The sequence below is a fragment of the Neoarius graeffei genome, chromosome 7 (genome assembly GCF_027579695.1).
Source record: "Neoarius graeffei isolate fNeoGra1 chromosome 7, fNeoGra1.pri, whole genome shotgun sequence".
Lineage (NCBI taxonomy): Eukaryota > Metazoa > Chordata > Actinopteri > Siluriformes > Ariidae > Neoarius > Neoarius graeffei.
Window position 1 is genome coordinate 54,929,316 of NC_083575.1, and position 60,948 is coordinate 54,990,263.

Sequence of the window (60,948 nt, forward strand, 5' to 3'; positions counted from 1 at the left end):
AAAATATTCACAACAGTTTCATATAAAACTAGTTAAAACAGTTTTATTAGTCTACTAGCTTGTGGGCCCATTGACACTTTCTGTCATGTACCGTAAGGGAGATAGACAGATGTAAGTGCAGGAAGAGTTTTACTGAAAACATGCTAGCAAACAGATCCAAAACGGAGACAAAGACAGAGTCAAAAAACAGGCAGTGGTTGAGTGAGGCACAGACAGAATATCAGAGGTAATACTGTTTCTGGCACATGGCATGCAGTGTCAAAGAAAGGAATACACACAAATAGGGTCAAAACCAGAAAAGCGATATAAAATACAAGGCCCTTAAATGTATGCACTGTGATTGAGCTCTAATCAGGAACAGGTGCATGGTAGTTAGGTCTAATGGCGAACGCACTTTAAAATCTGTGGCTGCGTGCTCCGAACTCCAGTGTGCATGGACGTGAAAGATGTAACAAGACAAATGTTTGACATATCGAGTTTGATATTTGATCATAACTATATAGTAATGATGTAAAGTGAAAGTGCTGGTTCACTGCTGTCCACCAGACACCCAGCAGAGTCACACCATAATAAATGTGTCATGGTGTTTCTGGCACATGGCATGCAGTGTCAAATAAATAAATAAATAAATAAATAAATATTTGTAACTGTGATATGTATCTCATTATTGGTATCACTGTAACAAGACAATGCAGCAATTTACTGATGTGAAATACACGACACTACACAATTCAGTGGTTCATATGTTATAGTATTATTTTATTCAGATTGATTTCATGCTCTCGCAAATATTTTGCTCATACATTCATCAGGAGCTCCACTTTTAGGCAGTGTCTAAATATCTATATTATTTAGTTTATTTATATGTACAGTCAAAAGTTTGGACACAACTTTTCATTCATAGGTTTTCAAAAGTTAATTAGTGCAATTTATTGCCTTCTAAATATGCTTGAGATCAAACAGTAAACAGTAAATAATAAAAATACAGTAAATAGCCTGATTCCACAACTGTAGTAATCTTATGTCAAGAACTGCTCAACTAAGTAAAGAGAAATTACATCCATCATTACTTTGACATAGTGTCTTTTAATTAATGAAAATAAAGAAAAAATAAAGAAAAACTTTAAGAACGCCTTTGTCAAATTAACATACTGTTTTGAAATCATTCTCATGCTACAGCACTCACTAAGATCATTTAAATGAACACATTTGAAGTACAGTACAGTGGCATGTACCAGATGTGTTAACAAGAGTTCATCATGAGTGGGAAAGATGACTTGGTGTGTTTACAAAGAAATGGCAATCATGTAGATTTTTTCCCTCCTCCTCTCTCTCCCCCCTTCCTCTCTTCCCCATATCTTATTCTTTTTATATTTGTATATGTAAATACTTAATTTATTTTAATTTATTTAGAAGTTTTTCTCTATTTTTTCTGTTTATCTGTAATGCTGCTGCTGGAATCTTAATTTCCCTGAGGGAACCCTCCCAAAGGGATCAATAAAGTTTTATCTAATCTAATCTAATCTAATCTAATCTAATCTAATCTAATCTAATCTAATCTAATCTAATCTAGAGGTTTTGTAAACAAACTTGCATTTTGTTAAAAAAGTGTTAATTTCCCCTATGTATGGAGACTTTGGAACTTTTGGGAAAGATTGCATGATTACACCTGTTCTTATATGCCTGTCTATATGCCTTGCTTATAGGTGATGTTTATGCATAATCAAAAAACAAATGCATGCACTATTTGTTTAATAACCCACTGTCTCATGCTACATTTTTAGTTCACTTTTCATCTTCAAATGAATTTGGAATTTAAAAATGTATTTGATTATGGGTATCATGTTATCCTTCATTCATTAAGATGTTAAATTTTATGATATAATTTGATGTATACTAATCTAATCATAAGATAAAATAATTATTATTAATCCTTCAGTTGAAAATTAAAGTGTTATAGCATCATGATAGAAAGGATAGTGAGGTAGAAAATATAAATATGACACCAGTGACTTTATATGCCAAGTAAATAGACTGGAAGGTAGGAACATAATATGTACATCTATCTTGCCAGAAAGTACAGGGAATCTAATTGAGATGAGAAGTGACCATCAAAATGCAACTAATATGTCACATAAGCAGGAGGTTTTTATTTTCATGCAGGTGTGATTTTTTGATGAAATGTTCACTGCTCAATACTTTCACATAGTAAATACCTGCTCAAGGTTGTTGTGCTTTAAATTAGGCAACTAGTCTGTTTATATTATGGGAAATAAAACAAATTAAGGCGGCACGGTGGGGAAGTGGTTAGTGCTGTCGCCTCACAGCAAGAAGGTTCTGGGTTTGAACCCAGCGGCCGACTGGGGCCTTTCTGTTTGGAGTTTGCATGTTCTCCCTGTGTCCGTGTGGGTTTCCTCCGGGTGCTCTGATTTCCCCCACAGTCCAAAGACATGCAGGTTAGGCTAATTGGTGGCTCTAAATTGACTGTAGGCGTGAATGGTTGTGTGTCTCTATGTGTCAGCCCTGTGATGATATGGTAACTTCTCCAGCGTGTACCCTGCCTCTCGCCCATAGTCAGCTGGGATAGGCTCCAGCTTGCCCGCGACCCTGCACAGGATAAGCGGCTACAGATAATGGATGGATGGATGGAAAACCAAATTAATTTATTAGAATATATCACAGGCATGTACAAACTAAAGTAATAACTGTTTACTAACATCCCCACACACATCTCACTCTAGTTGAACCCAATTATGAACTCTTGTGATGAGGAACTCTCAGAGGCAGAATTCACAGTGTTGGTGTTTCTACTTCTGGGCTTGTTTGATGAAGTTTTCTCCTATCTTTAGTTAAGAGCATGGTCTTTCTATTTGAAAGCAATATTTGTTCATTTCACTTTCAGATTTTGCAACGTTTTCCCTCAAAACATGTCCTTTTTCAGATACAGAGTGTGACAGAGTGTGTCATTGCTTTACACCATGGTGTGTGTGTGTGTATATGTATATATATATATATATATATATATATATATATATATATATATATATATATATATATATATACACACATGAGAGAGAGAGAGAGAGAGAGAGAGAGAGAGAGAGAGAGAGAGAGAGAGAGTTGGAGCAGTTTTGCCTTGAGGAATGGGCAAAACTCCCAGTGGCTAGATGTGCTAAGCTAATAGAGGCATACCCCAAGAGACTTGCAGCTCTAATTACAGCAAAAGGTGGCTCTACAAAGTATTGACTTTGAGGGGTGAATACCTATGCACACTCTAGATTTCTGTTTTTTCATCTTAATTATTGTTTGTGTCACAATAAAACAACAATTTTCACCTTTAAAGTGATAGGCATGCTGTGTAAATCAAATGGTACTAACTCCCCAAAAATCCATTTTAATTCCAGCTTGTAATATGACAAAACAGGACAAACACCAAGGGGATGAATACTTTTGCAAGACACTGCATATCCTTACAGCCACAGGTATGAAGGACTTGTGGTATTATTCTTTTCTGGACTGTGGGTGGACCAAACAATTGCTGAAATAGCTACCAAAGGCCCTCAGCATCTCATGGAGTGGGTGGAAGGTGTTGTCAACGATGCACTCAAAAAAATAACTTGCTCAGTGAATGTAATAAAATTATGGAAAGTATTTCCACCCAAGTAAAATGCATTAACTTAGACAGAAACAACCTAAATGTCAACCGTTACATGTTAGACTCAGGTTCATGTAACAGACACCCATGTTGGTTTTTTTGAGTGTAGCTGTTACTTTAGCTATCATTCTTTTTGCACCTACATCCTCGATAGAAATGCCTTCCTGATCAGATGGTTTGTCAGCAGCATTGATACCTCAGCCATCAACTCCAAAAATATGGCTGATGCCACCACAGAGTTATTAAATGACATTAGGAGTGTCTTTCAGACTGAAAAATATATCAGTCTCCTCATGATGTAGAGACTTTGGCACCCTCTGTGTATAGTCTGATGTCAGTGATGTCTGACTATTCCAGTTTATTATTAAGAAAACATGCAAGTATTTGTGAGATTTGACAGGCTCATTTGGCACACTGTAAATGATAATATGGTGTGGTTTCTTATGTTTTAAAATCCATGTACCCCTTTTTAACTTTGAGCACCTGCCCCTCGAAGGGTACAAGCCTGATGGTGTGATACTGCAGCAGAATTATCAATGCAAAACAGACCAGGTGGTGGTCAGAGGGGTCATAACAGGAACAACCAACATGGCAGCCCCTAATACCTTTGCAGGTGACTTTAACCTGCTTCATCTAGCATTCATGCCCTCATCTCTCCCCTCCCCCACTGTCCAGACTGTTCATCATAACCCACGCATTTAGCAAATTTAGAACATGTAGGTGGAGCCCTTCATTTTAGATATACAGCAGTGTTTCCCTGCCAGAAACCCTTATCACTAATTGCTTATCTACTAACACCTTTTCCAGAAAAGTTGGGATATTTTCCAAAATGCAATAAAAACAAAAATCTGTGATTTGTTCATTCCAATAGTTTTACTGACCAACTGAATTGTGTGTGTGTGTGTGTGTGTGTGTGTGTGTGTGTGTGTGTATATATATATATATATATATATATATATATATATATATATATATATACAGTGGTGCTTGAAAGTTTGTGAACCCTTTAGAATTTTCTATATTTCTGCATAAATATGTCCTAAAATATCATCAGATTTTCACACAAGTCCTAAAAGTAGATAAAGAGAACCCAGTTAAACAAATGAGACAAAAATATTATACTTGGTCATTTATTTATTGAGGAAAATGATCCAATATTACATATCTGTGAGTGGCAAAAGTATGTGAACCTTTGCTTTCAGTATCCGGTGTGACCCCCTTGTGCAACAATAACTGCACCTAAACATTTCCGATAACTGTTGATCAGTCCTGCACACTGGCTTGGAGGAATTTCAGCCCATTCCTCCATACAGAACAGCTTCAACTCTGGGGTGTTGGTGGGTTTCCTCACATGAACTGCTCACTTGAAGTCCTTCCACAACATTTCGATTGGATTAAGGTCAGGACTTTGACTTGGCCATTCCAAAACATTAACTTTATTCTTCTTTAACCATTCTTTGGTGGAACGACTTGTGTGCTTAGGGTCGTTGTCTTGCTGCATGACCCACCTTCTCTTGAGATTCAGTTCATGGACAGATGTCCTGACATTTTCCTTTAGAATTCGCTGGTATAATTCAGAATTCATCGTTCCATCAATGATGGCAAGCCGTCCCAGCCCAGATGCAGCAAAACAGGCCCAAACCATGATACTACCACCACCATGTTTCACAGATGGGATAAGGTTCTTATGTTGGAATGCAGTGTTTTCCTTTCTCCAAACATAACGCTTCTCATTTAAACCAAAAAGTTCTATTTTGGTCTCATCCATCCACAAAACATTTTTCCAATAGCCTTCTGGCTTGTCCACATGATCTTTAGCAAACTGAAGACGGGCAGCAATGTTCTTTTTGGAGAGCAGTGGCTTTCTCCTTGCAATCCTGCCATGCACACCATTGTTGTTCAGTGCTCTCCTGATGATGGACTCATAAACATTAACATTAGCCAATGTGAGAGAGGTCTTCAGGTGCTTAGAAGTTACCTTGGGGTCCTTTGTGACCTCGCCGACTATTACACGCCTTGCTCTTGGAGTGATCTTTGTTGGTCGACCACTCCTGGGGAGGGTAACAATGGTCTTGAATTTCCTCCATTTGTACACAATCTGTCTGACTGTGGATTGATGGAGTCCAAACTCTTTAGAGATGGTTTTGTAACCTTTTCCAGCCTGATGAGCATCAACAACGCTTTTTCTGAGGTCCTCAGAAATCTCCTTTGTTTGTGCCATGATGCACTTCCACAAACATGTGTTGTGAAGATCAGACTTTGATAGATCCCTGTTCTTTAAATAAAACAGGGTGCCCACTCACACCTGATTGTCATCCCATTGCTTGAAAACACCTGACTCTAATTTCACCTTCAAATTAACTGCTAATCCTAGAGGTTCACATACTTTTGCCACTCACAGATATGTAATATTGGATCATTTTCCTCAATAAATAAATGACCAAGTAAAATATTTTTGTCTCATTTGTTTAACTGGGCTCTCTTTGTCTACTTTTATGACTTGTGTGAAAATCTGATGATATTTTAGGTCATATTTATGCAGAAATATAGAAAATTCTAAAGGGTTCACAAACATTCAAGCACCACTGTATATATATATATATATATATATATATATATATATATAGAGAGAGAGAGAGAGAGAGAGAGAGAATATATATATATATATATATATATATATATATATATATATATATATATATATATATATATATATATATAGTGTGTATACACTACCGTTCAAAAGTTTGGGGTCACCCAGACAATTTTGTGTTTTCCATGAAAAGTCACAAAGTCACACTTTTATTTACCACCATAAGTTGTAAAATGAATAGAAAATATAGTCAAGACATTTTTCTGGCCATTTTGAGCATTTAATCGACCCCACAAATGTGATGCTCCAGAAACTCAATCTGCTCAAAGGAAGGTCAGTTTTATAGCTTCTCTAAAGAGCTCAACTGTTTTCAGCTGTGCTAACATGATTGTACAAGGGTTTTCTAATCATCCATTAGCCTTCTGAGGCAATGAGCAAACACATTGTACCATTAGAACACTGGAGTGAGAGTTGCTGGAAATGGGCCTCTATACACCTATGGAGATATTGCACCAAAAACCAGACATTTGCAGCTAGAATAGTCATTTACCACATTAGCAATGTATAGAGTGGATTTCTGATTAGTTTAAAGTGATCTTCATTGAAAAGAACAGTGCTTTTCTTTCAAAAATAAGGACATTTCAAAGTGACCCCAAACTTTTGAACGGTAGTATATATATATATATATATATATATATATATATATATATATATATATATATATATATACAAACAAAGGGAGAATTTGATGCCTGCAACACACTCAAAAAAAGTTGGGATAGAAGTGAAATTAAACTGAAAAGTTTAGGATAATCATGGAACAGCATTTTGGAAGATTCCACAATAAGCACGTTAATTACGCTCTGTAGATGATAATATGGTGATAAACATGATTGGGTATAAAAGGAACACACACCAAAGGCTCAGTCTTTGCAAGCAAGGATGGGTCATGGCTCACTCCCGTGTGCCAAAATCCGTGAGAGAATTGTTAGTCAGTTCAAAAAGAACATTTCTCAATGAAAGAAAGAAAGAAAGAAAGAAAGAAAGAAAGAAAGAAAGAAAGAAAGAAAGAAAGAAAGAAAGAAAGAAAGAAAGAAAGCACAACTTTATTCATCACACACTTGTGAAATTCCTCTCTGCATTTAACCCATCTGAAGCAGTGAACACACACATGCACACACACACACATGAGCAATGAGCACACACACATACCCAGAGCAGTGGGCAGCCATGCTAATAGCACCCGGGGAGCAGTTGGGAGTTAGGTGCCTCGCTCAAGGGCACCTCAGCCCAAGGCCGTCCCATATTAACCTAACCGCATGTCTTTGGACTGTGGGGGAAACCAGAGCACCTGGAGGAAACCCACGCAGACGCATGGAGAACATGCAAACTCCACGCAGAAAGGCCCTCGCCAGCCACTGGGCTCAAACCCAGAACCTTCTTGCTGTGAGGCGACCGTGCTAACCACTACACCACTGCACTGCCCAATGCAAGGATTTTAGGTCTTTCAAAATCTCCAGTACATCATATTGTGAAATATTCAGGGAATTCGGAGTCATCTCAGTGCATAAAGGGCAAGGTTGGAAACCACTGTTGAATGTGCATGACCTCTGAGCCCTCAGGCAGCACTTCCTGAGAAGCCATCATGCTAATGTGACAATATAGCCACATGGGCTTGGGAGTATTTCGGAAAACCGTTGTCACTTAACACAGTCTGCCACTGCATCCAGAGATGCAACCAGAAACTGTATTATGCAAGGAGGAAGCCATTCATCTCATCAATTATATGCCGAAATGTTGCAGATTCCTCTGGGTTCAAACTCATCTCAGATGGACTGAAAGACAGTGGAAACGTGTGCTGTGGTCAGATGAGTCCACATTTCAGCTTATTTTCAGGAAAACTGGACATCGAGTTCTCAGTGCCAAAGGTGAACATGAATATCCAGGTTGTTATCAGAGAAAGGTGCAAAAGCCAGCATCTGTGATGGAATGGGGGGCATCAGTGCCCAAAGCATGGGTGAGTTGCAAGTGTGTGAAGGTACCATTAATGCAGAGGCATACACGGAGTGCAGAATTATTAGGCAAGTTGTATTTTTGAGGATTAGTTTTATTATTGAACAACAACTATGTTCTCAATCAAACAAAAAGACTCATAAATATCAAAGCTGAAAATGTATGGAAATTAGCATGGGGTGTTTTTAGTTTTGGCCATTTTAGGAGAATATGTATGTGTTCAGGTAACTTTCACTGTGCAGAATTATTAGGCAACTTAATAAAAACCAAATATGTAGCCATTTCACTTATTTATTTTCACCAGGTACACTGATATGACAACTCCAGATTTGCAAATAAACATATCTGACATTCAAACACAAAACAAAAACAAATCAGTGACCAATATAGCCACCCTTCTTCATGAGGACGCTCAAAAGCCTTCCATCCATAGATTCTGTCAATTTCTTTATCTGTTCACGACCAACATTGTGTGCAGCAGCAACCACGGCCTCCCAGACGCTGTTCAGAGAGGTGTACTGTTTTCCCTCTTTGTAGACCTCACGTTTTATAATGGACCACAGGTTCTCTATGGGGTTTAGGTCAGGTGAACAAGGGGGCCATGTCATTATTTTTTCACCTTTCAGACCTTTACTGGCTAGCCACGCAGTGGAGTATTTGGACGCATGAGATGGAGCGTTATCCTGCATGAAAATCATGTTCTTCTTGAAAGATGCTGACTTTTTCCTATACCACTGCTTGAAGGTTTCTTCCAGGAACTGGCAGTAGGTCTGGGAGTTGAGTTTGAGTCCATCCTCAACTCGAAAAGGTCCAACAAGCTTGTCTTTGATGATACCAGCCCATAGCAGTACTCCACCTCCACCTTGCTGGCGTCCGAGTCGGAGTGGAGCTCTGTGCCCATTACTGATCCAGTCACAGGCCCATCCATCTGGTCCATCAAGAGTCACTCTCATCTCATCAGACCACAGCACCTTAGAAAAATCAGTCTTAAGATATTTCTTGGCCCAGTCTTGACGTTTTATCTTGTGTGCCTTACTCAGTGGTGGTCGTTTTTCAGCCTTCCTTACCTTGGCCATGTCCCTCAGTATTGCACACCTTGTACTCTTTGACACTCCAGGAATGTTACAACTCTGGAATATGGCAGAACTGGATGCTAATGGCTGCTTGTTAGCTTCACGCTTGATTTTCCGCAGATCATGTGCAGTTATTTTGCGCCTTTTTTTTCCCCACACGCTTCTTTCGACCCTGTTGACTATTTGCAATGAAACGCTTGATTGTTCGGTGATCACGTTTCAACATCTTCGCAATTTCAAGAGTGCTGCATCCGTCTGCAAGACATCTCACAATTTTATACTTTTCAAAGTCTGTCAGATCTCTCTTCTGACCCATTTTGCCAGAGGAAAAGAGGTTGCCTAATAATTATGCACACCTGATATAGGGTGTTGATGTCATTAGACCACACCCCCTCTCATTACACAGATGCACAGCACCTGATATACTTAATTGGTAGTAGGCTTTCAAGCCTAAACAGCTTGGAGTGGGACAACATGCATTAAAAGGATGTTGTGGTCAAAATACTCACTTGCCTAATAATTCTGCACTCAGTGTATATTGGTATTTTAGAGAGACATATTCATCAAGGCAATGTCTCTTCCTGGGAAGTCCATGCTTATTTGAGCAGGACAATGCCAGGCCTCATTCTGCATGGGCTACAACAGTGCGGCTTCACAGACACAGAGTGAGTGTGCTTGACTGGCCTGCTGCCAGTCTAGATCTGTCTCCTATTGAGAATTTATGGCACATCATGAAGAGGAGAATCAAGCAACAGTGACCACGGACTGTTGAGCAGCTGAAGTCTTGTATCAAGTAAGAATGGACAAAATTCCAATTGCAAAATTGCAACAATTAGTATCCACAGAGCCCATATTATTAAAAAGTGTTATTAAAAGGAAAGGTGATGTAATACAATGGTAATAATGACTCTGTCCCAACTTTTTTGAGTATGTTGTAGGCATCAAATTCTAACTTCATTTATATTTAGAAAATACAATTAAGTTGGTCAGTAACATTATTGAAAATATTTTCGTTGTACTTTTGTCAGTTAAATAATGGTTCACATGAATTAACAAATCACACATTTTTGTTTTTAATCCATTTTGGAAAATATCCCAACTTTTCTGGAAACGGGGTTAGTAATTAACCTCAAAGGGCCCTGGAAGAGCCATCTTTTCTACATTGGAAAAGCAGGGAGACACTTGGGTCATTATAGTGTTCTGTCAAAACTGGTGTGACCCCAATATCAAAGGGAAAGAGAGAAACTACAGGAGGAAATAAGACCATAATAAGTTCTCATTATCCACTTCTCTGACAATGGCTCATATAAAAAGAGTATATTTTTCTTACACATGTGCTTACGCTTTTGCATAAAGCTGCCTGTTACCCTGTGCACATTTATGCACAGAAACATTATCAGCTATAGACATTATTATATAAAAGGACGAAAAGAAATTCTCACCTAAGCATGCAAGGTGAAAAATGAAAGGAACCTGAAAAGAAATAACCTACAATTGTAGTTTTGCATCTTTATAAAGATCTACATAAAATAATCCAAAATCTGGACAGACAGTTGTTTTATACAAGTTTCTATGAAAAATTTATAAATTGTTCGTAAGCATTAAAAATGTTCCTAAATCCCCCCTACATGTGGTCTATTGATCATCTTGATCACTATAAATCATCTTAAAATCATGTACATGCGAACAAGTGTATTAATGTCACAATATCAATGGCATGTTAAGTAATTAGTCATAGTAACTTTACTGTTAAAGCAGTAAGTGAAGTGTGGCTCCAGAGTGAAAAGGGAAATTTGTCTGCAAAATAAATTTCTGTTGGCGGATTGATCTCGGAAAATGCACTCTCTGAGTAATGTGTGTGTGTGTGTGTGTGTGTGTGTGTGTGTGTGTGTGTGTGTGTGTGTGTGTGTGTGTGTGTGTTACATATAAAATGTATATTAGTATATCAGGAATCTCATGTGTGCATGTATGTGTGTATGGAATTTCAGCTCAAATCTGATATCAGATATCTGATGATTATTTTCTAAATGAAGTACCTGGTATCTCGCTTCCAAGACTATATTTATAAAGTATTCATGATGCAATTTAGAATTATGAAGTAAAAGAAAAACAATATCAAGTCATTTAATTAGAACAACATAATAAAGCATCTGTCATTTCACTCAGTAAACACATAGTTACCTTTGCTCGCTGTCAGTGTAATTTGGGGGATACAAAATACATGGATTTGTGTCAAAATGCATTGACTTTGCTAGACAACTCCTAAACATCAAGAGCATAATAAAACCTTGAAACTGTAAATTTGTTATTCATTTTATAATAAATAATAAGACAGCAAACAAAGAACCCTCAATAAAATAGTAGATCCTCATTAATTGTGATGCCCGCCTACATAGCAGAGGCATGCAGGCAAAGCAGTCTGTCAGTGGAATGGTAGACATTCCTGGATGGGAAATAATCAGCAAAAGGAGGAGTGCCTGCTAGACACATACAGACTAATGACACTCAGGCTCAGCTTGAGTCTATCCTTGTATGCAGTTGCTGTCTGCCACTGTCTGAAATGCTGTATATTCTTCCAGCCCACTGCCATCATGGGCTCAGCTGAGTGGGAAGGTGATACAGTACAGTCATGCAGAAATGAAGCCAGCAATGCGATTACATCTGCCAGAAGACAAAAAAGCAACTGTATTAGCTGCAGTGTTTGTTTATTAAGAGGTCAGCAATGGCGGTTGAATTTTGATTGACATACTGTGTATTGGAAGGATTTGGGGTGTGAAAGGTATAAAAAGCAAGTATTATTCAGTCTGTGTGGCAGTTTGATAAACATGACTCTACTCTTCTGATCTTAACTCCTGTTGTGGATCTGTTCCAGGTGCTCGAGGAAATTTTTCACTTCACATCATCAAAGCCGTCTGCTCCTTGGACCTTCACCCACATTGCTGTTCAGCACTGAGCAGTGAAGAAAAAGGAGCAATTTCTCAAATGAGGAATTCTTGCCTAATGGCTCGACTTTAATACATGCGCTCCATATTAAGCAAGCCCCTTGCACATCCGATGGCAATAAGCTGCATCAGGGCTCCATTACCACCGGCCATTATTTGAAAATTAGTGCTCAGTAACAGAGAACCATGCTGCCAGGTATTCCACACAAAACACTTTCTGTGATAACACTTTCTAAGCAGTTTTTTTTTTTCCCCGAGAGACTTTCTCAATACAGACCAGTCCACCATACAGTGCAGTTCTCACCCCAGCAGAGTTGGCTCAAGCTGGAGCAGGCCTCACTCTGTGTGGTAAATATCAACAGCCTAATGCTACTTTAGCTCCTGCAGCTTTCCCTGTGCTCCTCTAATCCTCTGTTTCTCTTCAAACACATGAAAACCCATTTGCCTGCATCACTGACACAACTAACAGTGCAGTAAATAATCACTGCTGTCTTGTTAACAGGAGGGAAATGACAGCTGGGTGTAGCTCCTCATAAACACCAGACAGATCTGGTGCAGGTTTGGGCCTGATCTGAAAAAATGAACCACTGGACAAGACTCATTTTTCAATAGCTCTGCAAGCCCAAACCCTGTAAACCTCATTTAGATGTGAAATAATCATCAAGCAGATTTCCTCTTCTGAGCTGTCACTGGCAGGCCCATAATTATGCCCCACAGCTGAGCCTCTTCTATAATATGGCTCCTTGCCATGACAATATGTACAGGTGAGGATATGATAAGGGGTACTCTAACCATGAGCCATATTTGCGCCAGGCTGTGCCCCAGGGCTCTGGGACTATAATCCTATTCTCACCCCCCTCCCTACCAGTCCCCTCTATTATCTCATGGTATTCCTGCATTTGCTCCTTTTTCATTTTTAAAAGAAGTGCATTACTTCCACCTCCCCAAACTTGTCAAAACCAATTTGCTCCCTTATTATCTCTCCAAACTAATTTCACAGTGACCTCCTCCTGCCTCTCCCCCTTCACCAAATCTTCAACCCCTTGTACTCCTCAGTCAAAACCATGAACACACCGCTCACTCCCTGTTTATTTAACAAATCAAGCGAATTTTAACCCAGTACTTCCCTCCTGTTTTACCCTTTCTCTCGATCTCTGTTTATAATCCCCTCCTGGTCCTCTGTAGTTCATCTATGCACTTCTCTTTCATCCAGACACAAACGACCACAAAGAAAAAAAATCACAAACCAAAAAATGCCAACACAGGAAAGAGGGAACAACAAAAGCAATAGAAAGCAGCACTGGGAAAAAAATGAACTCTTGACAGATTTCAGCACAAGATTTGATCATCAAAACATTCTGCACTTACATATGCGACAAACCCTTTTCTCAGTCTCTGCTGTCAAATCACTCTTCTACCATCAGTTAGCACCTTGTCACTGGCAACATGGAGGATCTTCATTAGGGGAGAATGCTCGATTATATTGGCTGATATTCCTTTCCAAAACTAATTATCCCAGTTGCACAGCATGGCTGAGTGAGTCTATCTCAGTCCCAGAGCACAGTACTTACTGATATGATTTGCTTTTGGCTCTGGTGCTTCACGCGTCCATGAAAGTCCCATTTTCCTTATATCTTACAGCATACAATTACCACAAACAAACAAACAAATCAAACAAATTAACAGGCTTTCATTAACAATCATTTGAATGCAGATCACTTCTATTACAGTGCTTTTGAATTTATGAATAGCAAATTATAATGTTTTAATATTATAATGGCAGGAGAAACCAACAGAAAGGTTTAAAAGTAGATGGCCTTTTGATTTCATAAAACCGGTGAAATTTAGTTCCCTCTGAAATTTGGTCATTGTGATATACGTTTATTTCTATAATATCTAAAAAAAAATTCTGTGGCTGGGAAGTTCTTTAATTTGAGGGGATTCCCCAGCAAATAATATGCATGAAATCACGCAGTCAAGCAGACGGGGAAGTCTGGTGTGCGCATGCACATGTTTACCTTTCGGCGTCATCTTCTTCTTTTTCTTTTGGGTTTTACAGCAGTTGGCATCCAGTGTTGCATTACTGCCATCTACAGATTTACCTTGACTGTGCACTGGCAGTTATATCATTCTGTCACTAAACGAACAGCTGATCACACCAAGGTGCTCGCTGACCGCCAATATTTATTAGTTTGGTCCTGAGTTTCCTTTCCTTCGCAACATAACGTCTTTTCTCCTTGCTTTCAGTTACTGTAGTTGGTCTTCCACGTTTCATTTGCATTCTCAATTTTCCTCTCATCTCATCTCATTATCTCTAGCCACTTTATCCTGTTCTACAGGGTCTCAGGCAAGCTGGAGCCTATCCCAGCTGACTACGGGAGAAAGGCGGGGTACACCCTGGATAAGTCGCCAGGTCATCACAGGGCTGACACATAGACACAGACAACCATTCACACTCACATTCACACCTACGGTCAATTTAGAGTCACCAGTTAACCTAACCTGCATGTCTTTGGACTGTGGGGGAAACCGGAGCACCCGGAGGAAACCCACGCAGACATAGGGAGAACATGCAAACTCCACACAGAAAGGCCCTTGCCGGCCATGGGGCTTGAGCCCGGACCTTCTTGCTGTGCGGCGACAGCGCTAACCACTACACCACTGTGCCGCCTTTAAAAAAAAAAATAATAATAATAATAATTAAAGCCGCAAGCGGCCTTGATGGGCCCTCGCGCCAGCGGCCAAGGGGGGCGGGGGCATGCGTCCCCGCAAAATACCTGCCACAGCTTCTTCGGCAAGAGACATTACTCCCACAATGGCGACAAAGCACAGAATTGGACACATGGCAACAATAGGGTCTCGCACTGTACGGTGCTCGGGGCCTAATAATAATAATAATAATAATAATAATCCTTCAAAAACAATAGGGTCTCGCACTGTACGGTGCTCGGGCCCTAATAATAATAATAATAACTGGAAACTATATGCCAAGCAGGCACCTTAATGCGAGAGGCAAAAATCACAACACGTTAGGGGGCGCTGTAGAGGCCCTGAGGCCCGCCTGCGGTGGCAGTCTAAGAAAAAGGAGCCAAATTTCGTGCGTTGTCGACCATGGCAAGCGCCCCAATAAGGGTCTTGTAAAGAGTTTGCTTGCCAAGTTTGACAAATCAGAAGCTGCAATATCATTTTTGCCATAACCAGCACCCCCAGGGGCGAAAGTGCACAAAATTTGGCGTATATGTCAGGTGAGCTATGAAGAGGTTGCGTATGAAGTTTGATGACAATTGAGTAAATAGAAGATGAGATATAGATTTGTGAAGAATAAATTTTTTGGTTTTTCCCATGTCAGAAGGTGGCGCTATGCTGTACATGAGCGATTATGAGTTGGAAAAATAAGTGTCTACAACAGCAACGTACTATCACAAGGCAGAGGTGTGAAGGAAAAGCATTAAGGAATTATTTACCAAAAACCCGTTCTGGAGCAATTGCGTCAGCCAAAAACAGCGCCCCCCATGGACGAAAATTCCCAAAATGTGGTATACATGACATGGGAGGTAGTAAGAGGGTGGCCGTGAAGTTTGACCAAATTTGAGGAAAGATTGGAATTTTTGCCCAAAAATAGCGCCCCCAGTGGCGAAAAATCACAGAAATTGGGTAAGATGTCAGAAGGCCAATGAGTGATTGGCGTGTGAAGTATGAGCAGTTTAGAGCAATTAGAAGATTTGTTATGAATTTTTAAGCATGTAAAATTTTGCATTGAAAATTGATTGACGTATAACTTCTGAACGGTTTATCCTACGTGAAACGTATTTAGAAACTTTTGTCAGCCATGTCTGTAGATGATGTGTATCAATTTTGTTGACAGTCCTATGAACGGTCTAGGAGGAGTTGCGCCGTCTTCGTGGCCATGCATTTGGCACAAAAGTGAAATTACCTCACTTCCTGTTGGGCGTGGCTAATGCATTGGCATTACATTTTTGTCCGGCTTAGTGAGATACATATCCGTACCAAGTGGCATGCCACTACTACAAACTACATGGCAACCAGGCACCTTAATGCGGGAGGCCAAAATCACAACGACTTAGGGGGCGCTATAGAGGCCCTGAGCCCCGGCCAAGTTTGGGCTTCTGGTTCTGAGTAGCGGTGGCAATTCTCGGAACTGGTGCCAAATTTCGTGCGTTTTCGCCCATGGCAAGCGCCCCGAAAATGGCCCAACAGCGGAGAAAAATAAAGAAGAAGAAGAAGAAGAAGGAAGAAGAAGAAGAAGAAGAAGAAGAGTGAACTCTTACAAGAGCAATAGGGCCTTCGCCCATTCGGGCTCGGGCCCTAATAATAATAATAATAAATTTGGAAGTCTGTGATTCAGATTCAGTAGCTTTCTATCCAATAAACAAAAATAATTGGGTGTCGGAAAATTCTTTTCATGACCTACACTTGAAAAATCTGAAAGTCAGTCTACCTTTAAGGTTAATCTGAACAACACTGATGGTAACCTTAAAGTTATTTTAATGCCAAAAGTCAAGAAACAAGGTAGTTTATTTTGAGATTCCACCTGCTCCCATACAGAAATATGTAATATCCAACTATAAGGAAAGTGTCTCCAGTGTGGCTGCAGGGTTTCATTCTAAGTAGATCCTGCACCTGATACCATTTGTTTAATCAGTTGATCTTGGTTTTTCAAATCATTATTTATTGTGGCTCCTTTTTGGCTGAAATGGAAAATCTGCAGCCACAACTGCCCATTGCAGATAAGACTGAAGACCTCTGGGATTCCAAAATATACTCACAAGCAACACTATGAGACCTTGATGCATCCTTTGGTGAAATCTTCATTGATACAGACTACAGTGGTAGTATCATTTTCAGTCTGATCAACATTATTTTTTTTAGTCTATGACATGCCGGGGATGCAGTATCATTGAAGGAGCTAGATCTAGTCACTGTACCATGTTGTTCCAGAAAGCTATCTTGTGTATTGTTTTTGCACTTTGTACATGTGTTAATATGTTGTATATGTGTATAATATCCATGGTTTTGCTAGTGTCAATAAAGTAAAGGTACCAATATTTATGGCTTAGCCTTAGCATTTACAATTTTCTTATTCCTTGCTTCAGTGATACAGGAAAAATCTGAAAAACTATGCTTTTATGCTTTTTCGGCTTAAGCAGTGGTCCGATCAAACACAAATATACTTTGTCCAGAAGAAAAAAAGAACAACGGATTAAAAGGGAAAAATCATAGCACATAAAAAGCAAAACCAGACAACACAAACGAACAAACAACAAGAAAAAACATGTATTTGCTCTTGTTAGCAGTTAAGTGCATTGTGTGGTGACTTTATCTCTGTGAACTTTGACCTGTGAATTCATGCACGCTTAGAAAGGATGCGTTTAAACTGACACAAACTGTATTAAATTCTTACACATGGTGAGTTTTAGGACAATGCTTGTTGTGGTAATTTTGACACATTCACTGTGTAAATGATTTTAACACAGTGTATGTGTCAGGAAGGTTAACACGAAGATGTGTAAAGGTGTTACAAAATATTAACACGTTTTGTGCTGTCCTTGGCTACATACATTGTGTTTAAAAAAAGCATACCTAAAACCCTACACACAAAAACTGTTATTTGACACAAAATTAATGACAATAATACACAATTTATGACATCAACACATTTATTATCATGAAGTATTAACAGTAAGATTCCCAAAAATTAAACATGAAGAATATAACAATACAAATTCATAGAATAGAATTGCATCGAATTTCAGCAGGGGTGACACGGTGGTGTAATGGTTAGCGCTGTCGCCTCACAGCAAGAAGGTCTGGGTTCGAGCCCCATGGCCGGCGAGGGCCTTTCTGTGCGGAGTTTGCATGTTCTCCGTGTCCGCGTGGGTTTCCTCCGGGTGCTCCGGTTTCCCCCACAGTCCAAAGACATGCAGGTTAGGTTAACTGGTGACTCTAAATTGACTGAGTGTGAATGGTTGTCTGTGTCTATGTGTCAGCCCTGTGATGACCTGGCGACTTGTCCAGGGTGTACCCCGCCTTTCGCCCATAGTCAGCTGGGATAGGCTCCAGCTTGCCTGCGACCCTGTAGAACAGGATAAAGCGGCTACAGATAATGAGATGAGAATTTCAGCAGCAGTAATAAAGGAAACAGCTGACGTAGGACAAAACAGTCCTTTTTCCAATTTCATTAGGCAACATGACACACAATCACACCTTCTACATTTCACTTACTTCAAAACTTTGTATCTTGGATTAATGTAGATCTGATCATCCAAGGGGTGGCATGGTGGTGCAGTAGTTAGCACTGTCGTCTCACAGTAAGAAGGCTCTGAGTTTGAGCCCAGTGGCCAACGGGGGCCTTTCTGTGTGGCATTTGAATGTTCTCCCTGTGTCTGTGTGGGTTTCCTCCAGGTGCTCTGGTTTGCCCCCTACAGTCCAAAGACATGCAGCCAGGTTAACTGGCTACTCTAAATTGCCCATAGGTGTGAGTGTGCAGAAAGGAACCAGTCACCCTACTGCTGCAGTTCTGGCCAAGTCAACCAAACATGGTTCACCTCAACAGTGATGATGAAGATCATCCAAGGACAGAGGAACCACTGGCTGAGGATCATCTTCAGATTGGTCCATGTGTTACATAATAAATTAATAAAATGTTAACATTTAGACAGATAATTCAGGAACCACTTTTTCACAATATTTTTACACAAAGCCTTAGCTGATATTACAACTCATTTCCTTTTTGACCCCAACATAAAATCTACACACTTTCTATTAGGTAACATGAGGCTGCAGCTACACATTCAAACACCAACATTCTTACAGATCTGAATTATAGTTTATTCAATGTATCAAAAGGATTGCCATCATGGGAAATAACTGGATTAAGCTAGCCGTGGCTATATGAGGTACATCTTAGTTAGTTATACAGCAGAGTTAGATAGTTAACAAAAAGAAAAAAAAATATTCCTGCCTCATAGCACGGAGTATTTAGTTGAAATTATAGTTCTAGCCAGGCTCTTTAATAATACCAAGTACAAACTAAATGCGAATAAAAATGGCACACAACTACACAAAATATCTCACAAGTTAAAGTTCCATCTTACAAGCTGAGCAACAATACTTACAAAAATCTCCTTGCCATATTTTTCCCATGTAAATGAGTTGCCTGTACCATTTTGGCATTAAAGTTAGCAAATTTGTCTAAACGTCTAAAGTTAATATAGAGTAAAATACACGGTCGAACAGTTCTGTTAGAAACCAAACTAAACCGGTATTTAAAATAACAGCAGCAGATGTTATTTTTGCATGTAAATATACTTTAAGAAAGTATTTCAAGTACAACTTACCTCGTGAATTTTGCTAGCTGTCACCAGTCAAAATACTCTCCCTGTCAAAATGGTGGTTTTGACATTATACAAATCCCACGATGCTTATCGCACACTCTGGCCAAACTTAGCATTGCCTGGTGACACCATGCATGAAACACACACTTGCCAAACAAAACCAATTAAGTACTACTGTAACTACAACATACCTGCTTCAAGAGCACTTTGAATATAGTTGTTAAAAACAAGTAGCAAGCTAATGTTATTCAAGCTGAACATAGACAGCATTAACATTAATGTAACAGTACTTGAGTAACACCATTAGTTAAAATTCCCCCACTGAAATCTCTCACCTGAGTTATTGTCATTCCACTGATTTCCAGGGGGTTGTAAACAGGGTCTTCAATCTTATCCGCGAAGAGTTAGTGTATTATACTGCAAATAGTAAGTAAGTACTGACAAGCTTCTAAATATCTGGCATTAGCAGTGTTGTATATATCATCTCAGAGAAACAGAGAGGAGGTTCAGAGGTGTTCGATGACCACTGGGCTGCGGATTTTTTTTAGTGATTCGCATAGTGAAGCAGGCTTGTAGTACTCGAGTCTGACTTGTGCCCTAATTTTAAGGACTCATGACTTGACTTGGACTTGAGCACTGATGACTCAGACTTGGACTCATGCATTAACTGCATTCAGACTCGTCAACTGGAGACGAAGATTCAGATTTTTTTCTTTTCTTTTTTTTACAACATGCCATAATAACCTGTGATGACCTGGTGACTTGTCCAGGGTGTACCCTGCCTTTCGCTCATAGTCAGCTGGGATAGGCTCCAGCTTGCCTGCGACCCTGTAGAAGGATAAAGCGGCTAGAGATAATGAGATGAGATGAGAATGCACATTCACCTGTTCATGTGTCATGTTCAGGAACAAACTAACATTAATGGAGCTAAAATGCCTGGAAACAATGATCCTAGGATTGTCCACTTTGCTTATACAGACTCCTCGTGCAGTGGGAAAAAATGCACTGCTATGTGTTCCATATGTAGAAGAACTATCGAGGAGACAATAGGGACAACCTCGAACTTCAATTGTCATTTGGCAAGACTCCACGCAGAGAAGTAAGTGACATGCTATGTTCATTGCTCTGTTGATAGTGGGGCTTGCTAACCGATGAACTAGCTAGTGTTAACCCTCTCTCATGTTATTTGCCCTGTTGATAGTGGGCGGGGCTCGCTGAGCGATGAACAAGCTTTTTATCTGTAGCCTATTAACTAAAATGGGGCAGTCATGCAGTAACGTTAGTCCAACACAATAGCAGAGACACTTTCACATAAAGGCAGCAACAGCCACCATCAAATGGTGCGGTTGGAGTCATGTTCTCAGACTTGACTCGGACTCGACTCGGATCAATAGTGGACTCAACTCGGACTCGACTCGAAATTTTCTTTAATGACTTGGACTTGACTCAGACTTGAACAGTGGGGACTCGAGACTGGACTCAGACTCGAGGTTTAGTGACTCGACTCCAACACTGTAGTGAAGTGATTATAATAAAAAATATAAGAGTATACAGTAAAATTAAAATGAAATGACAAGTCGATGTCATTATCAGACTGCACTGGCTGCTGTTCAGTTAAATCAATTAGCTCATGAATTAAAAACACTGAGTATGTGTGGAGTAGATCAGTCTACACATACAGTATGTTGTATGTTGTAAACAAATTCACAGCTTGTGTTCATTTTAAAACTACACAAAACGATGTGTAAAAAAGCTGAATTATTCCAACATGATTTCATTTCATATTGACACAAAATGTGTAAACTAGAGTGCTACACATAATTTATGTAATTTTTCTATGCATTACTGCTAAGAGTGTGGGGTCTCTGGATGATAAAAGCACAAGTTGGAATGGATTAGAATGGCTGTTTATCATATATGTTATTTGTATAGTGCCATGTTTTCTAAAAATATACATTTTCTCTCTGTCTGCTAGGACTTTGGCACCTTTAATAAAGTACATCAGTCAATCCATCTGTCTGTTTGTGGTTATTGAAAGCAGACAGCAAAACAACAAAAGCTATAACATCAAAACTTATCAAATGTGTGTTCATATGTTTTTGTCATTAATTTAGTTTGTCACTGAGTAGCTTAGTCATCTTCTATTAAAAAGAAAAGTTGATTATGCAAGTGTGGTCGAATACCTTGTGTTTTGTTGAAGGAGGTGAAAAAATAACCCAAAAACCATTTATCAAATGGAAAACAACAAACTTTCATGGGCTACAGTAATACACATGGCCAGCATTTGAGTGAATAATGACACACTGAGTTGGTGACAACACTGTTCCAAGTGCTTAGCTTTCTTTCTTTCTTTCTTTTTCCATTTTTTTAAGCTTCTAAGCCTGTTGCCAATTTCAAGAAGGACTGCAGGGCTTATGGTGCCATTTGGGATGGAACTTTTTTTGGTGTCAGATTTTCAGCAGTAAATTTGCCAAACATTACCAACCACTCAGACCAGATTACAGGTTTCAAACAAAGGTTTCATAAAATTGTGAAATGTCGCTTCATTTTCTTTATTCTTAATGTTAGTTAATGGATTTTCCTACAGTTCAACTGTTACTGCATGCTACTGTTGAACACATAATTTAAGATAATAATCCTATTAATAGCACACTTTGACTGAGCTGAAATGCTGAAATAAGATCTACCACAGCAGCTACATACATGTAAGAAATATAAATATTGTTCCCATCATTTGTTTAGAGATTATATGTAATATCCTGTTATATTCTAAGTACTGACTTAATTAAAGTATCATTTCAGTAGGTAGCTAGTGAACAGTAAAATATATGTTCTGGGGGGTGCACAACTCTGAATCACTCTTAAATACCATTAAAGGGAACAAATAATGAAAAACTCACTTCCCACTTTTTCAGTGCTTGCGCATAGTATATTTGGGTATTTGAAGTGCCTACCAACACACAAGCTCTGAAATAAAGCAACCCAGTCAGTTTCTGTTGGGCTGCCTATTTCAGAAAACATGTGCTTCAACAAGCTGTTCAGATTTGGCTTCTCTTTCTATGTCACAAGGGGAGCTTGTTAGAATTATGCCACCCCTTTATCTGAGTATCTCCAGTCGTGGCTTGAGAACTGCCTTTGTGAATTAATATTCATGAGCATAGTGCGACTTGATTGGCCAGTGTTAGATGAGCGTGAAGTGAGCAGTGGCTCATTATAATTTAAAGGAACAGGCACTCAAATCAGCTGTTCTGAAGAGGGCTGTATAGACAGGGTGAGAAGGGAGCTGTGGTGTTTTATCCTTGTGGTATTTTGACCAAAGTATGTCACAGACATTTCATTAAGACCTCAGGGAACTGTGTCAACCTGTGGAAAAGGGGTATAACACCTTTAAAGCTGCTCAACCTCCTATAATTTTTAGAGTCTAGAGTGGCTCCACACTGTCATGGAGAGTAAATAAACTGTATTTCATTGTTATAGATGACATGAAGCCATACGGTTTCTCTGTGATGACACATGACATAGTCTGAAGAAAATGCATGCCAAATACAACTTTAAATTGATACACTAGGATTCCTTCTATAGGTGACTATGGCCTGTTTTATCTCTTACTTTCTCTAACAATGAAAATGTATTGTTATACTCCAGATTTTTTTTTTTTTTTTTTGGGGGGGGTACAGCGTTTCACTTAAAATCCAAACGTGAAAGGGAAATGTAGCAGGACATAAAAAGTTTTGCAAGTTGTATAGACATATAATTTTACATGAAAACGAAAGAAATCTACAGGATGGCACAAGGTATTATGCTCGTGGATTAAGCTGCTATGCTTTCAACTTTTGCCAGTAAAGTAGCACCAGAGGACCATTTAGTCACATCTCAAAATAACCTAGGCAGGGGACCACTCTGATTATGTACAACTCACCTTGTATGCTTGTCAAACCCCACCACACCTCATTCTTTTCACTAATCCTTACTAATTTCTTTCCACTCTGTGCTTATCCCCTCCAATTGTTGCAAAACTCTGCAGTCTCAGAGGAGGTAGTTCATTTTAATTCTGCTTCATGAACTTTTTTCAAAAAGACCTCAGTAACAGAGACCCCAGAACCAGTGACCACAGCCTGAACCCTGGCCAGCCAGTCAACTCCTCATGCTCATAAGCACTCATCATCTCATTTGCTCTACTCCCCACTTACACTTTTGTACTCTTGTTTCAAACAGAGCAGAGGGCATATGATGTGACTCACTACAGTTCTTGGCCCTAATCTGGATATTTGGTTTGTTTGATTGCATGCCAATTTGATGCATTGTCCTAGCTGGTGCTTCTGGTCAGTGCACAGCTACTAGTACATTGTAACTGCAGTAGATGTTGCAGCAAATGAAAGCACTGATCAGATACATACCGGGATTTTATGCAAGTTTCACATCTGTATATTTACCAGATTGATTCCATATTATATGCAGTGCATTAAATTTAAAGGAAAAGGCAACTTTTGTACAAAATCACCACAAATAGATAGATAAATATATAAAGTAATCGATCATGGAATTTATAGAGAAAGAACAGACCACATAACAGTATCTTTTAACTTTTAATAATATGGGCTTGCGCTGAGCTCAGCGAAGATGCGTTCCGCCATATTGATCTACTGCGTGACGTCATGCGGCCCACCACTGAAAAGAACTCTTCAGTGCTTCATGGTAATAAGGTAAAAAAACAGTACAATCGCTTCTTCAAAGTTTCACTAAATGGTTTTATTTATGCAACTTAAAGCTCATAATACTGTATAACTTTGGTTGAGTAAAAACACGGAGCAAAAACATGGCTGAATCCTGAATGACTCCTATTTGGATTTGTCCTACCAAGCCTACTGCGCATGCGTGAAGCGGCTCGGCTCGGTTTTCCCTTTCAGGCGCTCTCGTTTTCTGTTAGAATTTGGTAAAGAAAAAAATAAATAAATATTATTTACCAGCTTACCGGGTCCATGAACATAAATCTGACAGCTGACAAGGTCGGGATATAAACGAATCGAATACAAGCCACCCGCCGGGACTCCTAATCACAGTGATCTGCTTGTAAACACTGTTTTCATGGGCCCAGTGACGTCACAGATCAGAGGGAGGCGCATTAACGAAAGATTCTAATTGGTTTATAGTTGCCCACAATCTCAAAATGGCTGACTCCTCTGTGTCAATTCATGATTTCAAAGTTAAAAATATTTTTTCATGTTTGATATATAATGGGGGTGGCACGGTGGCGTAGTGGTTAGCGCTGTCGCCTCACAGCAAGAAGGTCCTGGGTTCGAGCCCCGGGGCTGGCGAGGGCCTTTCTGTGTGAAGTTTGCATGTTGTCCATGTGGGTTTCCTCCGGGTGCTCCAGTTTCCCCCACAGTCCAAAGACATGCAGGTTAAGTTAACTGGTGACTCTAAATTGACTGTAGGTGTGAATGGTTGTCTGTGTCTATGTGTCAGCCCTGTGATGATCTGGCGACTTGTCCAGGGTGTACCCCGCCTTTTGCCCGTAGTCAGCTGGGATAGGCTCCAGCTTGCCTGCGACCCTGTAGAAGGATAAAGTGGCTAGAGATAATGAGATGAGATATATAATGGAAATAATTAACGGAATTGATTACTGTGGCAGCGGGGGCGTGGTCAAGCGACGGTCTGTGACAGGAGGGCGGAGTTGGGAAAGGTAAGTGGCAGAATCGCTTCACCTGAGTGTAATTAACCTGTGTTTGTGTGTGTTCTCCCCAGTAAACCGTGCCCTATTTAAGGAGGGAGCGTGAGAGCGGAGGGGAGCTCGCCGAGAGGAGATTCACGAGTGTGCGTGTGTGAATCTCGGAGTGTTGTTTTGTGTGTGCCCAACTGAAAAGTGCGGCAATAAAAGCACAATATTTAATCCTGATCTCTGTCCTGCTGTCTTCTGTGCTCCACCCACATGTTAAACTCACTACAGTGGTGCCGAAACCCGGGACGGTGGAGCACCTGTCCTGCAGCCCCATGGAATCCTCCCCGTTCGCGGACTTGGTCCACGCCCTCGCCACGGCTCAGCAGAGCCAGCACCAGGCACTCGTCACGCTCCGGAAGGAGCAGGAGCGCCGCTTTGAAGCCCTGGTGCTGGCTCAACAGGAAGACCGAGAGGTGTTCCGGCGCCTCCTCGCGTCGGCGGGGTCCACCAGCGCCCCGGCCGCGGGCCCATCTCCCCTCACCTTGACCAAGATGGGCCCGCAGGACGACCCCGAGGCTTTCATCGCATTGTTCGAGCAGGTCGCCGAATCCTCGGGGTGGCCGATGGAGCAGCGCGCAAGGCGCCTCCTCCCCCTCCTGACAGGAGAGGCGCAGTTAGCCGCACTACAGCTCCCCGCTGACCGCCGGCTGCCCTACACTGACCTTCGCCGGGCTGTCCTCCAGCGCGTGGGGCGAACGCCAGAGCAGCAGCGCCAGTGCTTCCACGCGCTGCGAATGGAGGAAGTCGGCAGCCCGTTCGCGTTCAGCCAGCAGCTCCGGGACGCCTGCTGGCGGTGGCTGAGGGCCGAAGATCGCGACGCCGAGGGAATCATCGACCAGGTGGCACTGGAACAGTTCATCGCCCGCCTACCCGCTGGAACCGTGGCGTGGGTCCAGTGCCACCGCCCAGTGTCGCTGGATCAGGCTGTGGGACTGGTGGAGGATCATCTGGCGGCTGTCCCGGCAGCAGGACAACGGATGATGTCGTCTTCTCTCTCCTCTTCTCTCTCTCTCTCTCTCTCTCTCTTCCCCCTCCTCCCGTGTCCCGTCCTCGCCCCATTCCCCCACCACGGAGGCGGGGGCCGGCTCCACCCCAGCCAGCCCGCCGCACCCGTGGTGCCCTCCCGTTTCTCCCTTCTGTGTCTGTCTCTCCCCCCCTCAGGTGAGTGACCCTCAAACCACAGCTGCAGAGGGGAGGCCCGGGCTGGTTTGCTGGCGCTGCGGGGAACCGGGCCACCTGCAGCATCAGTGTGCAGCAATGGAGGTGGGGGCGGTGGTGCAGATCCCCGACGCGCCAGAGGCTGCCCTCGATCAGGCCGGAGCGTATCGCATACCGGTAAGTGTACAAGGGGCGACATATCAGGCATTGGTGGATTCGGGTTGCAATCAGACATCGATCCGCCAAAGCCTGGTGCAAGACGAGGCATTGGGGGGAGCACAAGGGGTGAAGGTGTTGTGTGTGCACGGGGATATTCACAGCTACCCATTGGTGTCGGTCCACATACATTTCAGAGGGGAAAAAAATCGATAGTAAAGGCGGCGGTTAATCCTCGCCTTACCCACTCTTTGATTTTGGGGACTGATTGGCCGGGATTTCGGGGGTTGATGGCACGCCTAGTAAAGAGTGGGTCCTGCCGGTTGTCAGGGGAGGGTCCCGGTGTCGCTTTGGCTGGAGCTGCGGTCGCAGAGCCGTCTACGTCATCTCCACGACAGAGTGAGGAGCCCCCGGCCCCTCCTCTTTCTATTGGGGAATCCCTCGCGGATTTCCCACTGGAACAATTGCGAGACGAGACTCTGCGACATGCGTTTGACCAAGTGAGAGTAATCGATGGTCAAACGCTCCAGCCGAACGCCACCCCGTCCTTCCCCTATTTTTCCATTTTGAAGGATAGGTTATACCGAATGATGCAGGACACTCAGACGAAGGAGCGAGTCACCCAGTTGTTAATTCCAAAGAGCCGCCGGGAATTGGTATTCCAGGCGGCTCACTTTAATCCCATGGCGGGACACCTCGGGCAGGATAAGACACTCGCCCGGATAATGGCCCGATTCTATTGGCCGGGGATTCGCGGCAACGTCCGTAAGTGGTGTACGGCGTGCTGCGAATGCCAATTAGTAAATCCAGCGGCCATTCCAAAAGCGCCCTTGCGCCCCCTACCATTAATCGAGACCCCGTTTGAAAGAATTGGGATGGATCTCGTCGGGCCATTAGATCGGTCAACACGAGGGTACCGCTTTATATTGGTTCTGGTGGACTATGCAACGCGATACCCGGAAGCGGTGCCTCTCCACAATATCTCCGCACGTAGTATTGCAGAGGCCCTCTTCCACGTCATCTCCCGGGTCGGAATCCCGAAAGAGATTCTGACTGACCAAGGCACCTCGTTTATGTCACGAACACTGAGCGAACTGTATGGGCTATTGGGTATTAAGCCGATCCGCACCAGCGTGTATCACCCACAGACGGACGGTTTAGTTGAACGGTTCAATCGCACCCTCAAGAATATTATCAAAAAATTCGTAAGTGAGGACGCACGTAACTGGGATAAATGGCTCGAACCCTTGTTGTTTGCAGTGCGAGAGGTCCCCCAAGCCTCCACGGGGTTCTCCCCGTTTGAATTATTGTATGGGCGTAAGCCGCGCGGCATCTTAGATGTACTGCAGGAAAATTGGGAGGAGGGACCTTCACAGAGCAAAAATGAAATTCAGTACGTTATGGATCTGCGCGCAAAACTCCACACGCTCACCCACCTAACTCAGGAGAATTTGCGGCAGGCCCAGGAACGGCAAACCCGCCTGTACAACAAGGGCACGCGCCTTAGAGAGTTCACTCCGGGAGATAAGGTACTCGTCCTGTTGCCCACGTCGAGCTCCAAATTAGTCGCCAAGTGGCAAGGGCCCTTTGAGGTCACACGGCGAGTCGGGGACGTCGACTATGAGGTTAGGCGAACGGACAGGGAGGGGGCGCTACAGATCTACCACCTCAATCTGCTGAAACTCTGGAACGAGGAGGTCCCCATGGCGTTGGTGTCGGTAGTTCCGGAGAAGGCGGAGCTGGGGCCGGAGGTCCAAAAAGGGTCATTGGCATCTCGCACCTCTCCGGTCCCCTGTGGAGACCACCTCTCCCCGACCCAACTCACGGAGGTCACCCAGTTGCAGACCGAGTTTTCGGATGTGTTCTCGCCCCTGCCCGGTCGCACCAACCTCATAGAACACCACATAGAGACGCCCCCGGGGGTGGTAGTGCGTAGCCGTCCTTATAGATTACCCGAACACAAAAAAAAGGTGGTTCGGGAAGAACTTCAGGCCATGCTCGAAATGGGTATCGTTGAGGAGTCCCACAGTGACTGGAGCAGCCCGGTGGTCTTGGTTCCCAAGGCCGACGGCTCGGTCCGGTTCTGTGTGGACTATAGAAAAGTCAATGCGGTGTCTAAATTCGACGCGTACCCAATGCCTCGTATTGATGAGCTGCTCAATCGACTAGGCACGGCTCACTTTTACTCGACACTGGATTTGACAAAGGGATATTGGCAGAGCCCCTTGACTCCATTATCCCGGGAAAAAACGGCCTTCTCCACACCGTTTGGCTTACACCAGTTCGTCACACTTCCGTTTGGGCTGTTTGGGGTGCCCGCTATGTTTCAGCGGCTGATGGACCGGGTCCTCCGGCCCCACCCCACCTATGCGGCCGCTTACTTAGATGACATCATCATTTATAGTAATGACTGGCAGCGGCACCTGCAACACCTGAGGGTCGTCCTTAGGTCGCTGAGGCAGGCGGGGCTCACTGCCAACCCGAAGAAGTGTGCGATTGGGCGGGTGGAAGTACGGTATCTGGGCTTCCACTTGGGTAACGGGCAGGTGCGTCCCCAAATTTATAAGACAGCAGCGATTGCGGCCTGCCCGAGGCCCAAGACCAAAAAGGGGGTGAGACAGTTCCTGGGTCTGGCTGGCTATTATCGTAGGTTTATACCTAATTATTCGGACATCACCAGCCCGCTGACTGACCTCACTAAAAAGGGGGCGCTAGATCCGGTCCAGTGGACGGAGCAGTGCCAGCGGGCTTTCTCTGAGGTAAAGGCTGCACTGTGTGGGGGGCCACTTTTGCACTCCCCTGACTTCTCTCTCCCTTTTTTGTTACAGACGGATGCGTCGGACAGAGGGCTGGGGGCCGTTTTGTCCCAGCAGGTGGGGGGGAGAGGACCGCCCAGTGTTATACATCAGCCGAAAGCTGTCAGTGCGTGAGGGGCGCTACAGCACCATCGAGAAAGAGTGCCTGGCAATCAAGTGGGCGGTCCTCGCCCTCCGGTACTACCTGCTGGGGCGCTCTTTCACCCTCTGTTCGGACCACGCGCCCCTCCAGTGGCTCCACCGTATGAAGGATGCCAACGCGCGGATCACCCATTGATATCTGGCGCTCCAACCTTTCAACTTCAAGGTGGTCCACAGGCCGGGGGCGCAGATGGTTGTGGCGGACTTCCTCTCCCGTCGGGGGGGGGGGGGGTCGGCTGCGGGCCGGACGGGCGCCCGGCCTGAGTCGGGCGGTGGGGGTATGTGGCAGCGGGGGCGTGGTCAAGCGCCGGTCTGTGACAGGAGGGCGGAGTTGGGGAAGGTAAGTGGCAGAATCGCTTCACCTGAGTGTAATTAACCTGTGTTTGTGTGTGTTCTCCCCAGTAAACCGCGCCCTATTTAAGGAGGGAGAGTGAGAGCGGAGGGGAGCTCGCCAAGAGGAGATTCACAAGTGTGCGTGTGTGTGAATCTCGGAGTGTTGTTTTGTGTGTGCCCAACTGAAAAGTGCGGCAATAAAAGCACAATATTTAACCCTTTGGTGACTGACCCCTTGAAAATGGTTCCTCCAGGAACGATGACGTTTCAGTTGTCAAGACAACGGAAAAACTAAAATACAAAAACAGAAAGATACGTCACAATGCTCTTGTGCACAAAACAAAATGCTCTTGTATTTGTATTTTAGTTTTTCCGTTGTCTTGACAACTGAAATGTCATGGTTCCTGGAGGAACCATTTTCAAGGGGTCAGTCACCAAAGGGTTAATCCTGATCTCTGTCCTGCCGTCTTCTGTGCTCCACCCACACGTTAAACTCGCTACAATTACGTATATGTTTTTCTCCTATTACACACCTGGTTTTGTACAAAAGTTGCCTTTTCCTTTAATATTGCTAAGATAAGCACTGGAAAATACATTGTTTTTGAAGCACTGGATACTACATGCATTAGGCATCTACAACATAATGCTGTACAATCTTCATGAATACAATAGAATACAGGTAGTCGTCGACTTACGACCTATGCAACTTACGACCGATCAACTTTACGACCGTCTGGTTATGACTGGCAAGTGTTTCCCAGCTGAGCTACCTGAGCGTAGGACAGTTTCCGCCCCAGCTCCAGGCACATGCGCAGTCTCTCTCGCGCTCCCTCGCGCACTCTGTCATACAGTTTCCGCCCCAGCTCCTGGTTTATGAAACGAGCAAATGCTCCCGCCAGCCCAAGCGCTGCAACAGCTGATGATGACGTAGATGACCCACAGCCAAGCACCAGTGATGCCAGCGGTCACTAAGTTTTGTATTTTGCTATGTTTTACATTTGTATTTTGGTATGTTTCAAACTAAAATGTTTTCTATTTTTCACACCTGTATTTCGTATTTTTTGTTTTGCACATATTAAACGAATTGTACTGTATGCAGTGTAGTATGCAGCGTTTGACTTAAAGCAAATAATGAGCCAAGGTAATGAAATAAGAAAATGTTGACAAAATAAGACTTTAAGATGATTACAATATCATTACACATCACAATATACTTACGTTCATTTAACATAGGCCGACTTACGACCAGATCGGTTTACGACCGGTCAGTCATAACCAAACGCAGTCGTAAGTCGACGACTACCTGTACAATATAATACAACACCCACTATACTTTTTTTTAAAAATCACAGCTGCCTGGGTAGCTGGGGCAGATGTGATCCAGTATTTGTAACTATACAGCCAAAAATTATGAAAATAGAGAAAACTGTAAACTGGGGGGGGGGGATCATTCTGTGTCTTCATAGAAGCAAACAACACATTGCAAGAACTCTTATATGTATCTTAACACTGCACCAAAAAGATGCATACTGAAATGACTGAATGAATGAATGATTATATATAAAAATACACACATATTTCCTTGTTGGGCTTTGCCTAGCTATTGCCTAAATTGTTCAATAAAACGTTACTGTACTTTCTGATTGACACAAAACCTTATACTTTTGCACTGTTCAGTCATTTTGCATCTTCAGTCATCTTTTTTTTTCTTTCTGGTCAGGGCTTAACTGAATCCAGAGCTTATTCCCAGAACACTGAGTGTGAGGCAGGAATACACTCTAGGTAGGATGCTAGTCCATTACAAGGCACCATGCACACACACACATTCATACATTCATTCACAGCTAGGTTGCCAATACACCTACTGACATTAAAGAATATACGCAGAACCTTTATTTTAAAATAAATTTCTGAGTGGATAGTATCTCCATCTTTGACTCTTGTATGCTGCATAAATGGGAATTAAAAAAAAAAAAACGTATTTTTAAGAGTTAAAATCGACCGCAAAGTTGGCATTCTAGCTGCCCCGCTGAGCCAGCCAGCCCTGAGTGCGTAACGTCACAGCAGTAACCGGTTTTAAGGCCGAGGTCTTTTACAGCTATAGACCAAAGTCATATAAATAAAAATTTATGGTGAAAGTAAGAAATACCGTTACCAACTTGCTCAACTAAGACTGATTTGACTTCACTGATTGTGGGTTGACTCTCATTAAAACAGGATAGGTGTTATAACTTATGCAACATACATGTACATGCATGCATTTTCACTGATAAAACGTAAAAGGCTAATTAAATAATCAGATGAACTGAGACAATCACATTCTGAAGCAAACTAAATAATCTTATACTGGTAACTTAAACACACAATACAAGTTACATGTATTAATGTAAATGCAGGTAAACAACGTGTTGTTTTTGTTGTTTTATATCCAAATGAGAGTCGGAGCTTACCCGTCTGTGTTCTCGCTTCTTGAAGGCCGATCTTGTGGCTGATTGTTTTGAAACAATCTGACTTTCAGTTGCTCATTCAGTTCTCCGTTCATTCGCTTCTTCCACATAAGGGCAAGATGGCAGCAATATCCAATTTAGAAATCAGGCGACTGGTCCACTCATTCTCCATTCTCTCCATACTGAGTACTCCACCATTACTGCTCAGCTCAGGCAATTACTAAAACCCGGGACGGAACGGGATGTCACCAGTTTTAGCAACAACCACAGGGAAGTCACTGCCCAAGCGATATGTCCCGTCCCGTTCTGTCCCGGGTTTTACCAACAACCCTTGGCTCACGCTCTGGGAGAACTGGTGCAACTGAACTGACTTTAAAAAAAAAAAATAATAATAATAATAATAATAATAAATACTTTCCTTTTCTTGTTTTCTTTTTCTTTAATTGTTGGTACTGCACCCTCTTTCAATACGGGCTTATAGCCAACACTCCTCAACAGATCAGAGATCTTGTACGAGTCTTCAGTAAAATGTGCAGAGCAGAGGAGAGACCACTTCATAGGTGCCCAATGTGCCCATGAACTTCTCGCAAAACGCGTCCAAATCTTTACAGTTTGAACATTCTTGGGCCATACAACATAAATCCACCTTCTGTCATGTTGCTGCATCCGCCAGCAACACATCTACATGGCATGGCGATAAATTAGCTCAAAATGGAGGATCAGAGTTGCAGTCAGCTCTGTGTTTTAGTATAGCGGAAATGGCGATAAGACCGATAGACTTCCTGCTGTGACGTTATGGATGTCAAGGTCATTCACTCAGACCGCTACCTATATAAATCACTTTAATCGTAAAAATTACTATATTAGATTTATTGTTAACACTTGAAACTATTTCTGTGCCATTCTTGAGGTCTCAAGGCATTTATAAACGAAAGTGAGGCCATGGCTCTGCGTATATGCTTTAATGTAAAATCTGGAAGAGCCTGTGCTTTTTTCGAATGTTCACCTGAAAGAGCTGGCTCAAAAAGTCAACTAGTTTGTAAATAGCCCATCACTATGACACACAAAGTAGCAAGTAGCCAAATTAGATTTACCGAAGCTCAAACTTATGCATAGTTATATTTACATGGGGGCGGCATGGTGGTGTAGTGGTTAGCACTGTTGCCTCACAGCAAGAAGGTCCTGGGTTCGAGCCCCGGGGCCGGCGAGGGCCTTTCTGTGTGGAGTTTGCATGTTGTCCATGTGGGTTTCCTCTGGGTGCTCCGGTTTCCCCCACAGTCCAAAGACATGCAGGTTAGGTTAACTGGTGACTCTAAATTGACCGTGAGTGTGAATGGTTGCCTGTGTCTATGTGTCAGTCCTGTGATGACCTGGCGACTTGTCCAGGGTGTACCCTGCCTTTCGCCCATAGTCAGCTGGGATAGGCTCCAGCTTGCCTGCGACCCTGTAGAAGGATAAAGCGGCTAGAGATGATGAGATATTTACATGTTAAGACCAGAATAAATGCAGTAGGCAGTAATTCTCATTTCAGTGCCACTTTGCCAAAGAGCACTGCCATAGATAGGTAGTCAGCTTTTTGGACAGTATTTACTTAGCAACAAAATAAAGGCTGTCTCATTTGGAGCAGCAACACATGCCACACACAGAGCACTCTACTCATGTAAACGTGTACTTATTGTTAGGACTGGGACTGTTTTGGCCTCTAGAGGCTGCTGTTATTTCCTTTTCGTGTCATGTTTGTTTTGACCTCTAGAGGCCGCCACTGTTCCTGTGTTTTGTGTTTGTGTTGATTACCTGTTTAGTCCTCATTATTTTCAACTGTGTTCAATTTATTTTGTGTATATATACTCCCTCAGTTCAGTCCCTAGTCACGGAGTCTTTATGCTATGCTGTCTAGTGCTAGTTCCTCTGTCCCATGTACCTTGCCTGTGCCCTTGTGGGTTTTTTTTATATTTTTTGCTTTCTTTGGACTTTGGACTTTTGGATCTTCTGAGCGTTTTGCATTTTTGCCTTTTCTTTTTTTTTTGGACTTTGAATTGTTGGATTTTTTATTTTTTCCCTTTGTCTTCTCAGCGTTGGATTATACTTTTTGTTTTTTTGCCCTGGATTGTATATAGTGTAAATAAACTGGTTTTTTTGATACTCTACTTTCGCCTCACGCCTCTGCCCTTGAGTCATTCCCCTGGTGGCCTAGTGGGGGTTTGCTGGATCACTACACCAGCGACCTGGGTTCAATTCCCAGCAAAACCCTAACAGAAAGATTCCGTCATGACCGACTCAGCAGAGGCGTCTTCAATGGTCTACCCAGCTAACCTTCAGGGAATTATGGCTTCTTTAACACACTTCGGAGCTACCATGGACAAACACTTGCAAGCCAATGTGAGGCCCTTGCTTGCCATGAGGAACTGCTTCAGCAAATTGGGAAAACCCTGGCACAGCTGACTCCCCTGCCTGCATCTCCTGATCCGGCTCCTGCTTCCGCCATGCTGCCTCCTTCACCTTGCGAACCCAGCCTTCCTGCACCACAGAGGTATGACGGTGAGTGCCGGGAGTTCCTTACCCAGTGCCAACTCACCTTTGAGCTCCAGCCTACCACCTACACTACGGATCGCCGCAAGATCGCCTTTGTGATAACCTTGTTAGTTGGTAAGGCACGAGCTTGGGCCACGGCCATCTGGCAGAGACAGGGACCTGAGTGCTCTGATTTCAAGCTGTTTACAGAAGAGATGCTTCGTGTCTTCGATCAGGCGGACATCAATACAGACGCAGCCAGAAAGCTCATGTCCATCCAGCAAGGAGGAAGCGTCGCAGACTACGCCATCACGTTCCGGACGTTCGCAGCAGTCAGCGGATGGAACGAGGCTGCCTTGGTTTCAGCCTTTCACCATGGTTTGTCTGACCCCATCAAAGACGGCCTGGCCTCTATCGGATGCCCAAGTGACCTCGAAACCCTGATCTCACATGCTATTCGTCTTGACAACAGGATTAGAGGGCGCTGCCAAGTCCAGAGCTTCCCCGGCCTCACTGCCTCGACCTGGAGCCCATCTACCTCCTCCAATGACTGTCCAGAGCCCATGCAAGTTGGCCGTACTCGTCTCTCCGCAGCTGAAAGGGAGCGCAGAAGGAGGGACAAGTGCTGCATCTACTGTGGCAAGCCTGGCCATTTCCGAGCATCATGTCCCGAGCTCTCGGGAAAAGGACCGCCCCGTCCAGCCGAGGGAGGGTTGTGACGGGGCCTACCCTCTCTCCCAAACTCCCTGGCCAAGGAGTCTACATCCCAGTCTCCATCTCCTGGGGTGAGTCCGTCCACTCTTGTCAGGCCTTGTTAGACTCCGGGGCGGCGGGAAACTTTATGGATGTCAACTTCGCCCAAAGAATTAATGTCCCAACTGCACCTCTTGAAGTCCCACTGTCTGTGTCTGCCCTCGATGGCCAAGCGTTAGGTGATGGAAGAGTCACCCAAGTTACTTCTCCAGTCTTTCTCCAGTCTCAAGGTCACAAGGAAGAGATATCCCTGCATCTTTATTCATTCACCAGAGTTCCCTGTGATTCTAGGCCTTCCTTGGCTTACCCGCCACAACCCTCGCATAGACTGGGTAACAAGCCAGGTTGTGGAATGGGGCCCTGCGTGCCATGCCTCTTGTCTGCTCTCTAGCTCTCCTGTGTCTCCTGCCGAGCCCCCTGATCTCACCGAGCTATCTCAAGTTCCCACAGAGTACTGGGATTTGAAGGAGGTATTTAGCAAAAGCAGAGCCGCCGTTCTTCCTCCGCACCGTGCCTACGACTGTGCCATCGACTTGCTCCCTGGGACTACCCCTCCTCGGGGCTGACTGTTCTCCCTCTCTCAGCCAGAATGCAAGGCCATGGAGGAATACCTCAAGGACGCCCTGGTCTCTGGGTTCATTCAACCCTCCACCTCACCTGCTGGTGCCGGCTTCTTCTTTGTCGGCAAGAAGGATGGGGGGCTCCGACCATGTATTGACTACAGGGGCCTGAACAAGATCACTGTGCGCAACCGCTATCCCCTTCTGCTGATGTCCACAGCATTTGACCTGCTCCAAGGCGCCACCATCTTCACCAAGTTGAACCTACAGAATGCATACCACCTCATCCGTATCCGACAGGGAGACGAGTGGAAGACTGCCTTTAACACCCCATCAGGGCACTATGAGTACCAGGTGATGCCCTTCGGACTCACCAATGCACCAGCTGTTTTTCAGGCCCTAATCAACGACGTCTTGAGGGACATGATTAACCAGTACGTTTTTGCCTACCTCGACAACATCTTGGTATTTTCCAAGACCTTACAGGAGCACTGCCACCATGTCCGCCAAGTCCTCCAGAGACTACTACGGAACAATCTGTTTGCCAAGGCCCAGAAATGCGAATTTCATGTCCCCGAGGTCTCCTTCCTGGGATTTATTGTGCGGACGGGACAACTCCAAATGGACCCAGCCAAGACCCTGGCCGTCCGGGACTGGCCCACTCCCAAGTCTGTTAAGGAGGTTCAGCGGTTCTTAGGATTCGCTAACTTCTACCACAAGTTTGTCAGGAACTTCAGTTCCGTAGCAGCACCCATGTCAGATCTCACCAAAAGGACTGGTGGATCTTATGTCTGGTCTCCTCAGGCAGAAAAGGCGTTTAAAGACCTCAAACACCGCTTCTGCACGGCACCCATCCTGGTCCTCCCGGACAATTCTCAACCATTCATCGTCGAGGTGGACGCCTCGGACAGCGGTGTTGGCGCGGTTCTGTCCCAACGCTCAGAGGGTAAGCTGCACCCCTGTGCATACTTCTCCCGCCGCCTGAGCCCTGCGGAGTCCCGGTATGATGTGGGGGATCGGGAACTGCTTGTGGTGAAACTGGCCCTTGAGGAGTGGAGGCACTGGCTGGAAGGAGCGCAACATCCATTCCTGGTTTGGACGGACCACAAGAACCTGGAGTACCTCCAGCAAGCTAAGAGGCTGAACCCACGACAGGCTAGGTGGGCCTTGTTTTTCAGCCAATTCAATTTCACCCTTTCATACCGCCCGGGCTCTAAGAACACCAAACCAGACACGCTCTCCAGGCTGTTCTCGCCCAACAACAGGGAGAGTCAAGTTGGGTCTATTATCCCTGTGTCCCGGATTGTGGCCCCTGTCTGCTGGGGTGTTGAGGAGGCCGTCCGACAAGCTCAGCGCCAGGACCCTGGTCCTGGGACGGGGCCACCGGGCCTCCTGTACGTCCCTTGTCAAGCCCGGGCCAAGGTTCTCCAGTGGGGTCACTCTTCCCCTCTCACTGCCCACCCGGGAGCTCAGAGGACCCTGGACTTCTTGAAAAGACGCTTCTGGTGGTGGAACATGGAGAAGGAAGTGAGGTCATTCGTCCTGTCCTGTGATATCTGCACCAGAACCAAGAATCCTCGACAGCGTCCCCAGGGTCTCCTGAATCCTCTGCCTATTCCCCGGCGTCCCTGGTCCCATGTGGCGGTCGACTTCATCACGGGCCTGCCACACTCTCAAGGTAACACTGTCATTTTGGTTATAGTCGACAGATTCTCGAAGGCCTGCCGCTTCATACCACTGTGCAAACTCCCTCCTGCTCTGGAAACAGCTAAATTAATATTTAATCATGTCTTCCGAGTCTTTGGTCTCCCACAGGACATCGTCTCAGACCGGGGGCCCCAGTTCTCCTCCCGAGTGTGGCACGGGTTTTGCAAGCTCATCGGAGCCACTGCCAGCCTCTCCTCTGGGTTCCACCCCCAGTCCAGTGGCCAGACAGAGAGGCTCAACCAGGACCTGGAAACCACCCTGCGAGGCCTGGCTATGGAAACCCCACATCGTGGAGCACCTGGCTGCCATGGGCAGAGTATGCCCACAACACCCTGCAGTCATCAGCCACCAAGCTGTCGCCATTCCAGTGCCAATTCAGGTTCCAGCCACCTCTGTTCCCGGACCAGGAGGAGGACGCTGGGGTGCCCTCGGTCAACCAATATGTGAGACGGTGTTGCAAGACCTGGAGCAAGGTCAGGAGGACCCTCATCCAGACCTCCAGAACCAACCAGACTCAGGCCAACCGCCATAGAAGGCCTGCCCACGTTTTCCGTCCTGGGCAGCGGGTTTGGCTGTCCGCCAAGGACCTTCTGCTACGGGTGGAGAACCGCAAGCTTGCTCCTCGCTACATTGGCCCCTTCAAAGTTGTGCGCAGTGTGAACCCTGTCTCCTACCGGCTCCAGTTACCATGAACGCTAAGGATCAACCCCACATTCCATGTTTCCCTGTTGCGGCCTGTATTGTCGTCCACGTATGCCCCTGCCCCTAGGAATCCCCCACCCACCCCGCATCTTCCAGGGTCAGACTGTGTTCACTGTGCATCGCCTGCTTGACTCCCGCCGGGTCCACAGTGGGCTCCAATATTTAGTGGACTGGGAGGGCTATGGCCCTGAGGAGCGCTGCTGGGTCCCAGCTCGGGACATATTAGATAAGGAACTTTGTCGGGACTTCCATTCGGCCCATCCAGATCGCCCTGGGAACGTCAGGAGACGCTCCTAGAGGGGGGAGTCCTGTTAGGACTGGGACTGTTTTGGCCTCTAGAGGCCGCTGTTATTTCCTTTTCATGTCATGTTTGTTTTGGCCTCTAGAGGTCGCCACTGTTCCTGTGTTTTGTGTTTGTGTTGATTGCCTGTTTAGTCCTCATTATTTTCATCTGTGTTCAATTTATTTTGTGTATATATACTCCCTCAGTTCAGTCCCTAGTCACGGAGTCTTTATGCTATGCTGTCTAGTGCTAGCTCCTCTGTCCCATGTACCTTGCCTGTGCCCTTGTGTTTTTTGATATTTTTTGCTTTCTTTGGACTTTGTACTTTTGGATCTTCTGAGCATTTTGCATTTTTGCCTTTTCTTTTTTTTGGACTTTGAATTGTTGGATTTTTTATTTTTTCCCTTTGTCTTCTCAGTGTTGGATTATACTTTTTGTTTTTTTGCCCTGGATTGTATATAGTGTATATAGTGTAAATAAACTGTTTGGTTTTTTTTTGATACTCTACTTTTGCCTCACGCCTCTGCCCTTGAGTCATTCCCCTGGTGGCCTAGTGGGGGTTTGCTGTATCACTACACCAGCAACCTGGGTTCAATTCCCAGCAAAATCCTAACACTTATTTAATACAACTGTGCTACTATTCTAAAATATTGTAAATAATCAAGCAATACATTTATTCTAGAAGTCACAGCACATGCATTCATATATCTTTATATGCCTCTTGTGCAGTCCCTACAAAATGCAGTTTGCAAGACCTAAAACCACACAGATTACAAGCATGGATCAAAACATAGGCAACCTCTACAGTATCAAAATAACTGCAGCCATATCTCCAGCCTGTAAAGGGCATATAGCTCAAGGGTCTGTGGAAGATATAAGATTTAATTTACTGTAATAATGCCCATAAGAAAAGGATTAGGTCTGAGCAGATAACTAAGGATGATCAAATGAGATTTTTTTTCTTAGGTGGTCACCATGGTGATGATGACCTTTATGCTTGGCACTCATAGCAAATGGTAACGTTATTTTTATAACAATGAAATCACTTCTGCAAAGTTTGAGCCACTGTTGTAGTTTGTGATAATACAATCTTTCTGTATACATCACGCTCACAGAAAACTGCCAGGGACTTTTCCAGTTTGTTTCGACAGGCATCCAGCTCCACTGTGTTTTTACCACTCAAGGCAAAAACAAGTCTCAAAGACATTATGCACTTTGTGGTTTATAATAGCAATGAAATAGATGTACATATGTAGGAATATTTTTGCTCCTTAGCCACCCAATCACTGTCCAATTCGAAGTCAAAGATGACAAAATATGCTTAAACTTTATATCACAGGTTAAGGCATTGTGGATCAATGTTTGTTGATTGGTTGGTTGGTTAATAAATAAATAAGCTGGTTAGTGTTCAGTAGTATGGTGGTGTAATGATTAGCACTGTCGCCTCACAGCAAGAAGGTTCTGGATTTGAGCCCAGCAGCTGGCGGGGCCTTTCTGTGTGGAGTTTGCATGTTCTCCCCGTGTCTGCATGGGTTTTCTCCAGGTGCTCTGGTTTCCCCCACAGTCCAAAGACATGCAGGTTAGGCTAATTGGTGGCTCTAAATTGTCCATAGGTGTGAGTGTGAATGACTGAGAGGAGACAACCTCTATAATAATCCAGTAGAAGGCAATGGGAAACCACTACTGTAATGTTCCCTCAACACTAAGCTGTCAGAGCAGCCACATCACTGTAGTGAGATGTCAAAATGGATGGTTAGTGTTTACTGCTACTACAGTGGACTGAGATGTGCTATACAGTACTATACAGGCAAGACAGCACTTGCTATCTTCATTCTCAGTGAGCAAAAATAAACAAACTAAATTTGTAAATCGATCAGCTACAATTACTCCCCTCTACATAGTTAATGTTTTGTACAGTGTAACATTGTATGTTGCTGAAAAATAGACCACATTGTACCACACCGATCTTCAAAACATGCCGCTGCCTGCAGGTGGACACATACTGTATGGTAAGTCAATATGATAAAGCCAAGATTTGGTTTTAATTAAACCCCTAATTGGGCATGAAATTTTTAACCATTGCAAGACCATAACCAAAAATAGTAAATAATCATGTCTGAAGCACATACTCAGGACTAATTTTTGAATCTATACTCAGTGTAATCATTACAACAAAACTGTATGAGCATTAGCTAACCAAAGGATGAATAAAAGATGATATTCCTAATGACAATCATTTTTACTTGATAGCTATCATCAGATAGAAAAATGAAGTGAATGGCTTATATCAGTCAAATCCATCTAAAGTCATCAAATGTTTAAGCTTCATTCAGATTTATCGATCGATCCATGGATCTCAAGAATATCCTAGTGCTTTACCTCTGACTCACTGTGTAGTCTAATGTGGTTTGTAGTGCCAACAATGTGAGTGACTTACATTCCCAATTACATTCCCAGGAAATTGGTGAACCTGGAGGAAACCCACACGGACACCCTGCAAAAGTCCATGTGACACCATGCTGCTCTATTTTACGAATGTGAATGTTGAGAGCCTACGTGCCTAATCATGTGTCAGTCTTATGTCTAATTCTTATGTCTATTTATCATCTTCTTTGTGCCAAAGAAAAGAGTAGGGTTAAACTTAAATAAATAAATAAATAAATAATAGATGAAATAAGTACATCTTTGCCAAATATTAAGGGCTGAAATGGCCCACACTTAAATACAGTTCTTATTGATTTCTATTAAAGTTTACTTTTGCTATTTCCTAGAAAGATATAATTACATTTACACAAGTGTACAACAGTCCTTTGACCTAATGTCCTCTAATAATGAGGTGCACATTTGACCTTAAAGTTAAAGTTCTTATTGCAAAGTCCCAGCATTCATGCACCGAAGCCTCACATCTTAAAGCACATGAGCTAGAAAATAAAACTGATGAGTTCTGACAGAGGCAAGCAGAGCATTCAGACTCTTGGGCCTGGAGCATCACAGTTTGGGGTCAGTCTTTATCCCCCTCCAGGGCAGCCCACTCACACTATCACACCTGCCTATCAAAGGTGAATGCCGCAAGGCTCACCGTAGGGAGGAGTACAGGAATATGGGCTAAAGAAGGAGAAATGTCCCAAAAAAACTCAAAGGAAAAAAAAACAATGTCAGAGCCCTGACCAAAGGAATGAGTGTTTGTCTTTTAGGACAAAGAAAGCATTTGGAAAAATTTTACACTGGGGGAAGGTGTAAACATTGTACCTCCATTACATCTTAGAGTTATAGATGGATAACTATTAATACCATACCAGCATGATAAATATTGCCTTTTGTAAAATCTAGAGCTTGAATAACTACATAATGAGGAGAATATTGCCAGGGGCAAACTACCCATGTGAGTATCCCTACATATTGTTAAAAACTCGCTCAAGGTACATAGCCTAGGGCATGGGTATTCAAATAAAATGTAAGCAAAAGTCTCGTTGCATAATTTTTTTTGCTTTCAGAGATCCATATAAGCAATTAACCTGATTGAATGGTGAAAACAGAAAGTTTTCAGTGTTTCACCATTAACGATCAGTTATTATGTACATTTGAAGAAGACACATCAATTTGAAGTGATTGTTTGTTTCTTAGTGGTGCTTCGTGATACCACTTTTAACTAGTGCCAAGGACTCTGAAGACATGAGACGTCGGTTTTAAACTGTTGAACTCTTTTGCATAAATGCATACTTCTACCATTTTGATCAACTTTGACAGCTGTCTTTAAACATTCTTTGTTCATCAACTTAACTAAGTTGCCACTTCGTTCAAAAGAACAGAGTGGGTCATGAATTGAAAAAAGAGAGACTATTCAAGTTAAGGAAAACTCTCACAAGTGAGTTGCCTTCAGGTAAATGATTTGAATAAATGCATGAATTTCATGGCAACAAGCCTCAGCAAGCAATCTGCAGCAGAAGTCATTATAGTTCATCAATAAAAGCTGGAGTTGCTGAACTACGGCCAGGGATTTTTTTTTTTTTTGACACATTGATCAGTCCTGCTCCAGTATTTTTCAAGTGCTCAAGCTGATCCACTGAAATAATTTGTTGGGTCTGTATGTGAACAGAGGTCTACCAGTTCATGACCCTGAATATACCAGAATATTTGGGTTTGATCATTTTGTACAATATCTTTATATACAGTTAGGTCCATAAATATTTGGACAGTGACAACATTTTTCTAATTTTGGTTCTGTACATTACCACAATAATTTTGAACAAAACAATTCAGATGTAGTTGAAGTTCAGACTTTCAGCTTTAATTCAGTGGGTTGAACAAAATGATTGCATAAAAATGTGAGGAACTAAAGTATTTTTTAAACACAATCCCTTCATTTCAGGGGCTCAAAAGTAATTGGACAAATTAAATAATTGTAAATAAAATGTTCATTTCGAATACTTGGTTGAAAACCCTTTGTTGGCAATGACTGCCTGAAGTCTTGAACTCATGGACATCACCAGACACTGTGTTTCCTTCTTTTTAATGCTCTGCCAGGCCTTTACTGCAGCGGTTTTCAGTTGCTGTTTGTTTGTGGGCCTTTCTGTCTGAAGTTTAGTCTTTAACAAGTGAAATGCATGCTCAATTGGGTTGAGATCAGGTGACTGACTTGGCCATTCAGGAATACTCCACTTCTTTGCTTTAATAAACTCCTGGGTTGCTTTGGCTTTATGTTTTAGGTCATTGTCCATCTGTATTATGAAAAGCCGACCAATCAGTTTGGCTGCATTTGGCTGGATTTGAGCACACAGTATGTCTCTGAATACCTCAGAATTCATCCGGCTGCTTCTGTCCTGTGTCACATCATCAATAAACACTAGTGATCCAGTGCCACTAGCAGCCATGCATGCCCAAGCCATCACACTGCCTCTGCCGTGTTTTACAGATGATGTGGTATGCTTTGGATCATGAGCTGTACCACACCTTTACCATACTTTTTTCTTTCCATCATTCTGGTAGAGGTTGATCTTGGTTTCATCTGTCCAAAGAATGTTCTTCCAGAACTGTGCTGGCTTTTTTAGATGTTTTTTAGCAAAGTCCAATCTAGCCTTTTTATTCTTGAGGCTTATGAGTGGCTTGCACCGTGCAGTGAACCCTCTGTATTTACTTTCATGCAGTCTTCTCTTTATGGTAGATTTGGATATTGATACGCCTACTTCCTGGAGAGTGTTGTTCACTTGGTTGGCTGTTGTGAAGGGGTTTCTCTTCACCATGGAAATTATTCTGCAATCATCCACCACTGTTGTCTTCTGTGGGCATCCAGGTCTTTTTGCATTGATGAGTTCACCAGTGCTTTCTTTCTTTCTCAGGATGTACCAAACTGTAGATTTTGCGACTCCTAATATTGTAGCAATTTCTCGGATGGGTTTTTTCTGTTTTCGCAGGTTAAGGATGGCTTGTTTCACCTGCATGGAGAGCTCCTTTGACCGCATGTTTTCTTCACAGCAAAATCTTCCAAATGCAAGCACCACACCTCAAATCAACTCCAGGCCTTTTATCTGCTTAAAGGGGTACCAAATATAATATATACAGTTGCTGATGTGACAAAGTAACATATTCTTAAGTATTCTATCAAATTTATATACTAGAAAACAACGAAATATCTTGGTAATTGTAAATATAATACTTTATACGCTAAACCGCACAGGAGTTGCCATTTTTAAAAGACCGTGACGTCAGCGCTACCCACTGCACTAGCGGAACTCTCCAAAATAGAGGAGATAAGCGTGTAATCATGTCATTGGGTGCATCAAGTGAAAGTGACAGCTCTGTCGAATCATACGAAGAGATCCCGCAAGACACACTGCAAGCAGGCTATGGCTTAGAAGGGTACCAGTTTGAACCTAGGAGAGGTACTCTCGACTCCGGTGATGAAATAAGAGAAGAAAGCTCGGATGACGGCAAGGATGAGACTGATGCTGACCATGGGCATGGCCAGGCCCGGCGCCAGGAACAATTTACTAAGGGGGCAATTAGAAATCGCAAGGGGGCAAATATTTTTCATATAGTGTGTAGTAGTGATGGCGGTCTGACAACGTGTTTCAAACAATTAACTGCGCCAACCACAAAACCACGGCCCCGAAGGTTGCTTTAGTACGGGAAAATCATGTGACATATTACCAGGGCAGTTGCGCCAACACCCATCAACACCCATGCACACCTGTTAACCCTCCCCTCCAATTTTCTCACAGACACGCGTTACAACCGGAAAGATCTCATCTCATTATCTCTAGCTGCTTTATCCTGTTCTACAGGGTCACAGGCAAGCTGGAGCCTATCCCAGCTGACTATGGGCGAAAGGCGGGGTACACCCTGGACAAGTCGCCAGGTCATCACAGGGCTGACACATAGACACAGACAACCATTCACACTCACATTCACACCTACGGTCAATTTAGAGTCACCAGTTAACCTAACCTGCATGTCTTTGGACTGTGGAGGAAAACGGAGCACCCGGAGGAAACCCATGCGGACACGGGGAGAACATGCAAACTCCACACAGAAAGGCCCTCGCCGGCCACGGGGCTCGAACCCGGACCTTCTTGCTGTGAGGCGACAGCGCTAACCACTACACCACCGTGCCGCCACAACCGAAAAGATGCCAAACATAAAACAACACACACAAACCTACAGGCAAGTCCTTTAAATTTAAAATACATACAAATAGCTCCGCGGCATGAAAACAAAACGTCAATGCAAGTCTAAGGTACTTGGCTCGGCGGCCAAAATCATAATTTAAAAAAATCAACAGACCCCGCGGCTGCACCAGTAATAGCCTTCCTGACTCGCACCGAGTCAACGTGAACCACTTAATCCGCGATCCCAGTTTAGGCGTGTAGGGGACAAAACACTCTGAAGTGATGAATTTTCACCCCCGCTGCATGGGGGGTGACGTCAACGACACATATTCTTACGCTATTTGCGCACAAAGCGGCCCATATATGAACACATACACCAACATAAACGGAGATAAACTTAGCCTACAAAGAAAGAAAATGGATTCACAATATTGTGATTGAATTCGTTTAATTCGGTGGTGGAAAGACTACTCCCGAAAACTTGACTGCATATTACAGGATATTGCAGAGACAGTGCACTTATAAGTGTAGACTACATGTAAAACCCCCGCCCGCACGACCCCTCCCCTTGTCCTTATCACAGGTCTGTGTGTGCGCGGCTGTGTCAGCATTTCACACATACACCCACAATAACTAGTAGTCCCCAGTAGTTAAGATTGATACATATGTCTAAAACAGGGTTAATATTAAATTCAGGCTTTTTGAAATAATCCTACCTTAATAGAGTGCTCTGAGATGATGCTAAAAATAGTAACACTGCGGTCTGCGCGGCCATCTTGGAAGTCACTCACTCCAGAGCGCTCAGAGAGTACACATCATAGAGTACACATTCACCGATTCGTTTCCGCGTTAGAGGGCTTAGAAGCTTGGATTTTTTAAGAATTTAGACATCTGAAGTGATGGAGCACTACTGTGAAAGTTTGGATAAGCAGGCACGGGAGCGTTATGCTGAGAAGGTACGTTTCATTGGGAATGTAGATCCATACACTGTTAGTGAGAAGGAATGGAAAGCTGACCCCAGCTTGTTGCCGCATGTGACATACATCGATCTTGTGAACTATCTAGTGTTTCACCCAAGTCCATTTTGTGAACTAAAGCATGTGTACATAAACATTACTAGGCCTAGATCTTAAATGCCATTTGATGCAACAATGCACTGCAGTAGACATAAGCTACCTAATGTGATATATATATATATTCATTAATCATTGCTGAAAGTACATAGAAAAGATAATAGTTTGTATCACATTTATTTTAGTAACTATGAAATTCAAGACAATTTAACCTACCTGTCACAAAGTGATCAGAACAAATCCGGATACAGTCAAGTTGTCCTAAATTTGATCGGTTAATGGCAGCCAGCCACTGTCGTCTCCTCCGCTCGCTTTTCTCCTGTGCTGCAATTCCCTGGTTAGTCACGACTTTAGGGAGTCTGTGGAAGCTTTTGCCACCCTTTTCCCCCCGGCTACTACAGCCAACAATGACACACGTATTCGGCATTGTCACCCCTTTTTGCTTCGCTGAACAACAACAATGCACTGACACAGCGACCTTTGACTTCCAATATGGCCGCCGCTGGGTTCGCACTGACCTCGAAGCACTCTATACAGTTGAATTCTACGATTGCAACGTAAGAATCATAACAACCAATCAGATTTGTTCTACCGTGCCAGTTTTAGTAGTGATTTATGTGAAATGTATTTTTGTGCAATGCGCAACCACTTAATATTTCATATTTGAAAATGCAAATTATTAATACGTCTATAATACATTATATTTTCATAAGAAAACAATTAAGTGATCTGAGTCTCCGTTGAGGGGGCGGGGCTGTAGCCACGAGGGGGCGACGCCCCCTTTCGCCCCCCCATGGCGCCGGGCCTGGGCATGGCGAGCGTGGGGCAGAGCGTCTGCGTGCAGGTGACACAGCGTGGTGCTTGTGCGGAAAATGTAACGTGGAGTTGCTCACGAGTCCAGCAGAATTTATTTGCTGCAATGAGATAGGCGCCGGGGCGGCACGGTGGTGTAGTGGTTAGCGCTGTCGCCTCACAGCAAGAAGGTCCTGGGTTCGAGCCCCGGGGCCGGCGAGGGCCTTTCTGTGTGGAGTTTGCATGTTCTCCCTGTGTCCGCGTGGGTTTCCTCCGGGTGCTCCGGTTTCCCCCACAGTCCAAAGACATGCAGGTTAGGTTAACTGGTGACTCTAAATTGACCGTAGGTGTGAATGTGAGTGTGAATGGTTGTCTGTGTCTATGTGTCAGCCCTGTGATGACCTGGCGACTTGTCCAGGGTGTACCCCGCCTTTCGCCCGTAGTCAGCTGGGATAGGCTCCAGCTTGCCTGCGACCCTGTAGAAGGATAAAGCGGCTACAGATAATGAGATGAGATGAGATGAGATAGGCGCCACCCGTGGACTTGCAAAATCGTCGCAAGAGGCAGAAACAGGTATTTCACACGTGTTATTCCCAACCTCAATGAGCCAACACAACTGGGCACATACATACGTCATGAGTGTTACGCAGAGAAAATGAACGTGCATTCTGATTGGATAAAATTAATATCATGGCGGGCTGTTCAAACTGCGGAAATAGTTTGCTCGAGCTACTTTCAAAACACTATAACTTTCCAAACTTAGAACAAAAAACTTTTGTAAGTCTTGAATAAGGTTTGTTAATGTGTGTTTTATTGTTATATTTACTCTATATATTGCCCTCTGTTCCCCTTTAATTGAGAATGACATAATGAAGGAATTGCCCACACCTGCCAATGAAATAGCCTTTGAGTCAATTGTCCAATTACTTTTGGTCCCTTTAAAAACAGGGTGGCACATGTTAAGGAGCTGAAACTCCTAAACCCTTCATCCAATTTTAATGTGGATACTCTCAAATGAAAGCTGAAAGTCTGGAATTTATGTCCATGTCCATTTTTATAACTATAACTTGAATATGTTTCAGTAAACAGGTAAAAAAAGAAAATTTGTGTCAGTGTCCAAATATATATGGACCTAACTGTATATATTCAGCCCTGCGATAACCTGGTGATTTGTCCAGGGTGTACCCTGCCTCTCACCCATAGTCAGCTGGGATAGGCTCCAGCTTGCCTGCGACCCTGTAGAACAGGATAAAGTGGCTAGAGATAATGAGATGAGATGAAAGTACAATGTGTCTAAACTTTTGACTGGTACTGTATGTAAGTCTTTAAAAGCCATTGTAATATATATATATATATATATATATATATACACACACACACACACACATCCATTATCTGTAGCCGCTTATCCTGTTCTACAGGGTCGCAGGCAAGCTGGAGCCTATCCCAGCTGACTACAGGCGAAAGGCGGGGTACACCCTGGACAAGTCGCCAGGTCATCACAGGGCTGACACATAGACACAGACAGCCATTCACACTCACATTCACACCTACGGTCAAGTTAGAGTCACCAGTTAACCTAACCTGCATGTCTTTGGACTGTGGGGGAAACCGGAGCACCCGGAGGAAACCCACGCGGACACGGGAAGAACATGCAAACTCCGTGCAGAAAGGCCCTCGCCGGCCACGGGGCTCGAACCCGGACCTTCTTGCTGTGAGGCGATAGCGCTAACCACTACACCACCGTGGCGCCCACTGTAATTCTTAACATTTAAAAATAAATATTGTTTTATATTGCAGATTAATGTATCAAATTCTATTGCATTTTGTTTTGAAAAGTGAACCATGTTCTGTTTAATAGCACTAGATAGTATATGTAGTCTATTTCTTAAAAAGTTATGTAAGGAGCTTGTGTTAGCGATGCAGGCCTACAGCAGGGAAGCACTTTGAAATATCACTGTTGGATGTTTCCAGTAGGAGTGTTTCATTGGAAAAATGGCATATCAAAAACAAAAATGCCTGTTTTACACACGGCTGTATACTGTCCTAATTTCAAGTTCAACAAAATACACTGAAAAGAGAACTGGCTACTGTACAGCCTGTGACTGTCAATGCTATGCTAATAATACCATTGAAATAGGTGATATTTTTACTGCTGTTATTGGACCATGTGTAAAACTGCCCAGATAAGATCTACCAGAGGAACGTTTAGAGTAATGGCTGTTCCTACAGAGTAGTAGCAGATCCTGTAAAAGGACAGGCTTTCACATGCGAGAATACTGCACAATAACTATAACATTTGTGAATTTATACTGACCCCTAGTGTTAATGCTGTAACAATTACTCAGAAGCAAAATGAGGCAAAAAAGTCTATCCTGTTAATTCCTGGTAATACATGCCTGGTAATAGATGCCCTAATTTTCTAAGAGACCTAATAAGTAGGTCTATATTAAAGAATAATAGAGCTCCTTTAATGTTTGTGCCTTTATTTAAATATCTTCAACAACTCACACATTCTTTGAATCCTCAAGGCAGAATCAGGTCCGGATCAGCTTGATAGGCATATTTGATAGGTTGATAAAATAGGTATACAGTGTGACTTGTAAAGAAAAGTTTAGTGGCAAAACATCCATCCATCCATCCATCCATCCATTATCTGTAGCTGCTTATCCTGTTCTACAGGGTCGCAGGCAAGCTGGAGCCTATCCCAACTGACTATGAGCGAGAGCCGGCGTACACCCTGGACAAGTCGCCAGGTTATCACAGGGGTGGCAAAACATCAGTGTTTTAAATACCCCACTCTCCTGATAAGTGTTGGATATACAGAAGGGATGAGCTGAAAACAGAAAATGGCATGGAACAAAGGAAAATCTGAGGCCAAAGCAGAGGGTCAGACAAGATTTTACTCTTCAAGATTTTAGTGTTTAAGGTTTTTAGCTATTGAGAGTGTGAATTAAACATATAGCACCATAAGTCTGTAAGTGAAAAGAAAATTTTTATTGTTGGGGGGGGAATGGCTGTGCTGTTTCATTAGTTTGTATGGAATCTGCATGAAGAGTCCATTTGTGTGGTATTATTCAGTATAATAGGCATGATCAGAGACATTATTACATATAAAGGCTACTGAGTTCTTAACATGACTTCCCCTGTCTGAAGCACTTTTAAGCTCATGCTGGCAATTTTAGCTTGACAATAGATGCCAAAACAGTGGCAGAAGGACTAAGAGATAGCTCAACCCTCTGCTGAGCCGGGTGCCATGTCCCATCACGTTACAGTCATCTGAGTAGCAGCAGTGAACCTTCACCCCTGCAACTCTGTCACCTTGGCTGTTAGCTTGACTGCAGAAGGATTTGTAGGAACATGACTTCAGCACACCGCCTGTTAGAAAAGATTAGAACAGATACAGTACATTCAGTGCATTCTGTTAACAATATAGGCAATGTAACATGAGCATAATTATTTATGATTTAATGTGGGTTGGTGGATAGAGCAACACTCCCCCCCACACACACACACACACGTGCACAAATAGTGCAGCTTTTCAAAACCTTTTGAATGCTGAATGAGACAATTCAAAGAGTCTGCCTCTCTAAAAGCTTCCCCAATACTACTCACACTCTTAATCAGAAATTTATCACATTTAAAATCAAATGTGATACTTACTGCCATTTCCTTTGATAATAGTGCATGTGTCTGAGTAACTTGGACATGCTTTGGATCCCTGGCGATTGCAGTCCTCATTGGTTGACCCCATGCAGGTGTAGCAGTGCAGTGCCTCACCTAGTCAGACAAACAAGACACTCAGTGTATGCTTTATTTATCTACAACCCCAATTCCAAAAAAGTTAGGACAAAGTACAAATTGCAAATAAAAACGGAATGCAATAATTTACATATCTCAAAAACTGATATTGTGTTCACAATAGAACATAGACAACATATCAAATGTCAAAAGTGAAACATTTTGAAATTTCATGCCAAATATTGGCTCATTTGAAATTTCATGACAGCAACACATCTCAAAAAAGTTGGGACAGGGGCAATAAGAGGCTGGAAAAGTTAAAGGTACAAAAAAGGAACAGCTGGAGGACCAAATTGCAACTCATTAGGTCAATTGGCAATAGGTCATTAACATGACTGGGTATAAAAAGAGCATCTTGGTGTGCCAGCGGCTCTCAGAAGTAAAGATGGGAAGAGGATCACCAATCCCCCTACTTCTGCGCCGACAAATAGTGGCGCAATATCAGAAAGGAGTTCAACAGTGTAAAATTGCAAAGAGTTTGAACATATCATCATCTACAGTGCATAATATCATCAAAAGATTCAGAGAATCTGGAAGGATCTCTGTGCGTAAGGGTCAAGGCCGGAAAACCATACTGGGTGCCCGTGATCTTCGGGCCCTTAGACGCCACTGCATCACATACAGGCATGCTTCTGTATTGGAAATCACAAAATGGGCTCAGGAATATTTCCAGAGAACATTATCTGTGAACACAATTCACCGTGCCATCCGCTGTTGCCAGCTAAAACTCTATAGTTAAAAGAAGAAGCCGTATCTAAACATGATCCAGAAGCGCAGACGTCTTCTCTGGGCCAAGGCTCATTTAAAATGGACTGTGGCAAAGTGGAAAACTGTTCTGTGGTCAGACGAATCAAAATTTGAAGTTCTTTATGGAAATCAGGGACACCGTGTCATTCGGACTAAAGAGGAGAAGGACGACCTAAGTTGTTATCACCGCTCAGTTCAGAAACCTGCATCTCTGATGGTATGGGGTTGCATTAGTGCATGTGGCATGGGCAGCTTACACATCTGGAAAGACACCATCAATGCTGAAAGGTATATCCAGGTTCTAGAGCAACATATGCTCCCATCCAGACGACGTCTCTTTCAGGGAAGACCTTGCATTTTCCAACATGACAAGGCCAAACCACATACTGCATCAATTACAGCATCATGGCTGCGTAGAAGAAGGGTCCGGGTACTGAACTGGCCAGCCTGCAGTCCAGATCTTTCACCCATAGAAAACATTTGGCGCATCATAAAATGGAAGATATGACAAAAAAAGACCTAAGACAGTTGAGCAATTAGAATCCTACATTAGACAAGAATGGGTTAACATTCCTATCCCTAAACTTGAGCAACTTGTCTCCTCAGTCCCCAGACATTTACAGACTGTTGTAAAGAGAAAAGGGGATGTCTCACAGTGGTAAACATGGCCTTGTCCCAACTTTTTTGAGATGTGTTGTTGTCATGAAATTTAAAATCACCTAATTTTTCTCTTTAAATGATACATTTTCTCAGTTTAAACATTTGATATGTCATCTATGTTCTATTCTAAATAAAATATGGAATTTTGAAACTTCCACATCATTGCATTCCGTTTTTATTTACAATTTGTACTTTGTCCCAACTTTTTTGGAATCGGGGTTGTACTATGCATCCCTTATACTTCCCTAAGGACTAAGTCTAGAACTGATCTAAAATTAAATAGGTAGGACAAAATTACATTGAGGCGGCATGGTGGTATAGTGGTTAGCACTGTTGCCTCACAGTAAGGAGGTCCTGGGTTCAAGCCCTGTGGCTGACAAGGGCCTTTCTGTGTGAAGTTTTCATGTTCTCCCCATGTCTGTGTGGGTTTCCTCAGGTGCTTCGGTTTCCCCCACAGTCCAAAGACATGTAGGTTAGGCTAACTGATGACTCTAAATTGGCCATAGGTGTGAGTGTAAATGGTTGTTTGTCTCTATGTGTCAGCCCTGTGATGACCTGGCGACTTGTCCAGGGTGTACCCCGCCTCTCGCCCATAGTCAGCTGAGATAGGCTCCAGCTTGCCTGCGACCCTGTAGGACAAGATAAGCGGCTACAGATAATGGATGGATGGAAAATTACATTGAGAACTATTATTCATCTATCCAGCCATCATTTATACTGCTTATCTGTCATGATCACGGAGGAAGCTGGAGCCAATCCCAGCTGACTTTGGGCAAGAAGCGGGGTTCACCCTGGGCAGGTTGCCAATCTATCACATGGCTAACACAGAGATGAACATCCATTCACACTCACATTCACACCTATGGGCAATTTAGAGTAGCTAGTTGACCTAATCCACATGTCTTTGGACCATGGAGGAGAAACTGGAACACCCAGAGGAAACCCACACAGGCACAGGGAGAACACGCAAACTCCCCACAGAAAGTCCCCAGTCAGCCAAGAGTTTCAAACACGGAACCTTCTTGCTGTGAGGCAACAATACTAAGTAAAGGTACCACCATCTCATCTCATCTCATCTCATTATCTCTAGCTGCTTTATCCTATTCTACAGGGTCACAGGCAAGCTGGAGCCTATCCCAGCTGACTACAGGCGAAAGGCGGGGTACACCCTGGACAAATTGCCAGGTCATCACAGGGCTGACACATAGACACAGACAACCATTCACACTCACACCTACGGTCAATTTAGAGTCACCAGTTAACCTAACCTGCATGTCTTTGGGGGAAACTGGAACACCCGGAGGAAACCCATGTGGACAGAACATGCAAACTCCACACAGAAAGGCCCTCGCCGGCCACGGGGCTCGAACCCAGACCTTCTTGCTGTGAGGCGACAGCGCTAACCACTACACCACCGTGCCACCCCCAGGTACCACCATGCTGTCCCTATTATTGTTGTTGTTGCTGTTGTTTGCATAACCATCATTGCAACTACAGTCGTTTATTAAGACAGATGTGTTTCACACACAAGTAATATTTGAAATCCAAGGCAAAATGTGTACACACACAAACCACCTTAATTGTAATCTAAAGGCCAATTTATGCTGACAACCCAGTCCTCGCAGACGGCGCCGCAGATAGCGTCTGCGTAGCCCCCCCACCTTCGCAGACGCTCTGCGCGCACCTCCCAAAAATTGTGACCACCGCAGAAGCCTCGCAGACAGCGTCGCAGACAAGAGGGCTCTGATTGGTCCACTCTACATCCGCTGTACACACACTTCTGCTTCCCTACTTTCCCGGTTTGTTTTGTTTTCACGACTGCCATTTTTAAAAACACGAGCGAAGATGGAGCAGCACAAAGAGCGGTTGATCGATGAAGTGAGGAAGTGCGTACATCTATACGACTCCAGTTCTAGTCATTATAAGTAACCGGAGGATAAACACTCCACTAACCACACCCACCAACTACTCCTAGCGATTTCACGACTTCGCGCCCCCTTGCGTTGTAGCGGTGAATAACATCGCGCACACCTATTACTCCCCGCTCAACGATAAATTACAACTGTCTGCGAAAAGCTGTCTGCGAAAGCCTTGTCGCAAGAGCATGCAGAGGCCTTAAGACAACATTCACTTGCTTCTCCTGTTCATTTCTTATATATGTAATGCCCAAAGGTTATCCAAACCTTGAACAAATGACAACATTGCAGGAGAAAGGATTACAGCAAACTCTAATCCTACAGGTAGCAAGTTTCCAAAAGAATACAAATCCTTTTCAAATTAAGTGTGATCTTTTGTGCTCCCACCAGCTTTATTACTGCCATATCCTCCAGAAATCGACTGTCATCTAACTGTAGTGGAAAAAAAATTCCCTAAAGATGATTTTAATTTCCTGTACATGGAGTCCACATTGCAGAGTGATAGAGCCTCCAGTGGTGATGGCTTCATCTTGGAAAAAGAGCTACTCCCCCCGGCCCCAATACTGCCAAGGCCGCTTCACCTTTAACACTTAAAGTACTTATTGCACACAAGTCAATCACCATAGCTACAGAAAACACAAAAACTGAAAAACCTTTCCATGACGACATAATGTTATAAATCTACAGTTGAAAGACTCAATGTCCTGGTGGCAGCTGGTTTAACATCTCTGAACTAGATAAATATTGCTCTCCAGTGGAGCAATCAATAAAATGTCCTTTTTGCATTTTCCAGACAGAGCTCTTTTGTGACTCACTGTGGTCTCAATCTTTTTAAAGGAGTGGTTTGTCTACTACCATTAGTCCATTAACATGTTGTCCAAATGAAGAAAACATGAACAAAAGACAATCTTGTCTAATAGAGTAACATTGTATGATAGCCACTTAATTGACTTTGTCAAGGAAGTTGGCTAGACAGGAAACTGACAGAACAAATTAAGAAAAACAACAGATGGAGGTCTGGACTGAAAAGATTATGAGATAAAATTGCCCACATTCATATTCCTTTAAGGATAAACAAATGTGGTGGAGAAATGGAAAATGTACAGAACAGGAAGAAAGATACTTACTGTGACCACAGCAGAGAAGAAGGAAAAGACCAAACAACAAGCAGCATTGTACAGCACTCATGTTAATGTTGGCCGTGGGACTACCAGCTTAATCAGTGAAAAGCAGATTGTTCTCATCTAAACCTCAGCGAGCTAATACCTCACTAGTGCTGAACAGAGCCGCTGTTTAGTCAACTGAGACAATATGAATTTCACCCAAATAATGCAGCATAATTTTACATTTTTCACTTTTCCATAATACTTAGCAATTGAGCAGAGTTTTGTAGTTAAGTACCGTTAGGAAATCAGATTTGTTTGTTTGTTTGTTTGTTTGTTTGTTTGTTTGTTTGTTTGTTTGTTCGCAACTGGGTGTGCAAATAGGCACAGGTAAAAATGATGACTCCTTCCAATATTTTAATATTATTTCTGTTCATGATACAGCATGTTGAACTGAAAAAAAAGACCCAAGACCCAAGGCACTTAAATGCTCAAACCATTACTGCAAGAAAAACTGTTTAGATTAATGAATTAGACTATGTTCAAATTGTGATTATTATAGTATATACTGTATTACTATGAATGAACAGATAATGTTCTCCAGATACAATTACATATAGATACTAGTGTTTTACTGGAAAATATGTCACTCGTATTTTTCATACGTGCTACATCCGGGACATGGAGAACCACAACCTTGGTACTTTTTGTTTGTGAATGTGTCTATATAATAAAAAGAACATCACATGTTGGCTTGAAGATCTAAAGTTTATCTTCTCATGTTGAAATACTCGTATTTTTCATACAAAATACATCACGGATCTGAGTGACATACTTAAATAATATTGGCTGACACTGAGTGGTATATCAGATATATTCCATTCAGCTAGCATGATACTGAACTTGTCTTCAACTCATTCAATATCATGCTAGCTGAATGGAATATATCTGATAGACCACGAAAAAAAGCCAGCCAATATTATTATTATTATTATTATTATTATTATTATTATTATACATACACATTCAATGGAACAATTATAATTTTCTTTTACAAAAAGTTAAGAACAGGGGAGTTACAGTACTTACCAATACGTGTAATATGTATCTTATGGCATTTTCAATTCACTATGACAGTTTACTGCTGGCAAACAAAGAAATGCTTCTGTACATACGCAGCAGAAAACTTTCTCGCTGAATATTTGCATCAGCTCTAATGTGTGACGTCATGTTGTCTTGACAACCATACAATATTGTAAACCATATTCAATGCTTATTCCCCCCTGGGTAGAGTGATGTAATACACGTAGGATAAGTGATATAATAATATTGCATGCTATTGAACCAAATTAATGAAACCCGCTAGAAGGGAATAGAATACATGTTTTTATTCCATCAAAAAAGTGTCCTGTATGTATAAGTTCTGATATTTCACTCCGATGATGTCACTCCCGGTTTTCCAGCTGACTAGAAGCATGTTGTCAAAATGGCAAACCAGTTCAAAATTAAAATTCTTTTGATTAACTTGTGTCATTTTTTGTGGATGTGTCCATATAATATAAAGAACATTACACAGTGGTCTGCGATGACCTGGCGACTTGTCCAGGGTGTACCCCGCCTTTCGCCCGTAGTCAGCTGGGATAGGCTCCAGCTTGCCTGCGACCCTGTAGAACAGGATAAAGCGGCTAGAGATAATGAGATGAGATGAGATTACACAGTGGTGCAAAGACATGAATTTTATCTTCTCGTGTTGAAAAATATATCACTCGTTCGCTTTGCTCACTCGTGAAATATGCATTCACCACTCGAAGATAAACTTCATATCTTCGCGCAACCATGTAATATCCTCTACACACACACACACTAAGAGAGAGAGAGTGCACATTATTGTTTTTACTTTTTTATTCTTTTTTTTTTTATTGTCAGTGGCTTGCTGGCGGCACGGTGGTGTAGTGGTTAGCGCTGTCGCCTCACAGCAAGAAGGTCCTGGGTTCGAGCCCCGGGGCCGGCGAGGGCCTTTCTGTGCGGAGTTTGCATGTTCTCCCCGTGTCCGCGTGGGTTTCCTCCGGGTGCTCCGGTTTCCCCCACAGTCCAAAGACATGCAGGTTAGGTTAACTGGTGACTCTAAATTGACCGTAGGTGTGAATGTGAGTGTGAATGGTTGTCTGTGTCTATGTGTCAGCCCTGTGATGACCTGGCGACTTGTCCAGGGTGTACCCTGCCTTTCGCCCGTGGTCGGCTGGGATGGGCTCCAGCTTGCCTGCGACCCTGTAGAAGGATAAAGCGGCTAGAGATAATGAGATGAGATGAGTGGCTTGCTCCAGCAGCCTGACCTCAACTTTGCATTACTACCTCAAAAAAAAAAATTTTCTACCATATTGATCAACAAATTGGTGCAAAATTCACAAAAAATGTGCTTTTAATTATAAAGTCACTACTCAACACTGTGTGCACAATTATTAGGCAAGTTGTATTCCTGATGATTAATTTTATCGTTGAACAAATACAGTGCTCTCAGTCAATCCAAATTGTTAATAAACCTAAAACCAGAATGATTAACAAAGGAAAGGGGAGTTTAGGCCTTCTCAGGGGAATATATAAGTGTGCAGAATTATTAGGCAACATTTAGTGTGCAGAATTATTATGCAACTAAATGAAAAGCTTAAAGTTTCCCATCTCACTTGTTTATTTTAATTTTCAGTGTAACGAATAAACAACTCAGAATTAACAAATAAACACTTCTAGCATTTCAAAAATATTCAGTGACCAATATAGCCACCCTTCTTTTCAATAACTGCCATGAGCCTTCCATCCAGTCTGTTAGTTTTTTGATTTGTTGACGATCAACTTTTTGTGCAGGAGCAACCACGGCCTCCCAAATGCTATTCAGAGTGGTGTATTGTCTTCCCTCGCTGTAAATCTCATGCTTAAGAAGGGGCCACACGTACTCAATAGGGTTTAAGTCAGGTGAGGAAGGGGGCCATGTCATTACTTTGTCATCTTTAAGGCCTTTGTGGGCTCGCCAAGCAGTGGAGTACTTGGGTGCATGTGATGGTGCATTGTTCTGCATAACAATCATGGCCTTCTTGAATGATGCAGACTTCTTCCCATACCACTGCTTGAAGAATGTAGAAACTGGCAGTAGGTTTGGGAGTTGATGTTAAGTCCATCTTCAACCTGAAATGGTCAAACTAGCTCATCCTTAATAATAGCAGCCCATGCCATTACCCCTCCACCACCTTGCTGGTGTCTGAGTCAAAGTGCCCTGTGTCCATTAGTTATCCAGCTATGGGCCCATCCATCTGGTCTATCCAGAGTCACTCTCATTTCATCCGTCCATAAAACCTTTGGAAAATCTGTCTTCAGATATTTCTTGGCCCAATCTTGACATTTCAACTTGTGAGTCTTGTTTAGTGGTGGTCGTGTTTCAGCCTTCCTTACCTTGGCCATGTCTCTGAGCACCGAACACCTTGTCCTTCTGGACACTCCAGGTCGGTTGCAGTTCTAGAATATTGTGGCACTGGAGGATAATGGGTTCCTGGTAGCTTCATGTTTAATCCTTCTCAAGTCTTTTGCGGTTAATTTGTGTCTTTTCTTCTCCACACATTTTTTGCGACCCTGTTGACTATTTGCAACAAAACGTTTGATTGTTCTGTGCTCACATTTCTATAGCTTAGCTATTTCAAGAGTGCTGCATCCCTCTGATAGGCATTTTACAATTTTTGTCTTTTCAGTGTCTGTTAAATCTCTTTTTTTGGCCCATTTTGCCTGAGATAAAGAAGCTGCCTAATAATTATGCACACCTTAATATAGGGTATTAATGACTTTAGGTCACACCCTCCCTCATTACACAAATAAATACCACCTGAGAATGCTTAAATCCAATTAGCATTCAAGTGTATCTAGCTTGCGGTTGGAAAACATGCATAGAAATAATGGTAGGGTCAGAGTACTCACTTGCCTAATAATTGTGCACACAGTGTATACAGCAAAGACCATAGACTGCATCCCAGCTTTGTAATGTATCGAACAAATGTTTCTGATCTTTCTGGAATTAACAAACTACAACACTAAAGTAAAGAAGATCAAATATTACTAAGTGGCTACTGGTTTGGAAAAGACATCATTTTCTTTTTTTTTTTAATAAAAAATGACTTTGTTTTCTTTTTTACAGATAGTGAGTGTATCTATATATTATGGTTACACTCAAGTCAAGTCAATTTTATTTGTATAGCGCTTTTAAAAATACACATTGTCACAAAGCAGCTTTACAGAAAAACATCAGTTTAAACATATGAATTTATCCTAAATGAGTAAGCCCGAGGTGACAGTGGCAAGGAAAAACTCCCTGAGACAACATGAAGGAGAAACCTTGAGAGGAACCAGACACATTTGGGTGATAACAGATAGCATGATTATAAATAACTCACTTCTATATATACTCCTAATATACAGACTTTTATACATGATCCATGATCAGCTCTGTTCCTTCCTGGAGATCAGGGGTTCTAGCCCCAGTACTGCCAAGCTGGCACTGTTGGGCCCTTGAGCAAGGCCCTTATCCCTCTCTGCTCCTGGGGTGCTGTATCATGGCTGACCCTGTGCTCTGACTCCAACTTCATAACAAGTTGGGAAATGCGAAGAAAAGAATTTCATTGTGCTGTTATGTATATGTGAGAAGTAAAGGTTTCTTCTTCTTCTTCTTCTTCCTTCACTCAGAAAATAAAGTACATTATTGTACCTTTAGGGGTGCAATGTCTTGTCCCTGGGGCAGTACCCTCTAAGGTATTTGTCTGTACCCTTTATATACTGCTTGGACCATATATGTACCTTTACTTGAGGTCTAATCATGAGCCATAGGGATACATTAATGTAGATTATGCCTTGAGCATTGGGCATACCTAACAACCTGTGTCTCCACCCCCCACCCCCATCTCTTCCCTCTGTCTGTCTCTCTTTGTTGAGTGACATGTCGATCCTGAGACACCAGTGATGCTGACCTGTTCTGCTCCTTAGATCTGCCTGATCCATCCTAATGCCCTACTTCTGGCTGTAGTCTCATCACATTGCTCCTGTGGGGGATGGCCCCATATGGACAGTCGAAAGTTACACTTGGAAGATGGTTCTGGACACTTACAGTAATAAATTTATGGCAGAGGACTACAGTTAACTTGTTAATTTTAGGACTGCAGTTGTCATGAACAGTTTTGCACTTAAGTTTCCATCAATGAAGAGTTTATAACTTCAGTGAAACAAACTTCATGTTCAAACTATAATGATTTTCCTGGTTACACAGTTATGTATACAGGGAGTTTCAAAAAATTTGATATAATT

The 60,948-nt window shown here is 43.0% G+C and overlaps 1 protein-coding gene across 1 annotated transcript; it reads right to left on the reverse strand.

Moving 5' to 3' along the window:
• Positions 1-50,568: 50,568 nt before the first annotated feature.
• ly6pge (lymphocyte antigen 6 family member pge) lies at positions 50,569-60,645 on the reverse strand. Its single transcript, XM_060924968.1, has 3 exons — positions 60,615-60,645; positions 51,051-51,167; positions 50,569-50,765 (listed from the first exon to the last, which is right to left on the reverse strand). The coding sequence occupies exons 1-3, from the start codon at positions 60,643-60,645 to the stop codon at positions 50,569-50,571; spliced, it is 345 nt and encodes a 114-aa protein (XP_060780951.1).
• Between the last annotated feature and the right edge of the window lie 303 nt (positions 60,646-60,948).

Coding starts and splice junctions, on each gene's coding strand:
- ly6pge (XM_060924968.1), bottom strand. CDS start 60,645: ATGGATCAGGCAGATCTAAGGAGCAGAACAG. Junction 51,168..60,614: donor AGATCTAAGGAGCAGAACAG/GTCAGCATCACT, acceptor TTGTCTGACTAG/GTGAGGCACTGCACTGCTAC. Junction 50,766..51,050: donor TATTATCAAAGGAAATGGCA/GTAAGTATCACA, acceptor CTTTTCTAACAG/GCGGTGTGCTGAAGTCATGT.